General features: G+C 35.8%; 1 long non-coding RNA gene across 1 annotated transcript; it reads left to right on the forward strand.

Annotated features, from left to right (window-relative positions):
• The first annotated feature begins 27,457 nt into the window (after nt 1–27,457).
• Nucleotides 27,458–38,822, forward strand: LOC104685957. The gene is made up of 5 exons (XR_751233.3): nt 27,458–27,691; nt 31,243–31,287; nt 32,094–32,225; nt 33,477–33,608; nt 38,167–38,822. It is a non-coding gene; the product is annotated as an uncharacterized LOC104685957 (long non-coding RNA).
• Nucleotides 38,823–67,194: the final 28,372 nt, after the last annotated feature.

The following is a 67,194-nucleotide window of genomic DNA, read 5'->3' on the forward strand; positions in this document are numbered from 1 at the left end:
CCCTGGAAGAGTGTGAAGAGTCCTGTCCTGAGGAGGAAGTAGTAACAGTGACAACCTCTGATGATCTAATTGCAGCCCCCCTTCCCTGTTCCACTGGAGGGCAAGGAGGTGCAGAAAGTCAGGAGTAAAAGTGAGCCCAGGAAGAAGGGAAAGGTGGGGTGTTTTTAGGATTTTGTTTATTTCTTATTATCCTATTCTTATTTGATTGGTAATTAATTTATTTCCCCAAGTCAATTCTGTTTCACCCATGATTGTAATTGGAAGTGTTCTCTCCCAGTCCTTATCTTGTTCCTTCATTATATTTGCTCTCCACTGTCCAGTTGTGAATGATAGAATAACTTTAGTGGGCACAGGGTGTTCAGCCAGGGCCAACCCTTCCTTCCTTCCCTTCTGGTAATTTAATTTGACATCTTCTAGTTCTTATTGAGGGAGAAGTACTAATGTCCACTCATATATATGATTTTGCTGCATATCCCATGGCTGAGACCCCGAAATAATTGTACACCAGTATAATTGCATGCCAGCTCTATATTGCAGGTAAATTCTGGAGACTATACTGAAGAAAACCATGAATTATTTTAATGAAGGTCCAGAACTGTAATGCAAACCTTTCCCTTAGAGCATCGTTCCCATTGTTTATTTTCTAAAGACAGTTGCAAGAAGATATTGTATAGGTTTTTTTTTTAATTTATTCTGAGGAAGAATGTGAAAAGCAGACCAGAATGAGGAGCTCTTAGAAAAAAAACCCAGAAACATTTCAAGTCAAAGGTTTTATGAGGCTTCTACAGTACCTGAGATATTCACAGTGATTGTTTTCAGCCCATGTATCTCAAACTTCATTTCACAGGGTCCTAGAAGTATTGATTCTACTAGAATGTACAATTTAATAAAGTGCACCTGGAAAATAGTCAATCCATAGAAAATTTTCAAAATTTTAAGCAATGTTCCAATAGAAGTATACTTTGAGAAATAGAATAAATAAATAATGAATAAAAATAGGATCTCAAGATGAGCTAAAAATTTTAACAACCTGGAGAAAAGATACATTCTTCTGCTTTGGTATTATAAGATATTGTAAGATGACCAGGACCAAGATTTATAGTAATTTTATTTATTTATTTATTATTATTAAAAAAACCATTTACTTGTCTTCATAATTGACTTAATAGAACATAATTCATGTGAAGAAAGAGAAGGTGAAATAGTCTTTTGCATACAGTCATACCGTATTCTATTCTGACTAGACCTTCCTATATTTTGTCATCTTTGGTACCCAATAATAACTAATAATATTGAAAAACCTAATATTTTGTGTTCAAGGTAATGTTGTGGAAATAGAATTTGAGATAAACTACTCAAAAATATTAAAACATTTTTTATTTTTCTCACATCTATGTAGCAGAGAAGAAATCCTATATCTTGCTGATTTTGGTTTAATTTGGAAATTTTATTTTTATTTTCCTATGCAACTTAAAATGCATAAGATTTATAGTCCTGAGAAATCAGGAAACTAAAAATCTGAAAGTTCAGATTTAGTAAGGAAATTTCATTGAGCTAACACAGACAGTGATATTTATCTAATTAGATGCAAATATTTGCACTAAACAGTTCATGTCAATCTCCTACAAATGACAGTAAAGAGAAATAATTTTTAGGATGCAGTTCATGTTATCCTTATGTGGACATCATTATTTTATCAAGTTAATTCATTAATTAAAAAATGTTCTCCTTCACTCTTTATATAGGGAGACTAGAATGCCTACTTCAGCCGTAAATGCCTACACTGAAGACCTTTAAGAAGGATGATTCCTCTAAGAGTCCTTCCTAGACTGGTTAGTTATGAAGTCATTACTCATCATATCCAGTGTATGCCAATTAAATCTATACTTTCAATGTTTGTGGTAAATGCAAATGATCTATCAAATGTTCAGATTTAGTCTGAAAGGACCTGCATTAATAAAAAGAGAACTGTACTGTATCAGTAAACATAAGTATAGATCACTAATCTGATCACTAATATATTTTGTCTTTTTATTTTTTTTTTAGAAAATCAGAAATCGTAAATCTGAACAGATTTGCTCCTGGTTGAAAAGTATAACATACTGGAAGCTGAATGTCTTATCGTAAACATAGGGAACACTTGTTCAGCAAAGCATGTTCAGCTTTCCTGTTTGAAATGTCATCAGCTTACTGTGATTTAACCTACTCCTTATATTTATTGATGTATTATTCTTCTACCTCTTCTCCTCTAAACAAACTTGTAAATTGCTATATCTTCACTTTCATAATTTTGTATTTTTTTATGCAAAGGTCTGTTTTCATCTGGAGTGGTCTGTTTTCACAGACATTCATATATTCCTTCAAAAATTCACCCCAATATATAACACTTAGGATTGATTAAAATTCATCACCTCAGCCGTTTCCATCAGCAAATTGCTTATGTAGTAATTCATGCTCATTTCTGGAACAAGTCGGGTCCCTGGCTGATATAATTTAGAGTTCCACTTTGACGTACATTGATCAACAGCATTTGAAGATTTAGTTAATTATTTTTAACGGATGAATGACCAAAGTATACTTCCAGCTTCTGAGGGCTTTTAAATGCCAAAAGGGGTGCACAGAACTTGCATTTTCTGTAGAACTATTTGTTGTGAGTGCACTCCAATATCATCATCAGTCTTGTTATACAAGGCTCCAATGTAAGCAAGCTGTAAATAAAATCAATTTCTTGACAAAGTGAAAGTTCTTTCTCTACTTTTCCCCTGTCAGCACTTTTAGAATAGAACATAAATGAATTAATATTAAAAGGTGCTTTCAGAAGATGATTCTGTATGTAAGAAAGAGTTTTGTATCAATTGCTTCTAAGGAGATTTATTTGACTGGTCTTTAGATTACTGGGGCTTTTATCTCTTGTCTAACAGGTAAACAGCATGAGCATGAGTGCAGCTACCAAGGAATATGTTTTTACAAGAGCTATGCACATAAGGCATAGTGTTTTTTTCTTAAAATCTGAAAAAGAAGCATTCTAGAAACTTTGATGTCCACTCTATCATGTTTATAATGCAGTTATGTTCCATATGAACTTCAGTACCCATGAAATTCTGTACTGTGAGAACTACAGCTCTGCTTCATTAAAGTCTCTTAAGCATCATATACTTTTTAAAGCGTTTATGAATAAATGAACTCTATGGCTGCTAAGTTGTGCTAAATAGTGCTTTCTTCTCTCCAGTTTTCTTTGCAAAGTACAAAATCCTCACATGGGGTTATGTTAGTCTTTTGGGAAAAGGCAAAACTGACAGCACAGCAGGCTGTGCTGATGACCTAATTCAACATCGCTTTCAAGGAATTACTTTTTCAGTACCATTGTTAGAGTATTTCTATAAAAGTGGTATTCCTTCCAGAATTATCTTTTGAACAAAATATGAACCAGTGACCTCTCTGGCACTAATATGCATGACGTGCTGGATTATCTCTGTGAAGATAATTCTCAGCCACGCATTATATTAAATTTGAATGTGCTCATTCATACTGAATGATCTGTGGAGACTTTCTTCTATCTGCAATAGCCCAGGAACTTTCATGTGTTTCTGTAACCAATCCTAGGTGATTGATAGATCTTGAAGAAATAATAATATATACATGAGAGCAGAAATGAAGACATATTTCTTTTTCTTTGTGATAATACAACTGAAGAATAACTGGCTTTTATGCAAAACCACATTAAGTTACTTAACAAGACTTTTTGGTTTCTTTGGTTAATCTCTACTTTTTCTTCATATACTTAAAGCAAGGTTTAATGTTGTACAAACACTTTTTTTTTCGTGGAGTTTTGGCTGTTAGGGAATATGTAAGGAAGAGGGGGAAAAAGAAGTCACAAAAAATATTATCTGCACATTATTCTATTCTTTGTATTCTTTCAGGTAGTTAAATACTGAATACTGTCATAAAGAACTAGAAGTTCTAGGCTAGTGTTAGTTAGAGTGAATATTTAAATACAGAGAAGAAGCGTAGAAATGAACTGATGATCGGCTCTTGAAAAATGGACAAGTGAACTGCAATGAAATGTTTGTCTTCTGACCTTTTACATAATTAAAATAACTCTTAACCCTAAGAACAAAGAACAGATATATTTCTTTCTGCTTTATTATTAAACATGCAATAAATAACTTTACAAACCTACTCCCTGGTATAACAATAGTAGAGATATTCATATTTTTTCTTACTAAGCATCTAAGTTTAAAAGGATTTCTACATTGTTTGCTGAATGATGTGCAGCATATTTCTAACTTGATTTTCAAGTGTGAACAAAAGGAAAATACCAGGGAAAGTATAACAAATTTATTGAGTTGAAACATATAACCAAAACAGAGTATGAATAGTGATAAGGATTAGAAAACAGAGATTAGATACTAATTAGAAACTTTTGCAACTGTTTAGAATAATTGCCTTTTTTATTGTATAATTCTTACTTAGAAAGACCCAAAGTGAAAGTCTGGACTGAACAGAAGCAACCAGAGAAAGTGTTCTGGAACAGAGGACTGCATCTTGCAGTCCAATGTCCTTACATTTCAGAGGAATTTAGGTGAACATATGAATTGTCCGCTGTGAGGAACATTAGTAACTCTGTCTCCCTACAGCATAGCCCCAAGCATAATAATTTCTTCTAGTCTTTTCTTTGGTGTCCAGACAAGCTAATTGATTCACTACAGTCATTTGAACTCAAACTAACACAAAATTGAGTTTTCCTGTAGTATGAAACTTTTCAGCCTTCCCTGTGGATCTTGTGAGTATTCTCCTAGAATTCTGGAGCCAGTGCTGAACCAGAATTCATCCAACTCATGCTTCAGTCAGAAATTTCCTGCCTATCCATTTCAGTGCAAGTGAAAGAAGTAGCATTTTCTCTGGCATATTAATTGAGACATCAAATGGAAGGCAAGGTCAGATTTTTATTTTTATTTTTATTCAAATAACCTAATGCTTGATGTACTTTGTTCAACTTCTTTACCTCAAAATATTCCAGTGATTAATTTTACTGAAATATTTTTTCACATAGCAGGTATTGTTAGCTAAGCTTATAAAGGTCTATTTCATGAAGTCTAAACTATGGCACTTAAACTTCATTTTTAAGATGAAGAATTCATGTAAAACTTTAAAAAAACCCCCGCCTTTTACTGGAAATGAGCTGTCAGGTTTCAAGTCTTTTAAAAAGTTTCATTTAACCTTGGCCTTCTAGCATAATGCAGCTTGAGATGGTAATCCTATACACTACCTTTCCTTTGGGATACAGCTACCTTCTAAACTGGAAATTACAGACCACATTGGCAGCTTAGCTGGATCTGATATTCTTCTACATTATTGGAGAGGATAAAGAAAGTAGGTCACCCGTAATAGTTTACAGTAACAAAGCACAGGAAAGAAAGCCTTGATTGTCCAAGTGTCTCAGCAGGAACATTTCATCCTGTTATCTTGCAGGAGGGCCAGGTTTGAGTATACCCTCTATTGGCTGACAAACAGAACTACCTTGTCATCAAGCTCAGCTGTCAGCAGCACTGCTCACTTTAAAGGAGGAGAGCGAGAGGGTAAGAAAATACGAAAGAAATCTTCTAAATCTTCTAAATAAAAATCAATTTTCTACTGTATTTCAGAGGACAAAGAAGAAACCTTAATGCTTCTGAAATTTGTCATATTACAATGCCATATTTTCTGCAATAATTAAAACAATTGTTTAATTTTTATTATATTTTATTATTCAAAACATATGAAAATATATCTTCAAATTCATGCTGTACAAAGGTGTCACATTTTAAATGTATTATCTATTTAAACATTGAAGAAATTTCTTTTTTAGAATAGATTGCAATGTGGAAGAAAGTTGAGAGTTGGAAGTGTAATACCATTCTCCTTTATCAATCTGGCCTCTAATACGTGAGAAATTGGTAGCAATGTAGCTGACAAACACAATTTGCTTTACAAACAGAAGCTTAGTGAAGATTTATCATGCCATTTAGACACAGCCCAAAGGAAGAAGTGTTGTAGGACTTCACTGGTCTGAGTCAGTGTCCTGCAGGTTTCTGCTGGAGGGGAAAATTGTTTTCCAGAGTCCCAAAGTGTACATCTGGCTGGTAAACAGAGAGGTCAGGTCATAGTCTTTTTCTTTCTTTGTATGTCTATATGCATTCAAGAGTAGGAAGCACAGTATAATAAGGACATATATAGGTCCTTGAGGCTGAATTCAGCTCTCTAAATATAAGCATCTGTAAACATTTAATACAGCCTTGGGTATTCTACATGACTCACAGTTGCTTCTCCCTAAAAGGAGGAGATCCCTGTAAATCATAGACTCATAGAATCATTAAGATTGGAAAAACCCTCCAAGATCAGTGTCCAACCCTTGACCAAACATCACCATGCCTCCTTGATACCATAGCACTAAGTGCCACCTCCAGCCATTTCTTGAACACTTCCAGGGATAGTGACTCCACCACTTCCTTGGGCAGCCCATTCCAATGCTTAACCACATTTTCAGTGAAGAAACTCTTCATAGTGTCCAACCTCCCCTGATGCATCTTGAGATCCTTTCCTCTTGTCCTGTTGATAGTTGCCTGGGAGAAGAGGCCAACAGAATTTGAACATCTTCTGTCATTTGTATCAAACTACTTTAAGACTGCCATTTTCCCCCACATTCTCTTTCTCCTGTATCTATCTCTTTCTAAAAGGTTTACAAAATGTCATTGATTTATAGATGACTGAATACTTAGTGAAATTTTTGCATAATTTCTCCCTTAGAATATAGTCTCATGATCCTTTAAAAGGAAGCAAAATGAATGTACGGGATCATCTACTCTTACTGGCTGTCTGAGGAGACAATTATTAGACTCACAGAAACCTACAGGGTTTTCTGTTGTGTTGTCAAGTAGATATTACAAAGGTGTCTTTTGTTCCCCACATCTGTAGATACATCTAAAACAGTAAAAGAATTCAGGATCAGAAACCTTCCTCTGTACTGTTTAGTTTACCATTATAGTTGTTGAATGCAACTAAATCTAAATATAAGGTCAACTTATTTTCCTCAATCCTTGCTTTTGAATCTCTGTGATAATTTTAGAAGTGCAATTGTTCTCACTGCAGAAAGGTTTATTATTTTTACTTTCTGGATGAAGGGGCACAGGGTCTGGTTCTGAAACATATATTTTTATCATTAAGTGAAAAAGCACAAAATAGTACCAGCATATCTTGTTTAACAGCCAGACCTCTTTCTTGGAGAAAATTATTTGTTCTCTTGTCATCCCCACATGTCATTCTCAACATTTCATCCTCAACTTTCTTAGTTGTGGCATCCCTACTGACTTCAGGTGTAATGAAAAACCTCAAACAAAATAAATATAGCAAATATTTGTATTTTTTAATAATTTTGAATTACTAAACTGGTGAAAAATTTGACTGTGCAATTCAGATTTAGGCTAGAATGGTCTTTGACCTGAAATTGCTTTTATATTTATATATATAAAAATGTAAATTTCACAGGATGTCTTTAGGCCCAGATTAGGATGATGTCGCAATATTCACACTCTGTCACAACAGAATCACACTAAGAATTGCTGGTTTATATCTGAAACGCAAGGCACAGGAGCTCATAATCCCAGCATTTTAGACCACTCATGACTTTGTTCCTTTCAATTCTTGGATTACATCTGGGTGACCTATCTCAGGAATGGCTGCCTAAATTGCTTGTATATCTATTACATATGGACAAAGTGAAGCACAGAAATAGGCTGTTTAAAATAATGTTCTCTAACTTTATAGTATCCTTGAAAGTCTCAGTCAAGTTAAAGGCAGCAGTGAAAATATTTTTGTATTTTAGAGATAATTACTCTACCTTTCAGCTCAGACTGTTTTGGGGTTGTTTGAAAGTATGTGAGCGAAGACTATTTATTATCCATTGATCTTACAGGGAACTAAAAGTTGTCAGGTATATAATTATATATTTATTTTTCTTCTCCATTTACTCCTTCTTTGTAATGACTTATAGAAAAAAACACTGCTTATAGAACATAAAATGAGTAATATTCCATGTAGAATTACAGTTTAATCTTTGCGTTGAAACTGTTGTTGGTCATACCAAAATGTCCAAAACATCCAAGGAGAAGTTAAACCAGAAAGCAAACAGTCTTCACAAAAAAAAAAAAAAAAAAAAAAAAACAACAAAATAAATAATACCCATATTACTGAGATTCCAAGTTACTGTTGACTATGGTGTGATTACTTAATAAATCGTATTGATTTTAGAAGTGATAAAATTTAGAAGGGATTATTTAGTAGCAAATGATACCTTCATATGTTTATGAGAAATTATATATTGTGGAGCAGGCTATATTTTGCCAAATAAAAAATAAAATTTAGCATCCTCTTTATGTGCTCTGTCTAAACCTTAAAGCGATATTTTTTTTTTAACTCTTCAGAATGCAACAAAACAGTATGGTACAATAGAGCTTATTTTTGTTAAGAGATGTGATGTCATGCAGGGTTTTTACTGTGCATATGCAAGAGGGCAAAAATATTTTGTTGAATCTTGTGAAATTTATAAGGCTTTTTATGAGCTGAGAAGCTGTTTTTCATCTGCACCACACTCTCTTGCCTGTATCACAGAGATTTAAAAATCTTTCAAAGTCTCTTCCTATTCAATGCAGTTCCATTTCTAAATTCTTATGTATCTGAAAACATTCTTCTGAAAAAAAAAAAATCCTCCTAGTGATTTAAGGAGAAGCCAATTTTAAAGACTTGCATCTAACATTTATGGAGTTGTTGTTGGTACCCATGAAGAAGGCATAACCTAATCATGATCTTTGTATATGTGATCATCATGCAAATTCTCACTAAAGAAGCATCTGTAACAACAAGTTTGAATTTCTGTAGTGCTCAGAGGCTGTATTTTCTGGTATACAATTGATTTCATAGGACCACACCCACACACACTCCTTTTCAGTTCCATACTTTTACCATAATACTTATTCTAATTATATGGTGAAGCTGCCTCACTGTTAAGATTAATATTTTCTGGTTCAGATAATTTCTTTGTACTATTACTTTTTCATTAGTTTCATATTATACATCAGAATTACTTTGTCATATGGTGGCCATAACTCCTGGAAATGATGTGGTGTTCTCCAGATGAAGATTATCTGTCTTTGAGACTGGATTAAATTTCTGTATATTCTGTCATGATAAGGCTTTTGCATATTCTAAAATATGTCTGATCATTTTTTTCCTTCTTTTAAAATTGAGGGATGGTTTGAGTGAAGTTGTAGTGAAACTCATATTTTTTGACAATCCTTTTTCCTTGGATACTCAGTGATTTGTAGGTAATACTTACCATATCTTTATAAACACTTTTTTGCATGTACTTATGACTGAGTAAATTTATCCTGAAAGCCAAGACATGGTTATATATGATTTTCTATCTCAAAAGGCTGAACTAATGGACTTAAATATAAACATTAAAACCACCTGGGGGTGAACAGAATCAACAAGCCACCTCCATGCTCCCCCCAAAAAAACCCCATAAACTGCACCCCGAAACCTCACTGCAATAAAAATGAAGATCATATTGTTTAATATTCAAAGACCTAATATATCTATTTTCAACCCAAGAAGAAATTTCTCTCCTTTAACGCACACAAAATTGCCTATGTAGGACACACATATTCGCTACTGTTAGATCCTAAAAGCACTCAGGATATTCCTGCAGTGCTTTTTGAAGATGGCCCCCAAACTCTTCTGGATATGTTTCAAACGTGCTGCTTGTTATCTATGTTACAAGCTGCAATCATTTATCTTTTAAACTTAGTAAGTCAGGTCCAGTTGTTTCTGTGTGTCATACCAACAGCAGATGGGATCCTACAAAGATGTTACTGATGTTTTAGTGCCTACCCCTCAAAGCAGAATACAAACCTAACATTTACTACTTTTAGTGTTGGAGGAGGCTTTATAGTCTGAAATGGTCAAAAAGTTGTCTAAAGTTAAGACACTAGAAGACATAGGCTGCAGGAAATGCCTGAATCCCCATCTCTTTGCACAGCTCTAGCACCTCAATCAGATTAGCAAGGTTGTATCTTCACCTAAGATGAAGAACACAGAATATTCTTTGAACTTGCATAATTTTTTTTTTTCTTTGAAGGAACTGAGTACAAGATATTACTCCCTGTCTTTCATGTAATAGCCCAGAAACCAGAAACCTTGACAAAAACTTGACATCAGGATGTCAGAATATCTAAAACACATCTTCATTAAGAATCGTGACAGGCATCTGTCTGGTGAGTGTGTTAATGCTCATACTAAAAGATGTTTCATTCTGTGCTTACAAATTAGTTTTGTTTATTTCTTTGTTTGTTTGCATTTATGTTGGGGGGCTTTTGTGATGCTTTAAGAAGTTTATGGAAGTTGTACTGGCAACGTCACTATAAGTATACATTACATACCAATAAGCTTTATAATTAGAGGAAAGATTGTTGAAAGATATTTTTTAAATCTTTTTTATATTCCTGCTTGTTTGAGGACCGTCATTAATTCACAGCTGATAATACTTATGACCTGGCTTCCTTAGTGAGAAATAGGAGTACGGAACAGTAAAACACTTGCCAGAATGCAACTTTATTTTATGCTTTCCTATGGTTTTAGAACCATATTTGGAACCACTTCCATAATTTCACACACTTGAAAACATCACCTAACATTAACTATTCTACAGGCATTTGCTCCAACCTGTTTGGCTTGACTTCTTTTATAATTAATAGAAAAATAAGGGACTTCTTGAACTTAATTAATCCAAAATATTTTATAGATCTAAGATGCGATGAATCACTCATCTATACACATTTACATATATGCCACCCTTGTTTACTCATGTTGTGAGTTCTCCTAAGTATTTACTCTTTTTTTTGCAAGACAGATTCTTGGCGGTGTTAACTCTTTGCAGTTTAAGACAGACCAGTTAAAACATATAACAGATTTCTGTATCCTTTTACAATAACCTTACAGGGGCTTTCAATGTATGTCCAGCAGTCCTGGCATCATCTAGTCTAACTCTTTCCACTGCTGAAATGATAGTTGTCTAAAAGGTGTCTAGGAAAGCATTGGGGATGTTAGGAAGAAATAATAGTGTGGGACTTCTTCTGGTAAATTAAATCTCTTGCTTTAAAATACATTCTTGCCACTAGAATTGTTTTGCTGAACTACAAACAAGTTCAGCAACTTCCTCTATGAATTCAAGCAACCTTATAGCTGTCACTGAGATCATGAAGTGGACTGCTACTTGGGGCTTTTACTTCCTGCAGTCAGTCTTAATGTATCACCCAATTTATAGGGGAAAGGTGAGAATAGGCAGTACATGATCAGGGCAGTAACAGATACAGTATTTCTTGGTCCCAGAGGCTTGGATGTTAGAGTTCTTGAGCAGTCAATTGATGGGAAAATAAATTAAATTTTAGAAATGGCAGAAGTCTTCAACTGCTATCTACTGTTATCTAGGACTACCAAGACTTAAATACAGACAGACCACTGGTCATTTATTCCACTGTAGATCTGTCTTCTCATTTTCATTTTCAATTTAAGATCTTTTGCACTCAAAGGCATATAAAAACATTGCAAGTTTTGATTAGCAAATTACCTTTCATCTTTAGTCATTAAATTTTCTTGCTGGGATTAAGAAACATATTTGATGTAACTATGAGTTGCTGTAAATAAGCCCTTGGAGTATTCTTCAGTGTCTCCAAATATGAGCTAACATGCAACTACTGTGTTTGTAACTCTTTCCTTTTATTTGAACATAGTAATTGCTATTTCACACTATGTGAGAACTTCCACAGCAAAAATGGCAACTCCAAAGTGGAAACAATTTTTCTTCTGCAAGCAATTGTACTGGTTTCTGGTGACAGGGGAATACCTAAATGGACTTGGATGTCACTCAAAGAATTTGTTTGAAAATAAGAGGTAATATCAACACATATCTTACTTGGCAAAACACTGTGGATATCAATATTCAAGATAATTGCAAAACCTGATTTTATTTGTGAAGGCTCTATTTGTCCAGCAATAACAATTTGTTCCTTCTTGTCTTTAACAGTACTGCTAATACTTCATTTATCATGCCTACTATTTATTATATTTCTGGAGAGGAATTTATATTTGTTGATTATTGATTATAAAATCTGCTGGGTTTTTGTATCACCAGAAGCTTACCTAGTCTATTTCCTGGAGCATGGTTAGTGATTGGAGTAACCTTATTTATCCTGTGCTTCTACAGTCCCTTGTAAATACAAACAAAAGCACTTTTATGTGAAAAATATTTTTCTACAGTGTTACTCTGAGTTCACTCTGTTATTCTACTCTTTCCTGGGTATTTGCTGCTGGCCGCTGCCAGAGGTAGACCTTGGTGGAATTTGATCTGTTCTTATTTGTGGACCAGATTCCTGAAATGTCAGTTCTAGAGAAGGATGTTCCATCAGGGCACAAGAACGGGCACCAGTTCCATCCATTTTCATCCTCCATGTTATGACCAACAATAGCCTCTGAGAGGAATCAGTATCTAAAACAATGAGCAATCATTCAAAGAATAGTTCTCAATGTTTCTGACCTAGTTTTTGAGTATCCTGTTCCTTTTAAAAGAAACACAGAGCCTGCCAGATGGCAAAATAAAATAAAAAACACTGACAACAATAAATCCAGCACAAACTAATTATATCTGCATCAATTTTAAAATCAGGTCATCTACCAAAATTGCAAAGGCATGCTCAGCAGCTTGTATCAGCATTTACAAATTCTTGGCATTGCTACACTGAAACTAAAGCTGAAAAAACTGAACACAGAAAGCAGAAGAGAAACCAACACAGAAGTTAATGAAAACAACAGTGTGGTGAGAAATTACAGTTAAAACTGAGGACAGATTTCAGTCCCTATTGGAAGTGGAAAGAGGTGAGACATAGTGTGGAATTCAAGAGAAAGCAGCGTGAAGGACCAGACATAAACATGTCCGCATCATTTGTCTGAAACATTCTGACTGTTGCAACAGGAGAGTTTTGATTGGAAGAGAGGGTCCTGTGGAGGTGGGCAGTGCTGTTCTGAGCCAAATTCCTTTCTAGTTTCTAGGCTCTCAAGTTTGCCTTGAGACTCATGCTCAGTGCACCTGCATCAAGGGAAGGGTTGAGTCCCAGGTACCTCTCTAAAAGGGGCTTCAGAACCACCACAGACTCCCAGTTTCCCCCCACTCATTTCCTGGAGGGCTCTAAATGGCTAACTGTGCATGTGTGAGCCATATGGCACAGATGGTACAAAAAATTTATTTTATGTAAGAGACATATACCAGGTAAACAAGGTAAACTGTAAACTGATCAGTCCCCCTCTCTCTCTTTCTTTTTTTCCTTGAGTCCAATTCCAGCATGAAGGACATGGGATCTAAGGACTGGTCTTTTTCCTCCTCTTTCTCTCTTTTTCTTTTTCTTATTCTCGTCTCTCTTGTTTTATCCCAGCAAGTGCAGCAATCATATTCTACTCCTTATTTCATATCTGAAATGTTGGAATCCAAAGTGCAGGAAATGTTTCTCTGCCTCTCCTGAAGGATCCATCCCCGCAGGAAAACACTGTTTTTAACCTTCGCCCATGGAGAAAGCTGCCAAGGCTTTGGGATGAATTAGAATCTACAAGGGTGTGAGTTAGATGGTAGTATAATATATAGTTTGTTACAGGGTGAAAAATTTAGAGTTTTTATGTTTGTTAGTATGGTAAGTAGATGAAGGCAAGATGGAGGATCCCAGTCGTTTTTCAGGTCTCTTCCTTCTTCTTCACCTACTTCATTTTCTGGAGCGTTGGTGGCACAGAATGATTGGTTAGAAAATGCTGCAGTACAGGCTACGTGAATGGATAGTTCATTAGGCATTGGTAGAAAAGTAAAAATAATGTATGTACTTAGTAACTATTGGGTAATTTACCTTTAAAAGGGCCTTGAGTTTCATGCTTTTTGTCTTTTGCTACTTGCTCTGCTTCATGCTATGTTGGCGGCATGTAAATTATTGATAGGATATAATAAACAATCTGAAGACCAGCAAGATCCAAAAGTCCCATTCGTCTCTTATTCCTGGCAAGGACTTTCTCCCCCATCCAGGGAGGACATGTGGGGGTCAAGAACCCATACACTGAAGTTTGTTCTGAGAGTTGGGAGCTTGGTAAAGTTTATTGCAAAAGTTTAGAGCTTGTTATCCAGCACTTATGACACTAAATAGGAAGCTAGTTGCTGGAGTTAAGATGATTTTACAATGAAACGTAGGAGTTCCTTGTCACATGGACTGATGCTTTTGTTCAGCCTGACAATTATTTGTAATGAACATCACACCTGCTTCTGGGTTGTGACAAAGGGTGATTGCTAACTTGTAGTGTAAGATAATCTGCATCTTTCCCCGTTAGATACTGACATAGAATCATAAAAAAAATCAGAACCATAAAACAGCTTGTGTTGAAAGGAACTTTAAAGAGCATGTAATTCTAATGATCCTGTCACAGGCAGGGACACCTCCCACCAGATCAAGTTGCTCAGAGCTCCTTCTAGACTGGCCTTGAACACTTCCAGGGATAGAACATCCACTGCTTCTCTGGGGAACCTGTTGCACTCTCTCACCACTCTCGCAGGGATGAACTTTCTCCTAACATCTAATCTAAACCTACCCTCTCTCGGTTTAAAACCATTACCTCTTGTCCTGTCGCTACATGCACTTGAAAATCAAGTCCCTATCCATCTTTCTTGTAGGACTTGGAAGGCTGCAATAAGGTCTCCTCAGAGTTTTCTCCAGGCTGAATAAGCCAAGCTGTCTCAGCCTGTGTTCATAGGAGAGGTGTTCTGCTTTGTGTCCCTCCTGTGGATTTGCTCCAACAGGTACATGTCCTTCTTCTGTTGGGAACCCCAGAGCTGTATGCAGAACTCCAGGGGTGTGCACAGAAAAGGGAAGTAGACGGGCAAAAAACATGCCCCTTGGACTGATGGCCACCCTTCTTTTAATGCTTTCCAGGATACAATTGGCTTTCTGGACTGCAAATGCACATTGCCAGGTCATATTGAGCTTCTTGTCAAATATCACTCTTTCTCCTCAGGGCTGCTCTCAATCCATACTCTGATCATCCTGTATTTGTGCTTGTGATTGCCCTGACCCATGTGCAGCACCTTGTACGCTTGCCCTATTCAATTTCATGAGGTTTGCACAGGCAAACCTCTGGATGGAGAAGGTGAACTAGAAAAATCTCACACTAACAGGGAAGCCTTAAAGATATTGAAAGCCAATCTTCAGTCAAGATTCTTAAAAACAACAGGGTGACTGGAAGCAGTCAAATAAGAGTGAACATCCTGAAGGCATCTTCTGCTTTTTGACACTAACAGCTGATACAAGAAAAATTGGTAGAATAACAAGCCTGGACACAGGGATCTGTGACCCTCTAACTCAGCAAATATGATACCGTCCGTGCTACAGGCCACAGTCCATAATAACTCTGTGAGGCCTTGGGACTAAGCCTGGGTATGTATTCTGTCGATGTCTGGTCCTACTTTGGTCTTGGTTAGAACTTTGTTTCAGCTTGTTTGTGTGCAACACCCGTTGCCTAAACCCCATGATTATTACTGAATTTTAGTACAGCTTTGTTTTGTGAAGTCCCATTGCAGCAATGTTTCTAATATGGTGAAATATTACCATAAATAATGTATAAAACCGCTTATTCTGTGTAAAATAAATGCTCTGCAGCCCTAAAATTAAAAAGCAATTTACAGAAGTACAAACTTGTGATGACAGTTCCAGAACTATAAACAAACCACTAATAGCCATTTATTTGTTATAAAAGAAATATAACCTTGAAAGCTGGGCAAAGCCCTTTTTTTTCAGCTGTAACAGGAAACAAGTATCCAAAGAACAAGTATCTAAAGTATATAAACCCCGACATGTATAGTAAATAAAGATACAATGAGGAACTGTGGAGCAATGGAGAAAGATCAAGGTCTAGGCAGTGTTACAAAATGCATGGAAATAATCCCAAGTGAACCTATGGACAAGAAGCACTTCCCCATAATACCATATTCTCATGGGAAAGGGTTTATAAAGCTTACAGCTTGGTGTAACACACCCTCACACCCCCTGAGGGCATCGGGCTTAGGAATCACACAGGCAGTGTGTGAGCATAACAACAGCAGAAGGAAGGAGTAGATGCATGAAATGTGAGCACAGCAATTCTAATCAAGTCGTTCATCAGAGAGGTTTTTTTGTCTGTCTTTGGCTGGTTTTGGACTTGCAGTTTGGTTTATGTCTTCAATTTTATTTGTTTTTCTTTTCTCTAATAATTCGATCTGGATTAAAGATAATTAAACTGTTGAGATTAAAATTAGATTGACCATTAAGTATTGGCTTTAAGTAAGAGGTGTATTTATTTTGTTCTCATAAATTACATAAGTTACAGTGCAATAAATTGGTAGAGAATGCATGCAGGCAAAGATGTAATTTAGATGCTATAAGTCAAAACCAAAACCACAATAGGATCAGTTGGGAAATCTCAAAATTACCTAGGCTTTCCTGATTATATTATACTACAAACCTAAACCTTTGAAAATGTTCCTTCAGTAGTGGAGACTGATGACAGTAATTCTGATAAACATATTAAAGCATTTACACAATGTGGAAAGGCTTTAGTGAGGAAAAAAAGCAATCTAGAACATCTAATGTAGGGGAGAGAATTGAAACAAGTCAGCTGCATTATTAATAATGATTGAAGATAGTGAATTAATGTGTAAAAGAAAGGGGGAGTATGTTTGCAGTAATGGACTTTGCCTTCACAACTAGCCACTACATGTGATGGAGCCCTGCTTTCCTGGAGATGGTTGAACACTTGCCTGGGAAATGGTGAATTAATTCCTTATTTTACTTTCCTTGTACACATATCTTTTGCTTTACTTATTAAAATATCTTTCTCAGATACATCCCATTCATCAGCACAGGGAAATGAAAAGTTAATATTAAACTGCACTGAAATCCACATAGATCATGTGACAATATTCAACTTCTAACTTTTAAGAACATCATTAACACACATTAGCCTTGAACAGTTCACCTTAAAGACACCCAATAAACAAACAAAGAAACAAACCCCCCCAAACGTTAATTACACCTGTTTTCATTAGGGCTACTTTTTGTTATCATTCTCCATAACACTAGGTACTGTGAGAAAAGCTGGAATTGTGTCAAACTTCAAGAAAATTCATGTATCGGAGGGCAAAAATCCTTCATGAGGGCTAAGCTCTTTTAGTTACGGGCACATTTTCTTCATGCTTATCTCTAAGATTTTAAGCATTATAGTATCATGTTCAGAAGGAAGTTTGAAAGAAATTTAGATGTTATTTAAGTAGAAAGAGTCAATAGACTCCTCCTCTCTTGATAATACAAACATCTTTTGTACAGTACACCTGTGAACAATTTGTGAACTGAGGAATCCAAATAATTTTTGTTAGGCAAATATTTACAAAGTGAGTATGAATAGCATTAGCCTTAACTGACCTTGTAAAAATAGTACATTGTACTTACTGAGATTGTATTTGCTAACTTACCCCTTTTCAGTTGTGACTAAGGCTTAGGAGGAAGATTTATGTTTAACTGTTGAAAGCAGAGAATGGAATCTAAAGTCTATCTCCAGGTTCTTTACTTCTATTGATCATGGAAACAACAGGTGTTTCAAAAAGTATTCTCACTGAAGAACCACTGAGATTGTGACTAGAACACACCACTTTATATCTAAACCAGAAAATACAGACTAGATCTAACTGACATACTATAGTTCAGGTCAGTCTAATTCCTTAATTCCCTAACACAGAATGGCCTTATCCATATCAGCTGTTGAGAAGAATCCTTGGCCCGTGTTTTATTCCTGACACCACAGTGTTGTCAGGGAAAGTGTAGACACTACTATATTAAAGAGAGTATACAAACTAGTATATTAAATTTAAGGAGTGTGGAAGATTTATTTTTTACACAAGCCTAGTTGACCAACTATTGCTTTTTAACTTAGACCTGTTGGGAAGCTGGAATCAATTCCAGAAATTGAATCAACTACTTTTGCTTTTATTTGTGTCCCAGTCACAGCTGTCTCATACCATTTGAGATGCCTAAGGGTACAGTAGCTGTCATCCCAGTGCTACACTGAGAGTCTGCAATAGGCTCTATGCCAGATCTGCAACAATCATGTCTGTTAGATATCTCAACTACCTCCATGCTTAATTAGATGAATCAAGACTCTGATCTCTGCTGACTATGGTGGGAATTTAAATATCTAACTTATGTTTAGACTGTAGCATATATGTATTTACATACAGTCTAAACACAAACTGCACTATGACTGTACTTTTAATTTCTTTTCAGAAAAATCTTTAAAATCCATGTCTCTTATGAAGATATCTCTTCTCCTCCTATCAAATACTAACCTTAATATTGTTGTAGTCTGTCAGTCATTTAGAATGTACAGTGTTGACAGAATTTCTTGTTTATGTGCATTATGATATAGACTTTAAGGACCTGTTTATACTTCTCATTTGCTATCTAGTTGGAGTTTATATAGTATTTTACTGATCAACTATGACTGTAGATTGTTATTCTACTCATTGTTCAATTTGAAATCTCACAATTTATTCAACTCACGTTATGTGAAAACTGTTGTGAACAGAGAATTATGGACTAATGCACCACCAAAACAGTTTTTACAGGCATCAACTACTTTACATTCACAGCAGCGTTATAAGAAAATTAATGCGATCCCATTTCTACAAAGGAAGAGTTGAAGGACCAATTTTTAAGGTCAAGCTGTCTGCCACTTAAGAATAACCATTTAAAATTACATATTCTGGGGTGTATGGAGCACACAGCAATATGTATTAACTCTGTGTAGCACCTCATTCGTTTAAATCTTAATTTCCATTGATTTTTCAGTTGCAACTACAAGTATTCAGCAATTACGTAGCTTATACCATTGAGGCAACTAATGGATACAGGAAATGAGAAACGCCATGAGTAACAGGTCTTCAAATCACTTTTAATAAATTAATTTATACCAAATAATAAGTAAAGCACAAGCACAAAGAACCTGAGCGTAGAGTGAGGTGGAATTTAGCTATTAAAGTCTTCATAACATCTCAGGCCACCCAGTGTACAAGGCTTTGCAATTTTCTAAGAACCTAATAATGACAGGCAACTCAAACAGTCTCAGAATTTCCTAAGGGTAAACACTTTGTTTACTTGTGGAAAAATTAGAGCTGTAGTGTCTTGTTTATTTAGTTTTGTTTTGTTTTTCAAAAAAAGATTAGAGAATTTTCTGAGGTGTATAAACGTGGAATCTAAGTCCTTTTTCTGGGACCACAGTCTTAATTTTTGAATAGTGCCCTAGCTATCCAGTCTATGATTTTGAATAGAATTTGGGGCTACCTCCTGAAATACAGCAGTGGAGACACTTCCCCAACAACAAGGAGTTTCTGAAAGAGCATGAGTTTATCTTCATTTACATTTTACTTGCACATCACCTCATGCAGATTTCACAACTCTACCTTTGTGTTAAAAATCCCCTATTTTGTATCTCAGGTGCCACTCTTTCTAACGTGCATGCATGCAAAAAGAAGTTGAATATAAAATTAAATAATTAATATGATTATGACACATCAGATGTCATTAATAAAAGAGCAGAAATACAAAGATGATATAGAAATAAAAGCTCCAGTGGCATAATTTAAGTATTTTAAGGATTAATTTATATGTGCACTCATAAAACTTACATATTTTACCAGTTGGACATGTGGTACAAAGTGAACTGTGAAAGAGGAAGGCAAAGTCCATCCTTTCATACAGTTCCTGAGGAATCACCAAATCAAGAATAGGCATAATTTATTTCTTGTCTTTAGAGGTTTAGATATGAGGGGTTCCCTAACTATATAAATGTTGGTTGATTAATTGCTGTGTCAGTAAAGGGATGAAGCAAAATAGGAAGATTTTTGAAACAAAAATATAAGAGAAAAAATTGATTAGAAATCGGATATTCCTTTCTATGTGGCTTCACCAAGGCTGCTGTACAGCAGGCCTCCTGCTCTGACACTGATACATCTGACAGACTTACTAATTAAATAGAGGTGACTGAGCATGATTGAACACTGGGATTTAGTTCCAGAAGCAACACATATCTTTGTCCTTAATAAGAGACTGATTTTGCATTTTTTTAGAAATAAAGTTGTCTTTCTTTCACTTGATTGATAAAGCATAATAAGGGGTCATACCAAAGCTGACTTTCAAAATGCTGGAGGCTGATTTGCTTCCTTGTGTGATTAATATGAGCTCCTTTGTAACAAGGTGGTAAAAGAAAAATTATTTAATCATGAAGATAACATGGAAATGCTTTAAAATTAATTTTATTAGTGTTCATTATGGTTTATATCTCTTATAATTTATTTAAAATAGTGAAAAGAAGGGGCTATTAAATCTGCAGGTAACATAGAGAAGCATAGATTGGTTTGGCACTAAAGTAAGCAATACCCATCAGTTAATTAGGGCTTTTCGAGGTATCAGGAACTTTTATATATTGAAGTACTATGACTAGACTTCTGGAGAATAAAAGCAGGAGGTTATAAAATATTACCAAAAAGTACGATGCTTTTATTTATATTCCTAAGGCCTTAAAAGACAGTATTATCACTTTCACTTCAGATAGTCACTGAGATTTTTCTGCATATTACACATCTATGATTTTTTAAACAGAAAATCAAATTTCTACATAATGAGAAAGTGAGCATTGAAAAAACATGACTTTAGGCAAAGGAACTTTGTATTGTACCTTAACAGCATAAATTTGCATAATCCTTTACCAGCATAGTTAACCAGAGTGTAGAGTCCTTTAAAAATTATTTTAATGTCTCCCTAAATAGAGGTAGTGCTTTCTGACTCATCACATGGCTGCATACAGAAATTAATTTCTTGATTTTTATAACTCATTCTGAGGACAAAAACCCAAATAAATTAATCATACTGTAATCTATAAGCTGTAACTGCATACATATGCATTTTTTCAACCTTCTTTTATCCTCAGGTCCTAACTGAGCCTTTCCCTATGGCTTCAAAACTCCAATCTCCTAAATTGGATGTTAGCATTAACAAATCATATCAATATAAGGACAGTATAGAAGCAAATTGTACAGGTTAGATAGTCTAATAATCAAGCTCCTTTTATTAAAATAATGACATTTTAAATATAAATATATGACATTAAGATTGAAACAACTGTGGCATTATTCTGGTGATTATTATTTCTTTAAATTAGTTCAGAATACATATAAATATTTAGTTTCAGAATTTCTTTGCACTCTGTGTTGTATGTAAGAAATTTCTTGGTGTACTGAACGTGTTAGGATTCAAATATGTTCAGTGCATAAAAAAATTATCTAACTGCACACATATAGACCTAAATTCAATATCTTTGATGTATTGTCTAAATGAGCATAAATAATTATTTTTTGGTTCTTTAAATGTGTGTTATAAGTAATATTAGTAAAACACCTAATGGACTTGATTCTGACTCTTACTTCAGAGGTACTAGTTGAGGAGTTTGCCCATTCAGAGAAAGGAGAGAAGAAAGGACTTGCAGCATGAAATTTCTTGTCTGGCAGGTGAATGTCATATACACTTAGGAAGAAATGTATTTTCATCGAAGACTACTAATAGTTTATTTCAAATGATTGAAAATTGTTCCACTGAGTTGCAATGAGAATTTGCATATCTTTTTTTAGCTTTGTTAAAGTTTTGGGAACTATAAAATGAAATACAGGTATATAGAGAGAAACAGAGGACAAAAAAACAATGAAAAAAAAAAAACCAGACAGGACAGGTTTTTCTTTCTGCAACTCATGAGAGCATGACATAATTTGCAATAGAATGAACAGATCCTATGGCTCAGGAAAGCAGAAACTTTTTGTTACAGCTGACCTAAATTTCACTACAGATACTCTGATGGAGAGAGAAAGGATATGTTGGAGTCACATTGATATGTCAATTGGACAAAAGACACATAAGGTGCTTCAAGTGCTAAGTTGAATTTTGAATAACCTAATAATAAAGCTTTCCTAAAATATTTATTTTCTCAACTTTTTAGCAGGGAAAAAAAAGATAAAATATTGGTAAAGAAATTGCTTTGGGTTTGACACTTAGAAAGATTAATTACTACAGGAATGCCAATGCATTGCAAGTTTATTTGTCTTGGAATTTTGTAATTTCTAGTATTTTTAAGATGATAATATCTGGGGGCAGTGTATCAAAAATAAAACTGAAGACTGGTATGTTAATGTGCATAACTTCATTAATTTCTCTTGATTTCTATTGACTTTAACTGAGACGGTGGTGAAAGATATGCTTCCATTTGTAAAGGGTGATCCAAATGTAAAAAGGGCTTATCATTTTATCATTTTTATTTAAAGAAATGGCAGAATAGTCAGCAAATAATTTGGTGCCATACAACTGACTTACTTTCTTTCTATTTTTCTTTCATTTTATTATTTTTTTTCCAAGAGGTTTTGGTGACTTTTCATGTGTTTGTTTCATATGTTTTCTTTGACAAATTTCAAGGCATTTTGCATCTCAGATGGACAGTGTGGATAAGCTGGGACAGTCTTCTCATTGCTTTTGGTATGAGGTTCTCTGAAGAAAAAATGAGATGAAGGAAGGATGAAGTTAGATCCTTCTAACTGGTTGGTAGAAAAGTTGTATGTTCCTATTCTCAACTCAAAACTTAAAGGCGGATTTTATTTGCCTGAAACAAAATTCCTTCTGGAAGCTGCCACAGGCAGGTTCTGCATCTCCCATAACTAAGGATATACTTAAATAGAACTATTTACCCTACAGTATTTTAACAGACTTTTCTTGCCCTTTGGGTTTTGTGTCACATTCTTAAATTCATGATGCTGCATATCTTCAAGATTATGCCTATTGTTAAGGTATAATGCTGTGGTTTAGTTTTGTGTTTGGTTTGGAGTTTTTCTGGGGGATTATTGGGTTTTTTTCCAAAAATTTTCAAGCTCAAACTGCTCTGCATTTTAATTTTTTAGGAAAAGTAATAGCTTTGTGAAGGAAATACAGATATGTAAACTTTCTGTGTTGCATAATTTTGTGATTGGCTTACTAAATGTGTATTTTCACTAGCAGCTTTCACCTGAAGTCATCTGAGTCCCTGTAATATTTGGCAAAGTGTTCTTTCAACTACATAATGAATCTAAAATATAAGCTGGCCTAGATTTTTCTTGTTGCTACTTTTATTATGCTGATTTAAACCTATATTATATCAATCAAATACAACATTTATTCAACAGGTAGAAAAATAAAATCCTAAGAGTATCTTGCCCTACAATACTTAATTTGTGGTATTAGATAATATATTTCAGAAAATAATACTGTGTGACTAATTTGCCTTGTTCTACATACAATAAGTCTTATAGCACTAGATTTCATTTAAATATTAAAACTCTAGTATTTTCTTTAAATTAAGATTAATCAGTGTTGGCATCTTGCATATAAAGAAGAAATTGAGTCTTCAGGTATAATAGTGAAATATTTTCCATAGAATCATAGCCATTAAAAAAACTCTACTATCATAATCATGACATATCATTCTATTTTTCAAAGCAAGAAAACACTAGCAAATTCAGAATTAAAAAATGCAGCTGAAGAATTAGAAAATATCATATAATTCAGCATTAGAATTAGGACAAAATCTAAATTTTTTGAAGTCAATAGAAACATATAAAAAAGAAAACATTTCAGATACAACCACAAGGCCAAACTAAAAGAATTATTTTTCAGGAAATCTGAGCTGTGTATTCTGTATCTCTGAATAAAATGCATAATATTGTGATGACAGTGAAAAGATACAGCTAGCCATTATTTCTCTTTCTCTCTTCCACCTCCTATACTCGGCAGCCATGAAAGCAGCTTCGACTCTGAAGCGATGCTGAAAAAGAAGGGAGCAGGTGCAGAGTACCCATGTCTGATCACATAGCCTTTTCTTCTCTCTCCAAGGTAGGACTGTGAGCAAGAGCAGTCAGCTTGCCATATGGCCCTTTGTCCCAGGAGAGCAGGAGAGAATTTAGGTCCTAATTCACTGGCCTCTGAAATTACTGGTAGTCATATCACTGATTTCAATAGGTGCAGGACTGAATCTTTTAATTATAGTTCATGAGTCAGAGAGGAAATTTAAACAGGCAGGATTTTTGTCTTGGCTAATGGCTAAAGCATACTGTCAGCTGTATAAAAACCTGGGCACCTGCTCTCGGACTATTTTTCAATGTTCTATGCCCTGGCTCATATTACCTCTTCAGACACACAATCAAAAGCCTCAGTTAAAATGTTATTATTATATTATAAAGGGTTATATTATTATAGAGGTCTTATTTTGGCTGGCTGTATAACACTTTGGTCATAAAATTATAGTGGCATAAACTCCATAGCTGAGGCTGCAGGGCTGAAGTAGAGTAACAGGTAAAAGCATCATAGACCAGGAAGATGCTCATGGTAAGATGTAAATCTTTAAAAGTATAAACAGCTCGGGCTTCACTTTCCTGTGGATCTTCGTGTCTGTATATAATTTACATAATAGACATGAATCACTGTAGTTAATTTCCATATTTTTATGTTTATACAATAATTATTTGTATATTGTATACTATTATAACAATTATAAACATATAATAATTATTTTAATTATTTTCTTAATTTACATGTCAAACTGAACATCTCCAGGTACACTTGCCCTTAATATATGGTTAAATTTAGGTTTAGGGAAACTGATCTTTCCAAATCCATTGAATTCTTATTCTAGATGTATCTCCTATGAAGAAATGTGTACATACCCTGGTGAACACAAAAGGCAGGCAATCACAAGTACTTCAGTAATCTACTTTAAGAACTCAATCTCTTACAATATTTCATATATTATTTAAATAAATTATTTAGAGAAAAACCTATTAGTTATCCTTGATAAAAATACATTTCTACCCGAGTGTGTACAACATTCACCTTGCCGGACAAGAAATTTCATGCTGCAATGCCTGATTCAGTCTCACTAGAAAGAAGAGACAAGAGTAACACACAGCTGTGTGAAATTCAGCTGTGCAGACTTTGCTCAGACACATAACCTTCCTTTTTTGTCTATAACATACCAGTACCAGTAAGGCTGGGCTGACACTGCCTCCTGCCAACATGATTCTGCACATAGGAAAAATAATACATATTGCACGTACTGTGTGCGTCTTTGCTTCTGGCCATCAAATCTTTTATTTTGTCAACTGTTTTAATAGATCCTGTCCCTCAGGGAATCTCTATCCCACTGAAATGGTCAGCCCATTTTCTTTCTAAGCTGAAAATGTGTCACATCTGTCTCAAACACTGAGGGATGGCATTTAATCTTGTTACAGTCTCTTGATGAGGATAACCTTCTCAGAAGGATGAAATGGCAAATGAAGAGGAAATGACATAGCTCTCTTCTCTTTGCACTCATTTGTATCTTTTAGTGAGTTAGTCAGCCTTTTTACAAATCTTTTTGTGTGTACATGGAATTGCAAAAGGAGTATTTATGTCAGTCCATGAATAATAGTAAAGCCACTAGCACATTTTTTCCTGAATTTTTGCCAGTCTTTTCCCTTTGAGTTGAATGTACGCTACTCACTTTTGGTACTGACATCTTTTTCACTCTGTGTGGATTTCAGTAACTATTGTTTTCATGAAAGCTTAGTTTCATAATGTATTTTTTCAGTGATCTGATAAATCTCATCACTTGCATTTATTTCATTTTTATCTGACATATTTTTACTATATCTTGTTCATGCACAAATATTTAAAATTTTCAAATTACAACAAAATTATTTTCCCAAGGAAAATATTGTATAAGATATAGAATAAAACACTTCAATTTAATGAACTTGTGTTTTTTTTTAAAATTAATCAACGATCTTATGTGTGTTTTGAAGCTAACAAAACTCATCTTAAAATGACTTTTTCCCACTTAAAAGTAGCCTTGACATTTACTCTAGATACTTAAATGCTTTTAAATATCTTCTTTTTTCTTTTTAATTAACAGAATTTACACAAACTAATAATGAATGTATATTCTATCTCTTCTTAAAGTCAGTATCTAATTTAAACATCAGTTAATATTCAACTGTAGTGGGTTGACCCTGGATGGATGTCAGGCACTCACCAAAACTGCTCTATCACTCCCCTCTGTAAGTGAACAGGAGAAAGAAAATATAATGAAGGATTCATGTGTTGAAATAAGGACAAGGAGGCATCACTCACTGATTACCATCATGGTTAAAACAGACTCAGCTCTGGGATATTAATCTAATTTATTACTAACAAAATCAGAGCAGGACAATGAGAGGTAAAATAAGTCTTAAAAAACACCTTCCTCCTTCCCAAGCTCTACATCCTCCCCTCAAGTGGCACAGGGAGATAGGGAATGGGGCCTATGGTCAGTTCATCACACACTGCTCCTGCTGATGCTCAGGGAGAGGAGCTGTTTCCCTGCTCCACTGTGGGGTCACTCACATGAGAGACAGTTCTGCATGAACTTCTACAATGTAAGTCCATCCCATGGGCAACAGCTCTCCATGAACTGCATGAGGTGCAGTCCTTCAGGCACAGCCTGTTCCAGCATGGGTCCACCACGGGGTCACAAATCCTACCAGTAAAACTGTGCCAGGGCTTCTCTCTCCACAGGTTTACAGATCTGTGGCACAGGTCCCCTACAGTTCACAGTCTCCCATCAGGTATCTGCCTGCTCTGTGGGTCTCTTCTACAGACTACAGAAGGATCTCTGCATCCCCATGGACCTTCATGGGCTGCAGGGGCACAGTTGCTTCACCATTACCTTAACCATGGGCTGCAGGGGTATCTCAGCTCTGGTGTCTGGATCACCTCCTGCATGTCCTTCTCCACTGACCTTGGTGTCTGTAGCATTGTTCCTCTCACATGTTCTCACTCTGCTCTTCTCTGGCCACAATTACCTATGCCCAATAGCTTTTTTTTCCTTCTTAAATATATTATACAGAAGTATTGCTATCGCTCCTGATCGGCTCAGCCTTGGCCAGCAGCAGGTCTGTCCTGGAGCTCACTGCAATTGGCTCTGCCAGACATGGGGGAAGAAGCTTCTAGAAGCTTCTCACAAAAACCACCCTGTAGCCCCGCCACTATCAAAATAGCACAAACCCAGTACATCAGTATAGATTGGATATTAATAGTATAGCTGATTTTCAAATTTCAGATTTGTGTAGGTTGAATAACAGTTGCTTAGGGTGCAATAATGCATCGCCTGAAATATCCTCATGCAAATGTCTCAAAGCTTTGCAAGTCACAGACAAAATATTAAGATAAGAAGATGATAAAAGACCATGCTTAATTTTAACATTTTTCTTTATTCCCTCATAGGTATATTTTTATCACTGGAAAGCCCTCTGTGCTTTGGAAATAAGAAGATGGGACACAATTGATGAGATAGCTCTTAAAATTTTAGAAATCTTTCTGTGGAAGTTTCTGTTTCTCTACTAACAAAGGGAAGACAGAGAACAACATTTCCTAGACCTTTATCAGAGGCAATCCTGGCTGAAAAGGTAAGATTACACTAGATTATGTATTCTAATTGACTAGCAGTAAATACAAAACCCAAACCTGGTATGAAGTATGTGACACTGTATGTCACAAAGAGGGGTGCATATAATTGTTGTTTTCATGTTGTGGTTTACATGGGGAGGTTTGTGATTTTATTTAGTGTGTCCGAGTGCATGGAACCAACAAATATATTAACATCTTCTGCTTTGCAATAGAAATGAATCTGTAGAGAAAAGTGGTTGTTGCCTAATGTCACCTCTGTGCAGCTTTAGAGGGTTCAGTTATGATGAGCTCTAATCTGGTCACATGGACTGGACCATATTTAATCTGAACTGAAACTCTAATGCAGATGCAGTGGACACCAGATGACAGCTTCATGTCTGCTACTGACCTCCTGGGTGACCTTATCTGAATCTTTTTATATCCTTATACTTCCTTTTTTCTCTCTAATAGAGGGTTAAGAATACAAGTAGGTAGAGTATTACCAGCAGTACAAGATCTCTGATAGAGTGGAATTTAGAGTGGAATGGTACTATTTTCCATGTGTAGGGGAAAAAAGGGCCAACTAGCAACAGGTTTTTTCCTCATCTCCAGTTTACTTTTTCAGTGGTCATACAGGTGGAAGTATATTAGCAATAAATCCGGCAAGACTAGCAGTTGTGGAAAACTCTTCCATGTGTGAGAAGTGTCTTAATGATTGTCTCTATCCTTATTATTCATTCTTATGAGAAAAAGCCAAAGGTTTTCACTAATGAAAATTAAAGACAAAAATTGAATAAATTGACAGATGAAGGAGTACAGACTTTATCAGGGCAGGATTCTGCTTGGATCTGTCAACCAGGCAACTGAATCTTCCATCCTCTGCTTGAGAGAGAAGGGTCTTATTCTCCATATAACTTTATTCAAAATAGTGGGAAAACTCATGGCTCTGTTCTATGGTAATAGATTAATGGGCTTTATGAAATCAGTCTTTTTTTCTCAAATGTGTTGGTTCCTATGCAGTGCTGCCATAGAGCTCATGCACCATAAGAGATGGAAAAAGGAACAGTTCAATGCCAGTGAGTAACTCTTCCTGCTGATACTGCTTTTTGGTGTCATACAGCCAGGCATGAGTGATCCCATTGCAACAGCAAGAAGCATGTAAGGGCCATGTACCTTCTACGACTCACAGTTTAAATTAGGTAATAGCCAAGTTAACCACAGCAGCCTCCTGTTTGGAAAACACATCAGCTCTAATTCTGCTACAGTTTTTGCCTTTTTTGGAGCTGTGCCTATGCATTTGTATGTGATGCCTGCTGCTTTGTTCCTCCTGAACCTTGCTTCAGAGCAGTATGGATAATCTGCATTCAGTTGTCTGTTTGACTTCAAAATCATGGTAACAGGCATGTTTTTGTATCACAAAATCAAAATCACTGATTTTCAGGTTTTTGGCATTCCATATGTTTATGGGAAATATATAAACCTAAAAGTTTCCTTTTCCTTATGCTTGCAAAAGAAAGCCAGACAAAATAACCACTTGAGATAAGCTTCAGAATTTTTTTTTTTTTTTTTACTGAGGAAATGGGCTGTAATCTTTAGAAACATAAGCTTTCACCAGAAACCCCTTCCTGAATACGCAAACTAATTTTTTTTCAGATTTCATGTGCATCTAGAGAAACTGAAGAAATTTTCTTGAATTGATAGCCTTTTTATACTGAGTGACAAGAGAATCCTTGCAGAATAATTTGCTGTATAGTCAAAGAATGTCAAGTCATTGACCTTTTTTGAGTCTACACCAGTTTACAAAATATACAGAAAACCCCCAAGAGTTTTTGTCGGGGGCTGCAGAGAATTTGCCTCGTAAGCCTGCTTTGCACATATTAATTTTGAATATTTAGGAAATCCTATTAAAAGCCTTAAAAAACACTGAGTTCAAAGCTTTTTAACTGTTCACTTGCCTCCAGGGGAAAGTATCTACACCAATTCACAGGGGGAAAAAAAAGACACTAAAATTAAAGAAAAAGAACACAGAAATATTTCATATTTTTTGCATAGGGCAATTAGCTGTGTTCTTACATCTGAAGCTTATCAGTGTATGTTTCTGACAATGTAAACATTCTGCAAGATGTATCATGATTAACTTGAAATATAGGCTAATTATGGTTGAAAAGAAAATTATTCTGTAATTATCTTTGTAATCTTATTACAAAATGCCTGCATATAGCCTAATCAACCAAAATAATAACAGACGTTTTTTAAATGTTGTGTCTGAACATCTGTGTCTATATTTGTAAGCAGGTAATGTAGCACATATATATAAATATATATATGTTCGCTAATAGATAAACAAACAGTGTGGAAAAAACATAAAACTTGAATTGAAACTCTGTCAGCTGCTTATGTAGTAACACTGTTAGGAAAGCACAAGCTTTAAACAAAAAGGAAATGCAGATCACTGTGCTCCTCTTTATGGTAGATGATTATATATCATTTAGTGAAATTATCCTCTGTACGTACTCAACCCAACAAATGCAAATCTTTGCTTCAACACGATCAGAAATTCTTGCACAGGATTTAAAAAAATTTTTTGTAGTTTAATTCCAAATGGGATGGGGAAAATTTGTCCTGCATTTGGTCTCATGACTAAGGTGTAAGATATCAAAGTGTGTAATTTTTGATATTGTAATTAAACATAAAAATTCCTTTAGAAATTTTTAATGTATAATTCAATAATCACTGATAAGCCCAAGTGGTATTATTATACCTAATTTCTTTCTTTAGTTGCAAATAATAGAGAAAATTAGGTTAATATCATCAAAAAATTGTGGGCAGCCAGCCTGAAACTATTTTGATGTGTTAATGGGACTGTATATTATTTGCAAACATTTCAATTTTCCAGCATTTTTCAGTCCCAGCCTTCAAACTGACCATGCAGCACATGATAAGGGCTTGATATCCATTTGAGGGTTTGAATTTTCTTAAGTCACTGAAGGAAATCTTTCACCTTGCTATACTTTCTGTTCATTCAGCCATTTTGCAGCAGTCACACGAATCATCAATGAGATCCCCCTTGACTACCCTGACTTAGAAGATATGCCATAAGAGGGACACTGCTGTGCTTCAGCTGCAGAAATTTTCATTCCCTGGGATAAGATCATACCAAGTGTGGAGTAATACTCCTGAACCACACAAAGAATACATGTCATGTCAATAACACAAAATATCTGCCAAGCCCAATTATGTTTCACATAATTTGCACAGTCTGTACTGGCAGCAACAATGAGATCTCCAGTAAGACAAGCAGTGAAATCTAGAGAGATGATCAAACAACAGTGTTTGTATTAAGGTGGGAGGAACAGGTTTTCTGTGTTGCACACATCTTGGTTCTTGGAATTTGCTTATTTCCAAGCAAGCTGCTAGTTCACTTGTCAAACCTGAAATCGTAAGCACTTTTTATTTTCTCTTTGTAGTCCCCTACCATATTTACTACTGGAAATCCAACTTCCTCAGTAAGTGAGACAGAAATCATACTTAGAAATAACTCCTTCCCTCTGACGCTGTGATTTCTTTTTAGAACACTATTTTGCTCCGTGAAGAAATGAACTTCTGAGGGCGGGGGGTGAGTAGAAATAATAAAAATAATTTTAAAAAAATGTAACATTTTATCTTACTTAGCTTTAGTCATGTGGAAAATGAACATCTACTCCAGTCTAACTGTCTAAGGATGTATACATCTAATAAAGGCAAATGAGTCCCTCTGATTTCTTTTTGAAATGGCTATAGAGACAACCTACACATCTAGCTTAGACTAGAAAGCATTATATGGATTAATTTATAAGAAAAATTTCCAGTCCATGTAATCCTATTAGCTATTAAAAGAATGGCTAGAAATGCACAAAGTAAAGAATTAATTATTCATCATAAGCCCTGATTTCAGCATTTCCAGTACAGAATATTTGATTTTGTTACACTCATATATTCTTAATTGTGAAAAAACAATACTGCAAAAGATTGATATATTGTATACCAATGTGAACATTTGGATGCTCAAATACATATGTCAGTTCCTTTTTAACTCTGATTTTTAAAAATGTGCCAAAAACATTTGCCAGTTTTGGGAAGGATCTAATTTTTTCCCCTCTAGTCTATTAATGTGTAATGTTTAGTTCAACAAACAGGTAACATTTCATCAAAGATGACAGGATTTTTACATCCTCACAAACAATTGTCAGATTTATAAAGTTATTAAATAATTTTGATTTGTAGAACTGAAAATGCTATTGTCAATACATAATAGCTGCTTTATAAGAAATAACAAAAAATAGGCAACCAGCTTAATCAAAGTCTTTTTCACCTCCAGTTTCCTCCCCAGCTCCTGAAACATGCTTTAAAAAAATGTTGAAGAGTTCTAATCTATTTTTTCAGATAGGTTGACCCACATTTCAAAAAACAGAGAAATCCTGTTAACATGGACTACATCTCCAGCTGTGCTAAAAGGCACTTTGAAGACACATCACTAAGTGGACAAGCCAATATGAAAGAGGCACCTCACCAAAGGTGAGCTCCTTTCAGTCACTTTAAAAAAAAAAAAAAAGGTAATCCATCTTCAGAAGGAAGTATTCTAACAAAGCAGGCAAGAGTGATGCTCGATAAGAACTGCCATCAGCATGCACAAGATCAGCAGCTCACATTAATGTATATATTGCCAAGTTAATCATAGATTCGGACTAGTCAAAAATAAATGTAGTCCTGCAAATCTCTTCCTTCGGAATTTAAAAGGAGACTATATTTTATTAACACATACAAATATGAATTTTCATACACTATAATAGTTGTATAAAATGCCCAGCTCTTTATCTTAAACTGAATGCATACATAGGAACTGGCTGTGGGAAACTTCTCATGGAAAAATACACGTTAAATATATAAACTAAAGACTAATGCAGCCAGATGTATGCTCCCTTTAAACCCCTACATATGGGATGCCCAAGATTATTCTTGTGGAAGGCATTTCCAATAAATCACAGCAGTTTGTTTACATCTTGTCTAAATATTGCATGTTTTTGACTTGAGATTTATTTTGTATTTTCAAAAGCAGAAACAACAGTACAGTACACAGCCACATTGAATTGGCAGTGGGATACTTGCCAAGTAATTTAGGCACACCAATGCATAGGGACTGAAAGTTAAAAATAAAAAAAGAACAGTTATTCATTCCTTGTTTATATGGAGATAAGCAAACAAAAAAAAGCAATTCTGTAAGAAATAGATCATTGCAAATCCATGAAGAAATTAGCATGCTCACTCAGGAATTCCCTTCTGGCATTTAGCTAGCATGGCTGACTATACACAAACTCAAGGTTTTCCAGCTTACCAGTGCCCTTCAGTCAAATTCAATGTATTAATTTTTTATCTGAAAATGTTTGTTACGTTTGGTTCTTAGATATTCTGCCTACTGATCACCCTCCATAGAGGAATGTTTCTTAAAATCCATCGCGATTTTTTTCCATTCAAAGAAATGTACTTTACCTAAAAAAAAGTCTTTTATTTGTTGCCATAGGATACAAGAGATCACCTAATTCAATATAGTACTAATCTTATCTAAAATAAACATTTCTGCCTTTCCAATCAGAAACCCCTGTTGGCATCTAAAGTAAATTGTGTTCATATTTTTAGAAAAATTAATTTCTATTGACTAAACCTTGGAAGCTATGTTAGGACCTGTTCACTCTTTGAAGAAAGATACAACTATATTGAAGATGGTAACGATAAAATGTTTTGAATGCTCACTTGAATTTTGTTTTATAGCCACATCTACATGAGTGCACTAAATGCCTGACACGGAAACCAGCTGGCATGGTGCAGCTTGTCCCTAGGCTGGCAATTTGCTTTGCCATGATTACATTTCCTCTGCACACTGTATGGCACAGGCCCCAACAGGTAAGGATCCTACTGGCATTTTACTCCTACACCACTCGGCAGCATGTTATGCAATTCAGCCCCTTCTCTCTGTCTCACATGGCACATAGACCACACCTAGGGGATTTAAAGGGGCTTTTTACCCACATTCTCAGGTAAGGAGTTTCTGTTGAATGGTTCCTCCACCCTTCTTGTGTTATGCAGGGACACCAGACACCAGATTCCTGAAGGGTGGTTGTAGTCAGGTGGGGGTTGACCTCTTTCACCAGGCAGCAACTGACAGAAGGAGAGGGCACAGTTCCAAGCTGCATCAAGGGAAATATAGGTTGGATATCAGGAAAAAGTTCTTTTACAGAAAGGGTGATAAAGTGCTGGAATGGACTGCCTGGGGAGGTGGTGGAATCACCATCCCTGGATGTGTTTAAAAAATGACTGGATATGGCACTTGATGCCGTGATATAGTTGAGGTGATAGGGCATGGGTTGGACTCGATGATCTTGAAGGTCTCTTCCAACCCAGACATTCTGTGAATTCTGTGAATTATAGGTGTTCCCTTTCTTCTTTTTCTCCTTCCCATAGTCTCACAGTCTATGTTTCCTAACAGCAAAGACTGAAAACAAGCTTTATGCCCAGCAGAGCTCTCCCAGGGACTAATTTCTTTATCCAATCTGATGGCAGTGGAATCATGGAGAAATGCTCCTGTGGCAAAGAGCCTTCTGGCCTGCATTAGGAAAAGCATTTTCAGCAGGTTGAGGTGGTGTTTCATCACATCCTGTGAGGGAAGAGGTGGTCTTTCCCCCTGTTGAGATCACATTTAGTGTTCTGAGTCCAGGTCCAGGCTCTCCAACACAAGAGAGACATGGGCATCCTAAGCTGGTTGACTGAGGACTTAGAGCAATAGTCAAGACAAGAGAGCTGGAAGTGTTCAGTCTGGAGAGAAGGAGATTCGGGCACCCTATCAGTCTGCATACACACTTGATGAGGGGCAGCAAAGAATTTAAAGCCAGACTCTTCTGACAGGTGACAGGACAAGTGTCAACAGAGACAAACTGAAATAGATGAAATTGCACTTAAACGTAAGAACACTTTTACCACAAGGGTGGTCAAAGACTGAATGAGGTGCCTTGAGATGCTGTGGAGTCTCTCTGTCCTTTGAAAGCCTACAGGGCAGGGCCTTGAGCAATCTGCAGTATCTTACCCTGCTCTGAGCAGAAGGGATTGGACTGCGTGATTTGCAGAAGGCCTTTCCCACCTGCTAAAATTCTGTGTTTCTGTGATTCTGCAGTTTCAAGTACTCTGCAGAGCACTCCTTGGTGTCTCCCTCTGCAGCCAGATCTTCAAAAAGATTCCTCTGAGGGTTGGCAAATCTGTGGTGGTTCCAAAGGGGAAATCTGAAATTCTCAAACCCAGATGTTAAGCAATGAGGGGCTAGACATCAGAGCAAATCATAAAAGCAAATATGCTGATCTGTGTCAGTGTGTTAAAAGTGAACTCTAAAAAGTCATTTTTACTTAAAAAAAAAAACCAAAAAACCTTTCTCTGCAGTAATTTTTGAGTTCTTTTTCTCTGCCTGTCATTTTGCTGTTGGTAAACTGATAAACCTAGCCAAAGCAAAATCTGCCTGCCCAGTACCCTTAGCCACTACCCCTGCAGGCTAAAGTGGGGGTGACCAGCAAACATGAGCACGGCAAATATAAATGCACAAATGCAGTAGTTTGGACAGCAGTTTGTGCAGAGGGGCATATGGAAGGGAGCCAGCAGCAAATGAGGACAGCACAGGACTGCTCAATATGCTGTGATGTGCCACAGGGCACAAAACACAAGCCTCAACAACAGCAACCATCCCAGCACATCGGAGACTTCCCCTCAGAAAAAGCCTGAGCTGCAGGGCACCTAGAGGTCTCCCACTGAAACAAGTTAAAAAGGTGCACACGCCTGCATCTGTGCTCTGGCTGAGAAGCTGTGCTACCTAGCAAAAAAAAACTTCTGGAGGAGATGAACAGACTGTGCAGCACCAGGAGAAATGAAAATGAGGTTGACAGGATCGTTAAAGAGACCCTGCAGAGATATGAACCCAAATTTCAAGCTGTACAGAAGGAGGAACAACCAGAGACTGTGCTCATTCAGGTGGAAAATGGTGATTCCTGGGGTGGTGAAAGCTGGGAGCAAGTGAATTTTGGTAGCAGGTGGAAAGCTCCTTCTTCACCCAAAGCTGCAGCTGCAGAATGGGTTTAGTGTCTTTGTATCACACATAGAGGATAAACTTCTTCCTGGGTAGGAACCACGGTGGGCCAAGTCTCAACTACACACTTGTATCGGGAGAAAACAATGGGTGGTAGTTACGGGAGATTCCTGACTGTGGGAAATGGAAGTCCCCACCCACAACCTGACTTGCTGCCTGGCAATTGCTGCTTGACAGGGTCTTGGATCAGGAATGCTGTGGAGAGACCACTGGTACTGGTCCAACTCTTGAACTAAGCCTTTTGCTGCTCATCTATGTGGGCACCAATGATAATTCTGCAGTGATATCGGGGGACTGTTTGGTTCTGGACACAAGGGTCACAGGCATCAGGGTCCAGTTAGAGCTACCTGTGGACTGGTCACTGCCAGGAAGAGATGGACTGTGCCTGACTGAACACAGAAAAATCATCTCTACCAACAGGTTTGTGAAGCTCACAAGAAGAATTTTAGCTGGGAATAATAATGACAGAGGGAGATGAAAACACACAGTTAAGTGAGGGAACAGTTGATGAAGTTGAAAAGCAAAGGGTGGATAAAGACTGTTAAAAGAAACCTCAGGAACAGCAAACTGGGGGAAAAGGACACCAGTCTCAAATGTACATGCCCAAGTGCACGCTACCTGAGAAAGAAACAGGAGTAACTAGAGCAACTCATTAGGTGACACACTGCAATGCTGTGGGAGTAGCTGAGACATGGTGGAACAGCTCACATGACAGGGGTGCTGCAGTGGACGGATACTGACCCTTCAGGAAAGACAAGTGGGGAAGATGAGGGTCAGGGAGTCGCCCTCTGAAGAAGCAAGTCAAATGTACAGAGGTTTTGTACTGGATGGATGACAGGTGGATTGAAAGCTTTTTGGTCAGGATGAGACAAGAGGTCAATATGAGTAATATGGTGTGGTTGGAGTTTGTTACAGACCACATGGTCAAGGTGAGGAGTTTTTTTCTAAAGTACCAAAAGCAATTAGAATTCCTTTCACTCAGGCTAGGTTTTTTTAACCTTTCACCTCTTTCAGCCAGGAGGTGAAACATGCCAGTAGCAATTGCTTCCAATTCTAGATACCTCAGCTGCACTGAAACAGAAATAAATGTATTCTTTTTGCCTTCCAGACCTCAGTTACAGTTTTTTCAGAAAGTTGAACCTATTGTGACCATTCAAATTCCCACTCTGCTGGAGTATTTGTTTTCTGTTTGGTTTTTTTTCGGTAGAAATCAGACATTATTAAATTGATATGTATCTGGAGCTGTGAAGTGTTTTAGTTACCATTCAGCTTTGGTGAAACATTTTCACCCATGGCTTATTGCGAAATATAGTAAGGATCAAGACATTTATATTTAGGGATCTACATGCAGCTGCAGACATGTAAGGCAGAAATCTGAACTCCCATTATTCCCCACCTTCCTATTGTCCCTGCTCATTGCAGATGGATTGATATTGAATAGCTTTTCAAAGGTGCCCTCCAACTCAAACTATTCTATGATTCAATGAATATCATGGACAATGATATAGTTACAGTGAGTGTAACTAATTGCTAAAGAGGTTTAGTAACTCATCACCCACTGAGGCACTCTCATTCAGAGAAGTGAGATTAAGTTAGTTATCCCAGAACAAAAAAGTTTTCCAAATCATAGACATGGTTTCTGTTTCTGCTCCAGAAGAACATGCATCTTCAAGACCTCTGGCATATAGGCCAGCTCAGTGTAGATATCTCAGGTACTTTAGGATATGGCAATTGGCCCTAGAAGCATACAGTTGGTAACTGAATTGAGGCTTACATTTCCATTAATTATAATGAGACCTTTAATACCCACATATAGACACACAGATTTAGGAATCTTATTTTGGAGTTATTTCTTATCCTGTCTGTCAGGTTTCAATCCACTTTCCTGCTCATAAATTGCCATTATTTGAGTTATCCCACAGTATTCAGTGTTGACTCCAGGTAGATCTCTAGAATGAGATAGGTTTCACTAACTTGTTATTCTCATACATATATATATATATCCATATATCTATGTCTATATCTACCTATCTATCTATTTATCTAATCTATCTACCTACCTTCCTACCTATCTTCGTACCTATCTACGTACCTATCTATCCATTTAGACAAATTATCCCAAGAGTATCTGCTAGCTCCACAGCATTGATATGTCTCAGGTATACTAGATGCCTCTAAAAGCATCAAGCACCTGTGTATTGATAATTGAGTAGAACCCTTAGATATATAGATATATAAATCTCTGTAGATGTATGAATCTCAAAGAATCGGCTCCCATGGATTCATTTGGCTAAAAAAAACCTTTTTTTTTTTTTTTGTTATTTATTTTTACTTTAGGTGTTCTAGAACACCAAGTCATCTGCATAGAACTGCAGATTGGACACATTTATCTGGAGTAGAAAAGCTGGAGACCAGGCAGGGTATTCTATCAAGTCTGAAATTATTCTAGAGACTGATGTTTGAACAACTGAAGCCTACCTCCATGTTTGCTGTGAGTTGACTTTTTGTTCTCTGCCAGACACAAAAATGTTTTGCTTACTCAATTTTATCATACTTTAGCCTACATACTGAAAATATAGGTACAAATTAGGTTTTGAAAAGAAACAGAATGCAGCCTATGGTGGTTAATAAACTGGATCATGTAATCTGTAGATTACAAATGTGTTTTGTCAAAGGCAGAAATTAATCTGTTTCCATGTTCAAGAGTGGAAGCAGGACTTGGGCAAACAAGAAAGGAGAAAAGGGACGAAAACTAAGGTTTTGGACTTTGAAGTATCTCTTACTCTTTGTTGTAAAATCTATATTATTAATTTTTCTACTTCTGGATCTTATGATTGTTATCTAACATCTCATCTGTTCATTTTAATAAAGTTATTGTATCACTCTTTTCAGATCCCTTAGAAATAGTCAGAATTTGTTAAGATGGTTTTTACTTTGATTCTTGTTAAGGTATCCATAATATTAAGATATAGCACATCAACTGGATTTTTTGGTGGTAGAGATTATGGACAGTATCTTTATTTACAATTGTCAATAAAAGATAACTCAAAGTATCCTAAATTCAGATGTAGATGTTGTTAGTGGCTGATATTTACTGCATGCTGCCGAACACTTACACAAAATAGCTGTAAGAATAGGATCAATATTTCAATTCTTCAGACAACTACTGTTGAAGGTCTTAAATGTTAAAAAGGCACCATTTTATCTTGTAGGCAATTCGGTATAAGGCTTTTTATCAAGCACACAGTCATTTTTCAAGCTGCAGAATATGAAACAGGTTTTTTTATGTAAAAAGTATGCATTCCTCCAGAAAAGGAACTCAATTTATAGCTTTAGAAACAGTTTATGACAACTGTGAGTACGCCCTTGGAATTATTATGCAAGAAAAAAAAAATAAAGTACAGGTTAATTGTAACAAAATTATTTTCTAACAAACAAAAATACATATCCACAACGAGAATGTTTGCATAATTGAAACACCTCAAGTTGTTAGCAATGAAAGGGAATCTAGTTCTCCAGGCTGTGACTTTTAATAAAATCTGGGTTAAATTATTATTATTCCATATTTCTGATATCTATAAAGGTCCAATTTTTTATATGTATTCCTTTCATTAAAATAGAAATGTTATATACCTCTCTTCAAATAGGAATAATTCAATTCTGGAAGTGATTTTCTCTGCTAATACTAGAGAAATTATAGGCAGCTAGCATAAAGAGTTTAAGTCACAGAGGAATCTTATTGTAAAGGTAAATATTGAAAAAATATTTTTTATAAATAGTACTTTGAAAGAAACAAAATGTTTTCTATTTTTTATGTCAGAATTGAATCTCATTTCAAAGTTTCCCTTTGAACCGTTGTTCAAAAGCAATTTGATACATTGTTACTTCTGTTTGCATTTTTAGAAAATAAGGAACTGTTCATGCATTTTCCATTTATTTTGCAAACCTCAGGAGTTTGGCAGTGTGTGAAACAGGAAGATAAGTGACAGCACTTGAGATGCTAGAACCTAATGTACCACAGAACTGAGAGCAGGCAATATTGATAAAGACAGGGCAAAACAAATAGCTACAGTGAAGAAAAAGTGTAAGAAGGCAATGTAATTTCTGCTCTAATTAGTGAATCACTTCTATTTAATTAAAAATAAATGGTTATTTTACTTTTAGAACTAAAGGTAAATTTAGTGATGAAATTTAAAGGGTTTGTGTATTTTAAAGGGTAGGTATGTATAAAAATTGAGTTACTATCAAATAAAATGTTTTCCAGAGCCTAAAACCTCTAAATGAGCCTGCTCAGAAATTTAGGTAAGCTTCCATCATTGATTAATCTCCAAGTAAAGCGGAGAGGTTGTGGTACACCTCAAAGCAGTTTATGTCTTTTTACTTTGTTTTAATGGTTGAGGTTTTAAACTGTGATTATCTGAACAGCAAAAAGCATACTTTTGAAAATTCATGAAGTGAAAAGATAAAAAGAGGGAAACAGCTCCAGTAACATATTAAGTGATACTGTTGTGACATTCCTTGACACCTTATAACTGTGACATGCTAGAAGTGGTTCTTTACAAACAGTGAGTAGCTGACCCATGCTGCTCTTACATATCTACTGCGCTGGCTATGTCATACAGGCACAAAACTGGTGTATGGATTTCCTTCTAAATTATTGTGTTCTTAGTACTGGACATATCTACAAACACTTTCAGCCTTATTGTCTAAGGTACCAAGAACAGTTAGAATTTCTTTCACTCAGGCTATTTTGTATCTCAGTGCCAGCTCCATTAATATTATCAGGTATATCACTAGAAGCCCTATAGAATTTTCCACTCTTTCAAATGCTGCAGGATTTCCATCTGTCCAATAGACTTCTCTATTTACATTCTTGGATAAATAAAGGAGTCCAGTCTATTTTCTTTAACAAAGGCCAGGAATCATTTGCTGTGCAATTGTTAGACTCAACTGAAGTGTAACTAAATCTTCTCCTCAATGATCTCTCACCACATGTTCTCTACCTATCATTCTCTATGTTATTTACTATATTGTAGCTTTAATTCAGGCATTTCTTACATCCAGATGGCTTGTTATCCTGGTATTAAGAACCTTTGTAAGAAACTAAACTTGGGGTTTCAGTGCTAAGGTGTATGAAATAGTCTTCTTCTTGCTAGATGCTTTGGCATACACATACTTCAGGTTGCTATTTCAAAACATCTGTCATCATATCTTGAAGTTTCTCACACAAAGGTCACATTTCATGTACGTGAGTGACAACATAAACCAGGAATTTTCTGAAAAAAATATAAAAGGAAATCTTCCAAATAAAATATTAAAAAATATACATGTATTTGAATAAAATTTCCTATTTTTTAAGTAGTAAGAATAGGAAATATGTAACTGGATGTAGTTTGCTTTATATTAATTTTCTTTATTTCTGTATCTTTCTAGAAATACCATAACACAGCAGAATGGTACCAGAGCTTGCTATTTATCTGCAAGTGCTTCCCCACAAAATAATTACTGTTTGAAGCCTACTGTACACTCAGGATAAATAAAAGGATTCACAGAAGAGCAGGTCCATTAACTAAATATCTATGAGAAAGTATCACATTTTGGCATGCAGAAAACAATCCCAAAAAAAGTACTGATCACGGGTTCTCAATATCTTGTTTGAAGATAATTTTCCCCTATATTTTCACTTCAGCCATGGGATTAATGAACAGCAAGAGAATGCTAGATAAAATAATTTTTAAAAGGTGCTATTAAACACCCTTTACAAAAAGGTTACAAAAAAGATGACCATAAAATATACACTTAATTTGTAGACTCTTTGGTGCAATTAGAAAAGGGACAGTATATTTAGGACGGTGATTAAATGTAGTTTTTCAATGATCACATCTTTAAAAAATGACAAAAAATTCAAGTCCACTTCTGCACTGGATCTGGCTCTGAAGGAATTTATTTTTTTCATGGCAGATCATATGGCTGGTTTAGATTTATGGCCACATCAGTGTTGATAGCATACCAAAGTTTTAGCTACTGTTGAACAGTGCCTGTATGTGCTTAAGGTCTCACTCTGTCCCCATAAAGGAGGCTGGGGGTGGGCAAGAAGCTGGGCAGGAACACAGATGGGCCAGCTGACCCTAACTGACCAAAAAGGTATCTCACGGCACATAACATCATGCCCGTCAATAAAATCAGGGGGATTAAGCAGGCAACTGTGTGGGGACTTCCTGTCAGCTCAGGCCAACCATCACAATTAGCATTTAGGCAAAATATAAATTTCACCAATACTCATACGTATGCAGCTTTAATAGAAAGGTGTGAGACTCATGTATGCTAACACAAGGTTCTATCTACATCTGTGGTTTGCATTACTCATATTTCACCTGAACTGAGTTGCTCTATTCTCTGAAAAGTTCACAATTTTATAGGTAGTGATGTCTCCTCTATTGTTTTGTAGAATTTCCATTTTCTTAGATGTGTCATATTGAAATATGCTCCCTTTCCTGCATTGCCTTTTATATAACTGTGTTGCCTAGGGGCCCTTGTCACAGTCTAAGTCTCCCTTGAGCAGTACAAACACTGAACAAAAAGGTGAACTTATCCCACGGACATTTCACAAGGTAAATATAAAAGAAGACACAGACTGATACAAGAAGTCTCATTCAGAATACAAAGAAGCAGTGAGAAGGTATTAGTCATGATGTTAGGCATTTGCTTTGGTGAATAAACTCAGTTTTTTAACACTTAACAGTATAAAGGTTAAGAACAAACCAACACGATTGTGATACTGCTTTTCAGGCATTTATCAAAATGGGAAGTAGGACAAGAAGGATCAAAGAGGTAAAAGAGATTCAATTATTTAGTACAGGTCATAAAGTCCTTATTGTAGCATAGTTATAAATAAGTGCAGAAAATTTAAATCAATGACTGTGACTGGCTCAATAATTTGGAGCTTTTTGAAACAAGAAGTCATTTTATAGAGAGGGACTAGCATGAAAAGGCCAATGGCCACACACTGCCCTCCCCCCACCCCCAACAAAAACTTTAAAACCAAAATTCTTTTTGGAATACTGAAGTTAAAAAAAAAAAAAGTGATTAATTTTTATCTCAAAACTGGCTAAAATATTTATAGAAAATATTAAATTTATTAAATTATGCCTAAAAATATCAGGCAGGTCAGGTGCTGGACAAACAGCACAAACCCAGGTGTGTGCATGTGTGACAAGAAGGATGCAGTTTGTTTGATTTTTTCTTTAATTCCATGATAGTTCTAATCTTTTATATGCATGGGCTTTAAAAAATTATTTGCTTTTCTGATACAAATAATTTTTTGCATGCTTATGAGATAAACATGAGAAATTTCCAGTTGCAAATGTCAAAAAGGAAATGCAAGTGAAATATCTAAACTGTGAAATATGGAACATGATTTTAATTAAACAAGTGCCACTGTCATACTGCTCACAATTGCCAGACAATTTTATAATGGCAAAAATACAAAAAGTCAGGATTATGATTGAAAGGGGACCTTTATTATCTAACTCTTTTACCAGGATATGTCACATCAAAAACATTGCCATCACACTCTCTAAATGTATTCTGAAGAGACAAAAAATAAAAGAAAAAAAAATTCAGCTTCAGTCTTATCTGTGGATTTCACCCTTATATGAATATTTTTCACACAGTATGACTTAGTAAAAGATCAATCTAAAAGCCAAATGTTGCTAGGAATTACGTCTCTTTTTTTTACTTTTAAAGCTGGTAAGGCTTTATAATTCTGCAAACAAGCTGCAAAGGATTATGAAGCAACATAGAAAAATTTATATAGATTTTCTTTAAATCAGGATCACACCAGTGGATTAAAAAAAAAATTCTAATATTTGAAAGAAAGAAAAAAAACCACATGTATGTCAACTGCTCAGTGTGCTTGTGTGTTGTTTAGTGGTTGTTAAAGTATTTTGTATAAGTTTCCTATTAATTAGACTTACATACAGCCCATTTTTAAATCTATAAATTGATTATGATTTAGCACTTAATATTTTTTTACTTGAATAGAACAATAATGCTAAGTTCAAATTGTAAAATAGTTCCATGCTATCCAATAGGTAATTACAACCTGAGAAAAATAATTTTTGGATACTATTGGTATAGACATGCTTTCACATGCACACAAACACACACAAATTCACACACAGATATCTTTGTTGTGTGTATAGTACTTTCACTTGACTACAATATAAGGGACTTTAATACTGTCAGGGGTTTTTTGTTTGTTTTAGTTTTGCAGGCCCTTATCCTAAAAGATACATTGAAAAGTTTTAGAATACCTCACTGGAGTAAAGCTTTTCCCAGGACACATACTTTGGAAGACCTTTTCCATTGTGGGTAAATTTAACCATAAAAGTCCATCTTCACATTACCTTGTGCTAATAATGGCTTTAGTTTAAGTGATTCAGAGAAGCATGAATTTTCAACTCTGTTATTTCAAATATGGGAGTACATGAAGCAATTAGAAATCATGAAAAATCAGAAGAGCAATAAAGTTCATATATTCACCACAAGAAAAAATATTACATTTTTACATTATTTTTTCCAAGGTAATTTTAATTCTGGAACTTAAATCATACAAAACAGATGATTTTAAGGTGGTGAGTGTATCTGGAAGAGGTAATGCACTCCACATTTTTTATCCCATTATCACAGTGACTGAGAAAATGTTGGAAGCTAATATAATGCATCACATCCCTCTCATCTAGCCCTGACCGCATAAGCTTGTGGCAGATGGATTACAGCACATGCCCATTGTGAATGTTCCTAATGTTCTCAGTTCTCACAGGCAGCTGAGACCTGAGGTAGAACTGATCTGTTTCCTATTATTATTAATAAATGAGACAGATTAGTAGAGGTTATACAAGTCTGGGAATAGTATAGGAAGTGTATATTCCCCATGAATTTGCATGTTTTAAAGACTAAAACATGATATAATATTTGAAAACTGTTAATTAACAGTATCAATGGGAAAATAATGTCATGGGGAAAAGATATTATAGCTGCTGACAAACAGATTTGTCCCTTTGGAGCACTGAAGACAATTTTTGACTGGTAGGAGAAAATGCTTTTGCTATAGTAGACAACAAATGGTTAGGATAGTAAAACCCATTACAGTGTAAAGTCACAATATCTTTCTTTTTTTTTTTACAACTTTCTTTTTGCTCAGAAGAAAATTAATTTCTTACACTGGTATGTGTTTTGATTAATTTTTTCTGGAGTCTGAATAGTTGGAAACAAAGCATGAATTTCATTACAACCTCTTTTTTTTTTACCTTTTTAATAAAGGTAGATTGTCAGTACTTAGATTTTCAGAATCCTACCATGGATAGGTTTTATAGAAAATTTCAATTCATAATAGATTCACAAGTAGGGCCCCAGTCTAAAATTCTCAGCATCCAAGTGTTCCTAATATGACGCAATCTGGACGATATAAAAATAATAAAAATAAAAAAGCCTTGCAAACATCAGCCCTGATCCTGTTGAATTGTTGATGCAGTGGGGTTGTTCTACTTGTGAAATATTTACTTCAAAAGTCAGGCTAAGAAAAAGAAGACAATGAAAGTGCTCTTGAAGTACTAGTGACGTACGACTTTGGTAATGTAGCAGCTAGCGTATAGAGACAGGATGGACATGTGTCTTGGATTAAGTGAAGTTGAATTTAAATATTAGGTTTTTCATCCTATGGATAGAAAAGAAAGACCTGCATTTCAAGTTACTGTTTAACATTTGCATTATTTATGCTTTCCTCTCAAGTACAAGTTTTCATTACCTTCAAATACAAGTTTTCATTACCTTCAAATACAGCATTAATTTAACATAAAATGTTATCATTTGTTGAAATGACACTTACTTATCAGTAGTTTTGATTCACCACAGTTTAACTTCCTTGGTGTTTTAATCATTTGGTACAGTTTTACACATACCCAAATTTAGATAACTGTAAATTGGGACTCAGGTTTCTATTCTATTTACACAATGAAAATGTAATTTCTGCTGCTTAGAAGGATGCTGGAAATCCATTCTTCAATTGTGAAAGTGCTAAGGAATCTTGGATTTGTAGCTAGAACTTTTAATCTGTTTCAAACACAAGCTCCTGAAGGACAGGGGATATCTATGCAGTCCATGTGTAGGTTTTAGACAACTTCCAAACCTTGAGCAGTGCTTAAGGTTTCTTCACTATAACTGTTTTTCAGAACATGAAAATCAAGTAATTGAAGTCCTATTAAGAAATATCAAGGTGAGTTCAAGAATGAGAGCAAATATCTACCACTGAATTCAATATCTTTATTTTTACTGGGCTTAAAAATGATGTGTTTACCATCATGAGTTTTCCTATTTACCCCATGAATACTGATATTGACACAGAGCAGGAAGTATTCATCTTCGCTATCTGCAACCATCTAAAAAAATAGTTCTTTGAATTTGAAGTACCTATCTTGACAATCAAGTAAAGATAGACACTTTAAAATGTAGTCTGTGAAAAAGAAAGATGCTTGAGGCTACTATATTTTTAACTTGCGCGACTTGGTTAAACCACAACACACTTCTCTTCAGAAACACATTATATTATTTTACTATAAAATTCATCTTTCTAAATCAATAAATCAAATAAATTACTTTTTCAGTGTTTCTAGTGCTATTTCTAGGAAACTGAAGGACTAAAATGATGACTAAAAGTATTTGAAAAGTTTGTCTCTAGGTGCTTTACTGAAACCTCCTTTCTATAAAAGTTTACAGGTGTAAACAAAGTCCTTATATGTATAGCTTTAAGAAAGATTGTATCATTTACTATACAGTAATATTTTCATCTTTGTGCCTTCTAATTAACAGTTGCATAATGTGAACATTTCTAGGGTGTTAGATAAAGAGAATAAACATGCATTTCATTGAATATTTTGATTTATGGACTAACCCTTATATAAAAATGTCAACATACATGAATGACTGTAATTAAAACATAAAGTCTATTTCAGGTTTCTGGCAATCAAGCATGCATACTCAAGCCTTACTTCTGTGGTCTGAGATTTCTGTGTTATAATTTTAGCTCTGTATTACACTACTGGTTTTTGGTTTGGTTTTTTTTGAATATAATATTTGTGAAAGCTCTTAGAGTCATAATACTGGAAAATTAATCTTTCCAACAACATAACAGATAGAGCAGGGGCAGTGATGGACTACAGTCTTCAACATGTGGTCTGAGTCACTTTATGTCCTTCTTACAAGTTCAAGGGCAGCTGTTATATGCTGCTGTTAAATAAATGACACTACGTAGAGGAGTGAAACCACAAAAGTAATACCATTTTCTTTCATTGATAAGGTCTGATTTAGTGATCTTCTGAAACATTACTCCTAAAGAATTAAACATAAACACACAGATCAATATTCTCACATCTGTTTATACAATGTAAAAATAAATAAACAAGCAAAAAACAAACAAAAAAATCCCAGAATCTTTGGCAACAAAAACATAGTACTTTCATATACCAAGGAAACAGATTTGTACCAAAAATTCTTAATATTAATAAAACAGTGTTGAGGTAAAAATATAATAAAAATAAGCAGAATGTAACAAAAGTTTAGAAACCTGTTGTTTCTTTATATTTTAGGTGACATTCTCTTGCACCTAGTAAACTAAAAAAAGAATAAGAAATATGACAAGATAAATCATGGTCCTTTGTACTTTAAGATCCTATCATTATAAAAGGTACAATAAAGAAATTTGGAATGTTCAGCATTTTCCTGGTCTTTTCTGGCATACAAAAATGAGACCGGATATTTTGTCTGAAGGAGCAGTCCACATTCAGAACAAAAGGTAACAAATAGAAAAGCTCTAAGTACATTAAAAATCATTTTAAATTTAAACATTTGAGAAGTCATTTTAATGACCAGGAGCTCATATTCTTTAAAAACTGAGCAGTCCTTTAATTGCTGTTTTAGTTTTACCATCATTAATAAAAAGGGAAGTGTGAGTGGAACTGTAAAACCTTCAGAAAAAAAAGTTGAAGCAAACATGCTGCCAACGAAAAGAATAAAAAAAACAAACAAAAAAACCAAACAAACAAACAAGCAAACAAAATTTGAAAGACAGAATAAAAGAATAAAGTTTCCCAAACTCAGCCTGGGGACAGTTTAATTCAAATCAATGAGATCTTTAAAAATGAAGAAAAATATCAAAGAATAAATTAATAAATAAGAGCCTGCACATTCAATTGAGCTTAAGAGGGCCTGAAAATCTTTGATGTTGTTTCTGAAAGAAATTATTGGATTTATTAACAGTGGCAGTCGAGCCACATGGGAATCACTCCATAAACACAAACATTCATCAAAGAATCTGCCGCATTATCCCTGAAATGGGCTTGATCATTTGGGGGCTTGTTCTGTAAGTATTTCTTCAAATATTTGATCATTTAAGATACTGAAATTAGTGTCAGTAACACTCATGCATTTAAGGATGCCTGCATTTCTTTCCTCATTTGAATAGGTGCTAATTGGTCCCACTTCTTTCTTAAATTAAATTATAAACTTAAATTATACTGCCAGGTGCATGAACTCTCCTGGCTATTTCTTTGCACCTGCAAGCCAAGGGCCAGTATTTTGTTCTGGAGGAGACAGGCTGCATCCATGTTACAAATCATTTGACACTGGGTCCCAATCCAAACCCTGCATGGTGTGCTATAGCTCTAAGATGCAATTACAATATTTTGTAGGTTTCATTCACTGCAGAATGTCTGAAATAATAGTACTGAGCAAACGCAAGGGTTGTTTTTGCAACAGAAAATTAAGGACATACCTCCTATGACAAAGAGTGTTGTATAAGGGTGCTGGGATGACTAGAAGGGCACTGGAGGATTGTATAGGTTTAAAGAAGATAAGTATGTAGAGTTCCAGTCATATATTCATACTGAAGTGTTTTTGGTGTTGGTTTTATTTGGGTTTTTTTATTTTTTTTTTTTAACTAGAAACCTGCTCTTTAGCTTAAAAATGTAGTCTGTGAATAAACTAATGCTCACAGAGTATGAAAGATAAGGTGATCTGGGGATGGCCAGTTAAGGTCTTTGGCGGCACAAATAGATCTTTGGATTTGAGTTCTTTGCCATAAGCATGTATTTGTTGCATTATTTAGGAACTAAACCTTTCAACAAACGGTTCCTAAATGTTCAAAAGCATCAGGCAATGTATGATCTCAAACACTATTATATACAAAGTTTGTCTACTTTGAATATTGGCCAAAGAAGAACCTTTCTTATTTGATTTTCAATTTGTAATGAATTAAGGCTTCCTATAAACCAGTAAAATGTCCTTTTAAATTTGCAGTGCGAAAGATCTGGTACTGTGACCTTGGATCTGCTCCAGTTATTTAATTAAATTTTCAGATCACTGGAAAGAGTCTAGGAAAAGTACCAGTTCTGTAGCTTTTTGTTAGAGCTCTTAGTCATGTGCTGGGAAACAGGTTCATGTCTTCATCCAGCTGGTGCTCAGCTGGTCATAAACTGCAGAACAAGTTCAACAAGAATACACAGAGAGAGAGACATGTCTAAGAAAACAGATGAGCCTGTTCCTGGACTGTATTCTTGAACAGCATGTGCCAAGCTGGTTCAGTTTCATATTTTAAACCAAGACAGATAGAGGGCTAGAGATACGGGGATAAACCTGACATTGTAGTAGCTTGCCACTCATTTATAACAAAATAAACAGGCTTCTTAAATGCAGCTTTTTGTTTGTTTCCATTAAAAACTACCTCAGAATTACAGTTGTTGAAAATAGATGAGATTCTCATTAGCAAAGAGAAGGATGTAACTGAAAAGACACCTCTTTTCCAGGGTCAATTTTTTGGTGTCTTCTTTGCAAATTGGGGAAATCTGTATAGAGATTATGTCTTCCTAAAATAATACCAGGCTGTTTTTTTCATTATGGTCTGTGTCACAAAGTGTAGCAGAGAGTTTCTTGTAGAGGAGTATGATATTATTGACTTGCACAAGGGAAAATAGTCTACGTGCGCTGTCAACATTAATTGTCTAAACAACAAAATTATTTATATTCCTTTGCATTGCTGAAATGTTACTGTCTTTCAACTTCCCCTAGAGATTCTTTTCTTTCAAAATAATTAGATTTCTCTCCAATTTTTTTTCATCTAATCTTGACTTTACTATTAATAAATAAAGACATCGGATGCAAATTCTGCTGAAAAAAACTGAATACATCAGCAAAAATGGGCATCTTCACATTAAAATTGGATAGGTGATTGCCCAGACACATGATGAAGTAAACAAGCTTGCAAAGACTGGTATAAAAATAGGTCCACATAGATCTTGTTATATACAAGTAAATAAGTCTGCCATTAATAGTCATAAAAACATGAGCTTTGTATTGACCTGACAGTGCAGGCACTCAGGGCTTCCCTGAGCTTGCCTTGGCCTACTCTGGCAACTGATATTAGTGTTTATAATAATATAAGTGTATTATTAATGTGACTTTTCTATATTGATTAGGACTGTAAAGGATAATGTTATTGTAACAGGATTTATAATAAGTGATGCATTTTTATTATTCTGTTAAAATATTTATTGGGCTGTCAATAAATTTTTAGCTCCATATAAATGGTGTGTTCTTTTCCCCCAGAAATAGATTTTGAGGTAACTTTGCAATAAATACTCATTGGCCCTTTTGAAAAGTTATTTCATTTAGTGGACTTTCATTAAAGTGGACATCCAAAAAGCATTCAGGTTCAGCCATGATATTCTGCTTGGAGGGTTTCTTCGCACTGTACTGCACCTTCTCATCTAGAATGGATATTACACCTCATTCAACATCAGTGTCAGAAGTTTTACTGCACCCCTTCTTAAAAAAAAGAAAATAATAAGTGCTACCAGCCCTTCAACAGTCATGAATCATGACAGCTTCTTAGATTTCAATTATATGATATATTGCATTTAAATTCCTAATATTGCTGTACTGTGTATCAGAAAAACATATTATCAACTATTTTAATATTAGTGTACTTGATGACCTAGAAGGTAAAGATATTTTATTATTCCTCTATTACAGATGGGTAATTAATGTGCAGAAACACTAGGGTGGGCTTACAGGGTAAAGTGTGTGAAATGAGATGAACTTCTTATCAAGTCTGCATTCCATTGCCTTTTCAGTGTGTCATCAAACATATATGCAGAAATCAAAAATACATACTCATTAAAACTACATCTTATTGCTAGCATGCATGGTAATACTTGTTCAATTAAATATTTGATTAAAAATTGTTCATAAAATATTTGTTTTAATTTCAATGTTTTCCAGATCCCTTTCATTCAGGGAGCTTCTTTAAGTGCATGTACTTCACTTTAAATGAGAACAAACATCATTGAAACAAAAACCTTTTCAGAATACACACTTTAGTATTTGTTTTTTAAGATTATAGGAAGAAATTTAGCAGAGATTAAAAGTCTGAAACCTGAATTTTGTGCATGGTGCTGAAAGGTCACAGAACAAGAGGAATCTTCTAAAATATTTTGAATAGTTAATAAGCAATGCTTCTTTTGAGCAAAGATCTGTTGGTTTTTTGGGGTTTTTTTTTCAGTTTTAGATTCTCTAGATATGGAAAGAGTCCAGTAGAAAAAGACATTTGATCCAGAGATGTACCGTGCATTTATGATTTAAGTTCAAGCAACTAAATCATGTCATTAAATTCTGCTAAATTGTTTGACTTTACCTTATTTTGTATGCCAGTGTGTTACTAACATTTGCACTGTTGTATGAAGAAATACATTAAAACTTGTAGCAAACATACAAAAGAATTCTTACAGACTTGTCCTTGTGTTGACATAAATAGCCACAGAACAATACCAGGCTATTATACACTGTTAGATAAAGTTTAATTTTGGTTTTAGACGTTAGTACTACTGAAATGCTAATTTCTATATTCTGTGTTCATAAATTTGTTTCAAGCAAATAATTCACCACTAGAATTTATTCCTATGAAAATATCAAAGAATCACAGAATGGCTTGAAAGAGACCCCAAAGATTATCCATTTACAATCCTCCTGCCATGGACAGGGATGCCAGTAACTAGAACAGTTTCCTCAAGGCCCTATCCAACCTGGCCTTCCACTTCCAACACTTCCAAGAATGGGGCATCCTCAACTTCTCTAGGAAATTTGTTCCAGTGATTTACCCCACTCTGAGTAAAGAATTTCCTCCTAATATCTAATCTAAACCTGCTGACTTTAAGTTTCAAACTAATCCCTAGTCCTGTCACTATGCATACCACGCTTACCATGAAGCAGCAAAATATTCTGATTGGGAATATGGCAAACTGTAGATCAGACCACATTTCAATGGTTATCATCAGCAGATCATGCACACTGTCAGGGGCCTTGAATACCTGACATATCATGCAGGCACTGGAGGCTCAAAATAATCTAATACTTTCCTAATCTAATACCACTGTTTGAAAAAGCTGCTAAGATAGTGTCAGCAAACTCTTCTTGGTAGTAGCAGATGATATAATGATGGATAATATCTGCAGATTCCAGCTTCGGATGTTTGGACAGAGGAAAGAGACTTTTGCACTAGGAGTTTGTATGAAATCTGAACATGTTGTCCAAAGAAGCTGCAGAACATTGATGCTTGGAGATTTTCAGGAGCCAACTAGACAAAGCTAAAGCTGTGATGCTCCTGTGATAACAGTAGTCCCTATATGAGTGGCAGGTTGTCCTACATTACCTATATTTCTATAATTCTTTATGAACAAAACAAAGCAAACAAAAAAAAATCTGACAAAAAAAAACCCCAAACAAGAAAACAAGGCCCCCCAAAAACCCCAAACCAACCAACCAACAACAAAAAAACCCCCTAAAAACAAACAACAAAAAGAAAGACTCAGACATCTACCAGTTTCCTTTTTTTTTCATTGACAGAATCACAAATAATAAGCAGATGCTTGAAAACTGTCTGAAATTAACAAAGTCTTAATGTTTCTTAGAACAGAAGTTTGTTAGTCTGGATTTCATTATGGGGAAAGATTTATTATTTTATTGTTCATAGAAGAACAAGAATAGCAATTGAATCATTAAGCAGAGAGACATGACCAGAACTGGGCATGAGTACTGTTTCACTTTTTTTAGTGAAAACTTTTCTGCTTTCAGAAACCCAGGCATTTCATGAGACTTAAAAATTAAGAACAGTTCCACCTTTCTGACAGGATCACTGACTTTACTAAGCAAAAATTTACATTAGGCCAACCATTCATCCCCTAAATCTAGAATTAAGATGCACATACTAATGTGTATTAATGGTGGGTGTTTTAATGAGCTTTGAATTCAGCTTCACTCACTGCAGGAAAAAGGCAAATGAATTTTTCATCCGTACATTTATAGATTCTGTTTTCTGTATTTTGTCATGAGAAGGGGAAATAATTTTCTGTTTCTTTTCTAAAATTAAAAACCTTCTGAAGCTGCACATTGCTGCTTTCATGCTTGAAAAAACTTTTTCAGTTTTCAGACATCATCTTTCGGAAATTTTTCTGTTTGATAAACCTTATGGCATAAGAATGACTTGTACAGTTTTAGTTTTCCTCCTCTCAAGTTGCCCTTGTTTCTGTTAATAAATTTCTTTTTTCTTGTGACAAACAGTTTAAATCACATCAGTAAGATAGTCTTACCACACAACTTTATTCCTAAAAGTGCAAAAGAAAGCTACTTAACAATCAAATAATGCAATTTTATCCTTTTGTCCCAGCTATATCATATTAAATGATATATAAAAGATGCTTTATAACTACAGATTTATTTAATGCATCTGGTAATTGATAATATTTATTGGGCAATCAAATTCTGTATGCAAAATTACATTGCCAGAAAAAATAATTATTTTTAACTACCATCACATCTCCACCATATCCTAGCTAAACTCATAAATTAATGTAGGACCCCATGGACACACTATTGCAGTTATGGGACAGGGTAAAACATTGTTCCCTTGCCACAAAAATTGCATTTCTTAGTATCTGTAGGACATGCATTCTGCTTAGGCTGCTTTCAGCTTCATCTCTTTGGAGAACAGTTTCATATGGCATGAAAACTATCCTGGAAATTGCCACGTGTCAGGAGACTATCCAGTTTGTGTGGTTGCATCTTCTCCAGCAGCTGGCATTCCCTGCAGTTAACAGCAGCATTTATAATACATTTCTTGACAGTCACATCACAAAACATTTACAATATCTTCAAGCTTTCAATCTGTCATCCCAAATTCTGGCTATTAAAAAAAAAAAAAAAAAGGAAAACTGAAAGCTATGCAGCTTTCTGCTGTTTAATGTACTTCAGCATTTCAGAATAGTCAAGTGATCTAGCATTCTTCTATCCCTTTCCATTTAAATCACAGCCCTTGTTAAATCTTCTGTAATGTTCATTCAGATGTATCAGAACCACCTTGACTGTCTTCTTCCTCACTTCCTATCTTTTTATAGATTAAACAGCCTCATAACTGGAACTCAGTCATTATTTAGAAATGATCATTAGTAGAGTGACTGGAAATCCAAGTCACAGGTTTTAAGGACTTATTCATTAAATCAATCTTTTCTTCTTTCTAGACTGATTTCTAGAAAATTTGAATCAAAAGTGTATGGCCCAATTTAAATCCCTGCAAACACTTTGCCATACTATAAGAATCTAGACATTTATAAGACTTATTTTGCATTGATTCCTAGATCCTGAGGGAAGCTCCCAGGAGGCTCTAACAAGCCAACCATGTACCAAATGCAATGTCTACAATTCTAGCCACCATTTCCAAGTTTTACCATGTGATCTTGAAGGAATGGACAAATGGTAGAGCTTGGCACATGAAAAAATTAATCATTCTTCATAACAGAACATCTCTATCTGAAAAGATGATATAATTGTCATTATCTATGATCACAGCTCACAGGATTCTTTTCTAAAGCTGATTCCATGTAATCAGCATGCTATTCATCACTATATATTCCTCAACATATAATCTTTGAATAATTGCCATTCATTTTTCCTGCAAAAATAAAGTGCTCTTGAATTAACAGCAGCCAGCAATAGAGTTGAGTTTATTAATTTGATGGAGAAAATTCTATCATCTGTACTATTTTAGAGAACGATGACTCTATACTATCTCTTTGGTACTCAGAATAACATCTGATGATATCTGAACCCAGAACTTTCTTCACCTAAGAAAAATTTGTCAGTAGTCTTAATAGGAGATATAATTTTAAAATATTGTTTAGGAGTTTAAAATCATTGGGAAGTTGCCTCTCTTTAGGATAAGTCTAGGGTTTTAGCACTTAAAAAGAATTGAGCAATATAAGTGCTAGTTGTTTCATGCCATCTCAAACTGATCGAAAACAAAGTCACAAAGGTCTAGCTGTGTCCAAATATATTAATCAATGGATCTCAGCATGAGCTGTCACAATCTGTTATTTTGTGTCTTGAATGACTTGAAGGGATGTCAGTTACTTCTATGGAAAATAGCCAGGTTTGAATTACAGAACCACTACAACTTATCCTGACTTCAGACTTGAAGGCAGTCACTGTTGCATTCAGATAAAATTTTCTTGCCTCATTCATTCAATAAATGTTTACTTTCAAAAAAAAAGTGCCCTTGCAAATATTTTAAAATATTCCTGAATTGAGAGAGATATCTCAAAATATTATCTTGGAAAAGTCTCAAAACAGCTGAGAGGATTTGGTGGGTGGGGGTTGCTTGTTTCCTTTGCATAGGTTACTCTTTTAGTATTCAGCTAATTTAGTTTAATTTTTTTATTTTACTTTTTTTTTTGACAGGGTGGATGAATGAAAAAAATTTCACTCTGTTGTTCACTCAGCTTTAGCACTGCCACAAGGACATGAAGAAACCCTGAGATTTGTTCAGTTCGTCAGAGCATGGTGCTAATAATGTCAAGGTTGTGGGTTTGATCCCCATATGCTCCATTCACTTGAGAGTTGGACTTCATGATCCTTGTGGGTCCCTTCCAACTCAAACTAGTCTGTGACTCTGCAAACTGCAAAAGCCTAAGAGACATATATATATCTAGAAGCTCCTGCAGTGAAAAATCTTTCAAAAAGTCAGTGTTTCAGGAAGACATGCAATTTAATATTCAGGTTGTAGTTTGACCTCTGTTATTTTTTTCATTTTAGTATTTATAGGCCCTATTAGAGGTTATCCACTTAGAGAACAAAAATCCTCTTAATATTTACTAGTTAATTAATTGGATCCTCTAAGTTTAAAGAGTCACTTGATTATAAAGCTGTAAATAGAATTCCTAAGTACTTCAGTTCTGGTGTGAAAATAAAGGATGTCTAAGTTGGCAGTTCATTAACTTCCTTGAGGTTTTTGTTCTAACAATACTTTTGTTATGAACTTCAATGCTTGTGTTTTCCTGACAGTGAATAGATGGTGAATTTTCATCGAATGTACATACTCAAAGTGAGACATTCAGAACTACAAACAGGAATGCTACCTGTCTTGCTCATCACCTTCTCATTCATCCTCAGAAACAGACTAACCAAAAAAAAAAAAAAAATCAAAGAAAGAACAGAAAAATAAGATTAATATAATCTATTTATTCAGGAGTCATCTGATTTAAATTCCTGAGTGTCTACCTTGCTTATGCATAAATCCTGTTCAGTTGTCTGGTTTACATGCAGGCACTGCTGTGATGCACCCTGGTGCCTAAGTATTTCTATCACTGGCTGCAAAATAATCAATTCTAACTAAGACCAGACCACTCAAGTTCAGAGAAAGGTTCCATGGAGTCACTGACACAATGCAATTGTGAAAGTCCTGTGTAAACCTGGAACTGTGGCAATATGATACAAAATATCTGCTACTGAAAAAATGATATGGTAAGGAACTTTCATATTTCCTTATCATTTTAGTATTGGCCAAAAAACAGAGCATTCATTTCCCACAGTTAAAATGATTTTTTTCTGCTATAATTGTAACTTGCAGTGGGGTAAACAGCTTGAAAAAATTGAGACCACAGATCCATGTCTGTCTTATGGAACAAGGAATTTTTCATGTGGTCAGGAACAGTTCCAAGGAGTAGTTCTATTAGAATTTCTGGCTTTTTCTGATACAAGTAACAATAGTAATCTTTACATTTAGAAAATAATTTTAAAGGTGTCTGCATTACAGTCTAAAAGCCCATCATTTAGCATGGTAATCATGGCTGCTGGTCTAAATTGTCTTCTTTAGAAATAAGGTTATGATGAGCAGGTATCTCATTCTAATTTTGTATTTTTATGTGCTTTAAATGTTTTAGCAGTTTAATTCCTTAAAAGGAAACTCCCTGAAAGTCCCCTTTACATCATCTTTGCTCAGTCTCAAATCATTAGACTGCGTTAAAACATTGCAGCTAAGTTCTACTACAAGCTTTGATCTTGCTCATTCAAATTACTGTACTTTCCACAAAAGAACCAAGAGTCAAGAACTGTGTTTTGGTAAGAAATACACCACTGCTGTGTTTTCCATTTATTTGTATTTATGTAGTATTTTATTTCTCATCTGTTTTCTGTCATCTGTCTGTAGAACAAGAACTCAGGTCACTTACTGCTGCTTGCTATACACACATGCAGCCCTTATCCACTGCTGAAACATAGAGAAACTTTATATATATATACACATATATATATATATATATATACACATATATATATATATGATGTCACTACCAAAAATAAAAAATAGTGAAAAAAATAGTGACATGCTATGAAAATTATTTACTTAATTTCTTCAGCTTCTTTAATGATTAAGTATTTCATTACAAGCAAAAGTTAAGTAGCACCAGTAGCTATCATAAGATATAATTTTTGAAAACACAGTACAACAGAGGAATTTTACATAAAGGATATGAGTCAGCTAAAGAGGTTTCTAATGGAATTCACTCAGCTGCAATCCTAACCAGGTTCAGTACATATCCTGTTTGTTATTTCAATAGTTCTCTGGAACTACAGAAAGTGGATTGCACAATGTGGGTGTGGTAATGAAAGTACTTATTTTACCTTTGAGACTTTCAGTGCATAGAAAAACGAGTTTGCCTAGCTATGCATTTGCTAGTATTGACTACAGCAATAAGGAGGAGTATCACAACTCAGTCATACATCATGAGGGCACAGAGATTTATGAAAACAGGAATTAATTCTGTAAGCATACATACTTCTTCTCATGTCCAGAGCAGGAAATAAGGAGTTCTGAAACACAAGACAACAGGTGTAAGCGACTCCTGAAATTTACTGTGGCAAAACAGACCAGAGAGAGTTTAGAGAATACATTATTTACTCTGTTTCTAATTTTTACAATTTCTGGCACCATTTTTCATATTGATTAAAAATTTTACACTCTGCTGTTTTCTTCTGACAAAAGCCTACACAGCAATTGTAACACAAGAGTATATCAGATATAAATATTTCCATTCCAGCTCCAAATACTATCAATTCTTCCTTTTTTTCACTCCTTCATGATTAGTTTCTGTCATCTTTATTATATTCAATTAACACAAAACTGCAAAGATGTGTCCTTCAATCACAAACTCATAATTTTCTGAAGTAAACAGGCTTAATCACCAGTAGATTATATTACTAAATGAAGTCATTTGACAAGTAATGAAAACAGTAGAGCTCAAGAAGGCTGTCATCTGAACTAATGAAAGTTTAAGTTATTTGAATTCAATGAAATTTGATGTTTGTTTGTGTTTTTTTTAAATTTAATTATTATCAATTACTTAATTCCAAAGATAACTCTTGGATACATCTCTCTAGTACATGTTTTTACCTTTCTGCTTATTTCTTCAATTATTTGCATAGGAATAGTAATAATTTACTTCTACTATTTCTTGGTACAGAGTTATATTTCATTCAGGCTATCTTTTGATTTGAACTTCATATAATTTGGTGGTGTTATGCTGCAAAGAATATGTGTATCTTTAATTGCTGTTATAGTTGTACAGATGAAACCTTCACCCACAAGGTAGGATAAACTTCTGGAATTTTGGAAGTGAGTTTATAAATTTATATCCTCTCTAGCATCTATTGCTATAATATGCTGAACCTGATGTTCACTTTCAGAGCCTCAGCCTCAAGCTACTTCTTATTTCAGGAAGTTAATTTTTTCTCAACTAATCTTTCTTTTGTAAATTTTTTGGGGTGTTGGGTTTCCCCTTCCCCTACTTCCTTTGCTTGGTTTTGGGTTTTTGGAGGGCTTTTTGTTTGATGGGTTTTTTTCCTTTTTTTTTTTTTTTTTTTTTTTTTTGCCTTCCACAGCATTTTAAACTGATATGAAATTTTCCTTAAAGTAAAGAAGAACCAAACTTGGCATGTTTATTTCTTGGGAAACCACTGTGTTGCTCATGACCACAGAAGAACTTGATAAACATTGTGTTCTCAGCCTGGACTATGTCTAAAGTGAAATACAAAAAAAAAGATTAATTACCCTGAGTAATTCAAGAAAAAAAGCCATTCTTTTTCTCCACCATTTTTTCCAGAAAATGGAATATTCATGGAGATAGTATGGGAATCTCTTAGCCATGTGAGAAATTTAGAATCATAATTCAAGATACATAACATGTATTAGGAAAATGAGACTGGATCTGTGACCTGAACTGACTGCTGAGTAGTCAGCTTATCCCTGCTTGTTCATATAGATGTCATATAGGGCTTCAAGAAAGAGTGACAGTGTCATCTGCAATACTTTGGGACACTGAGTTGAATGAAGCTAGGGGAAAAATATTGCTTCAACTTTTCTGAAGAGTTGTAAGTGTTGGAAAACTTTCCAGACAGAAAACGACATAACTGAAGGGTTGACTCCAATCTTAGACCTTGGGATGAATGAAGAAGATATTTTAAATGCCCTTATAAGGAAGTGAAGCTGATACATCAAATTTTCATATTCATAGTAACTTCAGGTGAAAAAGACATCATTAAAAAAAGTAGCTCCATGTGTTATAGGAGAACATTCTTTGGTAACATAATCCTGAATTACTTTGCAGACAGCAGCAGATTCTGAGGGACATATTTTATAATTTTATTTGGTTGAACATATTTTTTATGTTAATTTAAGAGCACTGTATTTAGTAAACTGTCAAAAGATTGGTTGCAAATGCTGGCATTACCTTATGCTCCTGAAAAAGAAATCTGAGACATGAGATCCTAAACATTGCTTCAATTCTGAAAAAGAGTGGTTGAAAAAGAAATTTATGAGGTCCAACATTTTAGATGGGAGAGTTTCAGGTGTCATACATAAGAAGTAGCCATAACATCTTTACCATTTATGTTTAATAGATTCCACCACCTTAAAGAAACCTCCCCAATACTACTAAATGTCAGTGCTGTCAACTAAAGGAGGAGGGACAGATTTATTGCATTGACAAAAAAGATCTTAGGGAAGAGAGTTCAGGGAAACATCTGTGAGGGGTAGACTTGTGCCCTGTATGACAGCATGTCTGATTATGGTTCTGCCTTGAAAAGCGTGAAAGAGCCCTTTCCAGAAAATACAGGATGACAGACGTACAGGAATTTGATGCCAGGTTTGTCTTCAACTGCAGAATGCTCTGTCATGGTGTTTGTGGGTCTGCAGATGTGCACTTCTGGCTGGACAGATGTGCCTGATGTTTCTGTTTCTCTCGCATTTCTCTGGGGATATGTCATATTATGCATCACCTCCTTCTCAGTAGCTCTACCCTAACATGAACTCCTCTGTCATAAGGATTTAGTTGACTGCGGAGTTGTATCTTAAAGTTTCTCAAAACTAAAAAATAACTGTTCGTGTTCTTTCAGAGCTTTTTTCAGCTATAATATCCCTATAATTATTAGTACAACTAATGGGATAATGCAATGAGCCAAGTCTGCATAGATCAGCACTGTTGCCAGGATTGTTTGTCCCATTATAGGTTATCTAATGTGTTTAATCACTAGCCGCCTTTTACTCTAAACCTGCTTTGATATATAACAAACACAAGGCACCTGTAATATTTAGATCATTTTATCCTCTCAAATGGAGACTGTCAACATTTTTAGCTTCATACATATTTCAGGCATGGTTCATCTAGCAGCCTTTTATGGCATCTCACAGTAGAGAAAATCCAGATATTAGTAAACCAGAAGTACAAGTCTTTGCTGAAATTCATATCTGGAGAATGTTGTGAAAATTCAGAATTATTTTATGTTTCTTAAAAATATCTTATGGGAAATCAGACAATATTTAATAAGAAATCACATAAAAAATTTTGAGAGATGTAAGGTACAGTATTATCTCTGTAATTTGAATTTGAGTTTGCAAACATTTCTTCAAATAGAAAGGATGGTGAGATTTATCTTACTATAAAGAAAATTACTATAATAAATCAGAGAAAGCACTTCATAATATGGTCATTTTTCTCTATGGATTTTGAAGGGGACCTGAGATTACCTGCTCAGATGTAGATTTCTACACTGTAGATATCTGGAACTAGCCAATAGAGATAGATCACTTATCAAGGCTCTGTTGTTTAATGCCATTACTATTTGACTCAAATAATTATACAGTTAACAAAAAAGAGTTGTGGAGAGCTAAGGGCCAAACTCCCACCCATGCACTTGCTCACTCCCTCTCTTTAGTGGAACAGGAGGAGAGAATAGGATGAGAAAGTTCATGGGTTGAGATAAAAGTTATGAGATATCTTAACAGTCTCAACTTGGCAGACTTAGTTCAATTTCTTGCCAGTTAATGTAGATTTGAGTAGTGAGAAACAAAGACAGACATCAAACCCCCACCTTTCCTCTACCTTCTCCCAGGCACAACTTCACTCTGCTATTGCCAAACCCTCTCCCCCCCTGGAGCAGCACACAAAGGGACAGGGAGCAGTATGGCTGAAACATAGCAGCTTTTCTCTTCTGCTGTCCCACTCTGGTAGGCAGGCTCTCTCATTGGGTGAGCTTCCTCAGGAGAAAAATCTGATCCCATGTCAGGTCTCCACAGGCATCATCTCCTTTTGGAAATATCCAACTACTCCTGTGTCCAGTCCTCCACAGGCTGCAGTGATTGTCTTCTTCTCTGTGTACTCTTCCAAGGAAATGTCTGCTCTAACAGGGTAAGAGGGAGTATCCCCTCCATCAGGGATTTTGCCACAAACAGCAACTCCCACTCTTTATTTTCTGACTTTGGTGTTCAGCGAACAGTTTCTTGCTTTTTTTTCCCCTCCTCTTCTGCCTGTGTGGCATTTTCTGACCTTTCTTGAAAATGTTTTCCCTGTGATGCCACCACCTTGGTTGAGGGGCTCAGCCATGTCCTGCGGTGGCTCGGTCGGGGCCAACTGGAACTGGCTCTCTCTGTCACAGATCAGAGACCATCCTCCTACCCCTGACAACCTTGACACACATGCAAACCCAACACTACTGTGTTTCTAATACAGCTCATAATAACCTTCACAATAACCTTCAAATGAACATGGAACAATAGCTCTGGTATCTCAGGGAAGTTCAGATCTGTAGGTAATGTAGCAATATTTGAGTAATACTAAACTTACACCAAACTGTGTCCCACAATTTACCAAAGGCAGTAAAAATTTAAGACTGTAGAGTGATAACTACATACTTTTGGTTCTCAAGAAAGGGTCACCTCTTAAGATTTGTGGCTGTTTTTTGAAACACAGGCACTTCCAGAAAAGTAGATCTGTTTGAAGAGGTTTATAGAAAGTTAATTGTATCAGCAGTCTAAGACTTCACATTCAGAGAAGCAATCAGGCGTCAAATTGTTGAATGGTTTTCAAATAAATGACAAGTAAAAATGACAAAGGTATGATGGAAAGTCTTAAAGAAATTTCATTAGCTACCTCCGGTGATAGTCCAAGGTGAGATGAGATGCACAGAGCAGTGGGGCTGAAGATAAAGCAGGACACCCTATAGTGAATTAATATTAAAATTTCAGACTATGGCACACTGCCAGTTTTTCTGACAGATTTAGCTAATCTAATTAGAAGACAGAAGTGAGAGGACAAATTCTGTGTCTGGCTGTCAGCACTGAAATAAGAAGAAATACAAAGTAGCAAAATGACTGTAAACAAATACACTCAACACAAAAATGATAACCAAATGGCACATACTATTCACTACTCTATCAGTACTGAAACTGGCTTTCTTTTTTGTCTGAATTCACCTTAACTCAGTCAATAATCTTGAAATTTTTGCAGTGGACCTAATGAACATATATTTTGCATTAAACATACAAAGCAAAATTAAGACAGGCAGATGAGACAAACAAAAGCTGATCATAAACGCTTCTAAATAAACTCAGTCATTCATTTTTTATACATTTGCTTCAAAGGTTTGGGGGTTTTCTTCTCTGATATGAAACAACAAGATCAGGATTAATTCTAAATTCATCATCCCTTTTGAAACAGAAACATTTGTGATGAAAATCTGCAGATGATTGCCTGAGTAAGGCAGTGGAAAGCACTATCCTAAGGGGTCAGAAGAGAGCTTGTAATGAAAATACAAATTTGTTGACTCATGCTTTAGAGGACAAAGCTAACTTTTGATGGTTTTATGACCGGTGGTATATAATGAATTCTCAATTACATAGTGAATATATGTATCCAGTTACAAAATATTACAGGTATTATTATGCCAAAAAATATAATGTTGCATATAAAAAGAATATTTGCCATCACAGGCTGGGAATAAGCCATAAGTCAGGTTTTTTTACATCTCAACACTTCAGAAACAAACAGCTTCTACAGTCTTATTGTATCTACTTCTGATATATACAAAGCGGACAACTGTTTTGGTGGAAGAATTAGGAAGGTGACACATCTGCATTAGATAGAAAACTTAACTAATTTGTTTCTCTACAGCTGGTGCACCTCCATACTCATTAAAATCAAAGCCAAGATTTGCATTTTCTTCAGTGATGTAAGATCAAGTAAAAGCATTTAAAGACTGAGATATTCCAATCCTCAAAATTAAATATTCCTGTGATTGATGGAGGGGGAAAGAAACCAAGCTGAATGTCTGTTTTCTGTCACTTATCTGCAAAGTTATCTTTTCTCAGAAATAGGAATAACATTTCCATATGGATCTTTTTAATGTTAAGTAAACATTTAGCATTTTCTTTACATGCGTTCTAGCAGTACAGTCAATTCCTTTGGTTAATGCTGTGTTACATTTATCTAAAGATGCAATGCTTTATTCCTTCAGACCCATCTTAAGAAGAAAAAAAAAAAGTTTTTGCATTCAATGGCTGTCAGATGGCACAGAATATGTTTGTAATAATAAGACTAAATCCTCTAAGAAATCCTAGATTTTCACCAAAGCATTAAGTTAAAAAACAAACAGGACAAAACCAAAGTACTCTAAACAGGAATGCTAGCAAAGATTAGATATAGAGACTGGAAAAGCCTTGATACTCTCTTGGGCAGGTGTCATGAATGTATGCTTTAGGTCATTCAAAGAATGACCAGCAAAGGTATCGGCAGAAGCAGGTTTAATATAAAAGTGAGAGTGTGACAAAGTTCTTTGGCAAGGTCAACTCTACTCCTTACTAGAGGGTACAAGCAAACAGAAAAAAATAAGACTAAAATCTAAAATAAATCAATCTATAATTAAAATCAACGTAAAATGATCTTTGTGGATGCTGGGGATAGAAAAAGGCACAGGTGGGAAAGGCTAAGTATAGAAAGGAAGAAGGGAAGTCCCCTGTTGAGTCACCAGCTTCAGAATGGACCCCCTTGCCAAACCTAGCCCCAGACTTGATCAACGGTTTAAGCCTAAAGGTTTTAACAGCAGTTAAATTAATAGCACTTAATCCATAGCCTAATTTAAAAAAATTAACAAAAGATTCTATAGAATTTACTATAACACAGCAGTAACTCACTTAGAGACCTAACTTACTTGCAAAGCTAATATATTTAAGAGTCTAAGACAGGAACATTCATAGTACATATTCTATAGCATATTCATGTTTGCACCCACACACAGAACAAAAGGAGCATGTGCAAGGTATATACTTGTGAAAAAATCCCCTTGAGTTCACTGATTACTCACATCGGAAGTCTCTGCACCTACTGGATGGTTGAAGGACTGGGGATATCTGTCCGGTCTCTGTTGTCACCTTTTGGCAGTGGTCCTCTGAGTATAGCAAACTTGAGAATTTGCTTGCTCTTAAAGGCATCCCACTCAAGGGCAGATCATAGAATCATAGACTGTCCAGGGTCAGAAGAGACCTTAAAGATCCTCTAGTTCCAGCCCTCTGCTTGAACACCTCCAGGAGTGGGACATCCACAACTTCTCTGGGCAACCTGTTGCAGCGCCTCATCTCTCTCACAGCAAAGAACTTCCTCTTAACATCTAACCTAAACCTACTCTTCTTCCAGTTTGAATACATTTCCCCTTGTCTGCTTTGGTTATACCACCATAACAGGATGTAAATTTGGTATCTCTGCTTAAATATGTAAATTGTAAGAAAAAAAAATTTCAGCTTAGTACCACATATTACAAAGTGTTGATTAGCACAGGTGGCAAAATTTTGCAAAGTTCCATCAAGTTTTAGGAAACTTGCACTATATTTAATGTGTTTGAGATCTTTACTGATTTCACCGAGGTTGTTAACATTTCTTTAGCTGGTGAGGGGAAGGATCACAAAGACATACAAACAGGGTTATGTCATAAATTGTGTTTCTGTGTTGCAGTGGGGATCCTGCAACATGCATATATCAAACCAGGAGTCCCGTGGAAAGGAAATATATATGGACAGACAGATTCTTGCTAGATGTTTCAGAGAGATGTTTATTTCTCCAGCCGCATGGCCGGAGCTCTGCCGAGGAACTGTTCCAGTCACGGAACCAAGGGTCCTTCTGCCCGCGCAGGGAACACAAACCAACCAATGGGAACGAGGCTGAGCAGGGGCAGGGAAACCCCGTGTCTGTGCCCTCAGGGCCCCTCTCCCAGGGCTACACGGCGGGGGAGGGACCCCAACACCTCACCCGTTTTATTTTAATAAAAGGAGAATGAAAACAACTGGATAAACATAACAAGAACAGTTTCAAGACAAAACAAGCCACCCTCCTGAGTCTTTAAATGTCCAGTCAGATTCTGTGGAACATCTTAGGGCTGACAGAAGGGAGACAGGACTCTCTGAGCATGCTTTGTGGGGAAACTGAGGCAGGAGAGGGTTTCATTTCTTCCCTTCCCCTTTTCATCCCCCACTCGGCATTGGAAAGGGATTTTTGGGGAAACAATTGGCAAAATCATGGTTTTGTGAGGGAAACCATGGATAAAAAAACGGATTAGGAATACACTGGGGGTAATAGGACATAGGGTAAAAGGGAAAGGTGGGATTAGGAAAGGGAGACTGTAGGGGGGACTTACAATAGAGATACTGTCTAACATGACTACGATTTTTTGCATATATACTGCCTTTTACAGGAACACCATCAGGCCCAGTGACCTGCGATGCTTGTAACCCTTTTCTACCTCGTATAATTTTGAATTCTACCACCTCTCCATCTCCCAAGCTTGGGATGCATTTTTCAGGGTTATTCTTTTTAATAGCAGTTCTATGCACGAATATGTCTTGCTGGTTGTCACACCTTGTTATAAAACCATAATTTTGCTTAACATTGTACCATTTTACTATCCCTAACATCTTAGGTACTACGATCTTTTCCTTTTTCTGAGTGGCTGCTGTTTTCTGTCTCACTGCGTCTTTGCTCTCTCCTTCGGTCGCTCCCATGTTGGAATTGTCAGAGCTGCTCGTGCCTGCGCGCTCTTCCCAGGGTCGCGTTCGGGGCTGCGCGGGCTGGGCCGGGCCGCGCCGCTCAGTTCTCCGTGCGTCGCCTCCTCTGGTCGCAGCTTCGCTGCCGCTGCCGGGCGCTGCACCCACGTCTCGGCCGGGCCAACGAGCGACGACTCCCCCATGCCCTGCTCCAGCGCGCGTCTCGGCTGGGCGCGGCTCCGTTCTACCGCCACCGCCGCCAGCTGCCGCCCGCGCGCCGCGCGCAGCCAGGCGGGCACCGCCGGGTCCCGCCGCGCCTCGCTCCGCCACCGACACTGCGGCTCGCGTGGCTCCGCCCGCGCGCGGGAACTGCCTCGCTGCTGCTCGCAGAGCGCTCGGTGCACGTGGCCTGGGCCGCACGGTCCCTGCACCAGGCTTCCCTTCGCCAGGACACAGCTGACATTTCTCAACAGTCTCGGTAACTAAATAATATTCACGAAAATATTCTTCCATCGGCATATATTTTGACTCCAGTATTAACTGTGTCCAAACGGTTTTCCAAAAGCCCTTGGTAAGAATGAAATCCCAAGAAACATAGAAAAAGTTCTTAAACAACCATGCCAGGA

Source organism: Corvus cornix, chromosome 1 (assembly GCF_000738735.6).
Source record: "Corvus cornix cornix isolate S_Up_H32 chromosome 1, ASM73873v5, whole genome shotgun sequence".
Classification (NCBI taxonomy): Eukaryota; Metazoa; Chordata; class Aves; order Passeriformes; family Corvidae; genus Corvus; species Corvus cornix.